At 38.9% G+C, this 67,117-nt stretch overlaps 1 protein-coding gene across 1 annotated transcript; it reads left to right on the top strand.

Annotated features, from left to right (window-relative positions):
* The first annotated feature begins 6,625 nt into the window (after nt 1-6,625).
* On the top strand, nt 6,626-44,962 carry hsd17b12b (hydroxysteroid (17-beta) dehydrogenase 12b). Its single transcript, XM_057849988.1, has 11 exons — nt 6,626-6,954; nt 24,471-24,517; nt 24,925-25,000; nt 27,110-27,217; nt 27,409-27,473; nt 27,658-27,702; nt 30,175-30,209; nt 31,081-31,162; nt 32,242-32,307; nt 32,493-32,642; nt 43,867-44,962. Exons 1-11 carry the CDS (start codon nt 6,777-6,779, stop codon nt 43,972-43,974), a joined length of 960 nt encoding a protein of 319 aa, XP_057705971.1. The 5' UTR covers nt 6,626-6,776; the 3' UTR covers nt 43,975-44,962.
* The last annotated feature ends 22,155 nt before the right edge of the window (nt 44,963-67,117 follow it).

The raw sequence follows: 67,117 nt of genomic DNA, 5'->3' as shown, positions 1-67,117 counted from the left end.
CCCAAAATCTAAACAAAAGAACTAGACACAACACTGCATGAAAGAGCGACAAAATGTTTTCTAGTTTTATATAAGTGACTGGTGCTTGAGAGGCTCTGCTAATACTAGGTAGGTGCTGCTCTTTTCTACTGCATTTCTTTTGGTCGGTGACAATTGGTTCTGTCCAATGGAATTGCAGGGAAGCCTCATTTGCGCGTGAAAGCCCACAACACTTATTTTTAATGACAACAGTCTTGCTGAAAAGCAATGCTGATCCAGCTTTACGCACCTTCTAAAAATACAAATATCATGTTCATTGATTGATTGATTGATTGAGTGATTGATTGGTTGATTGAATGATGATGCAGAAAACTAGGGAGTCCTGGAAAGAAGTGGATCTGGGAATTGTCCGCCACGAATCTTTTTGCGGTCTGGGCTTGCTGTGCATACATGAAAGTGGGAAGCCCTTACCCCAAAAAGCATTTGTGGTGGATGTGAACCTCGTTTTCAAACACATCACTATACACCAGCATAAAACACATGTGGTATCTGCTCCATCGTACCCCATACTGTGTATACAAGTTACCCCTCGTACACTTTCCTGAGCCAAAATGGCGATTATGCTACCAGCCTTAAGAGTCAGCAGTACCCTTTATAGTAGCATTCTGTTACCTCAAATGGTACCTAAATGGTTTGTCGGGGTGTGTGCGGGTTTGTGTATATGGCTTTTAAAGGTTTAACACACAAGATGTACCAAATCATGTAAATTTAACATTTGTGTTGTGGTGTAATTTGACAAAAGAGCAGATGTGAGACAGATGTTAAAAGAAAAAAGAAAAAAAAAACTTACTTGGAAAAAAAAAACATCACATAATTGCTTGTTGTTCATCAATTGCGCACAATTGTAGTCCAATTGCGCACACTTTGTAGTCCTAATACTAAGGATTGCTGGGATGTCATTATCATGCATTGAGCTCTGAAATTGTCCTTGTTAAACTAATCTAAACAATTTCAGATATCATGCCAACCCTTCTAACTACTGATAAGAAAATAGAGGGTGTCAAATATCATTACATAGCTACAAATACAATACACCGGTAATCAATCACTTGGACACAAACTTGTGTCCACAGCATATACAATTGACTTTTGACTAAGTTGTGAAAATGTTTATATACTCTTTTGGAAACATCTTTAATGCTAAAATATGATGTTTTACTGTGTCAAACAGGTTCTCTTGCACACATTCGGAGATGATACAGCTGATACTACTCACACCTGTGGATGCTCAGATTGTGAATGCTGTAAAGAGCGATGTAAGGACATGACCTATCTTTAAAAGAGTATACCTAATGTTGAATCAATTACATATACCATATATCAAATGTTTGTTGTTTATGAGCATGGGATTTAGCGTATCCTCACTCAACAGTGCAACTGTAACATTTGCTTCGTTGACAGAATTTTATGGCTGTTTTTGATGTAGCCACTTTTCCTGAACATATATGCCTAACTGTTGATGTTGACAAATCACACTTTTTTAAAAACAATGTTATGTTACTTTAGGAAAACATAAACTTGATCCGTATTTGAGTCTCATTTGGTTTTTGCATGGAAGTTGTCATTTCAGGATTAAGATGACTCGTACATGTGTACGTAGTTGCTTTTCATCCCACACTGACAGTAATGTATGATTTTTTTAACTGACGTGTGATGAAAATATAAGATACAGTGTTTTCCATTTTCGAAAGCATTTTAATAAGATTTCACATTTCACCTTGTCCAACATAAGGAATCTTCAATTTCATTGCATTGTGTCCATATAAAGGTAATTTAAGATTTTGTTGCAATGCGTTTGTGTGAACTGTAGTTGTTTTTGCCCTTGTCCGACAGTTTGCCATGAAGTAAGTAGAACAAAGAGGAAAAGAAGTGACGCACAAACATTTAAAAGGTCGCCTGTTGGAATAAAATAGAAATACCCCGAAAGGTAAGTAGTGGGGCTGAGAAACACACAAAATATTTTATCCGATATAAATAAACCAATTCATGGTGTTCCCTGCCTACTGCTCGTAGTTATCTGGGATAGGCTCCAGCACCTCCGCGACCCTAATGAGGATGAGCAGTATGGAAAATGAATGAATGAATAAAATAAGAAATATACATACAGTAATATGAAAATGGAATCCCACGCAAAGACCAGACAGAGCCAGTATTGTAAATGTGTGTTTATGAGTGCAACGAATATTATTTGCACACTTGGTGAGTATGTGGTGTATGAGGTGTGCATATATAATCTGTTTGATTTACAGTAAATTCTCTTTCTGCTATGTTCCTTGTGGTGGAGGTATACCACATCCCGAGTCCACCCATGCTGAGCATGTAGGAAAAAGGCTCATAATTATCATCTAGAGTCCTTTTTTTGACTGATATATGTGGTATAAAATGAAAATAAAGACCTTTAATGCAAATAAAAATGTCACAATGTACAGCAAAGGCCAAAGGTTTGGACTCACCTCATTCAATGCAACACAAATGAAGGTCCCAACCCCATTGATAAAGAAATAAATTCCACTAATCAACCATGAAAAGGCATATCTGTGAAGTAGAAATCCATTTTAGGTGACTCCCTCTTGAATCTCATCAAGAGAATGGCAAGAGTGTGCAAAAAACTTCATCAGAGCAAAGGGTGGCTACTTTAAAGACACTAGAATATTATACGTTTTTAGTTATTTCAGTTTTTTTGCTAAGTACATAATTCCACACATGTTCATTCATAGTTTTATTACCTTCAGTGAGAATTTACAATGTAAATAGTGGGGTGTAACGGTACACAAAAATCTCGGTTCGGTACGTACCTCGGTTTTGAGGTCACGGTTCGGTTCATTTTCGGTACAGTAAGAAAACAAAATGCAAAATTTAAATGTGCTAGTTGTTTATTACACACTTGTGCTTTCAACAATAGGAACATTAGCCTATACAAAGCTAGAATTCTGCTCAAAAAGTAGCGTTTATTTAAAGATAATAATCCAACAACAATTTGCCTTTCAGACCCCGCGTATTGGTCAGCTTTGTTTCTCAAAGAAAGAAGAAAAAAAAAAGTCCTGTGCTAAAGAGAAAAGCAATCCCAATGACAAAGGTTTTAACATATATTTTACAAATGAAATGCCTCAATGAATCATTTTTTTTTTTCTTATGAACGGTTTTCAAAAGCTTTATTGGTGGATTTTCTCAAAGTGCCACACAGAAATTAATAAATTTAATTGTGTAAGCAGGATCTTATTATTTAATTACAGGTGTTTTTGCTCATTTCAATTAATTTTATTTAAATGGGCTATGATTTATTTTATTATGTGTTTATATTTTACAAATGTGATGTAGTATTCATTGATATATTTCATTTTATGTTGTATAACTTTAGTTCCTATGTGAATATTAGTTCCTACATGTTTTGTTGTGGTGGGAGGGTTTTGTATTGCCCACAGGGCCGTGTTGGTTATTATTATAGCAGAGAAGACAGCAGTAAATCAACAAAGACAAGTCAACTGTGCCCCCATCTACCACTCAAGAGATCTGATGGACTCAAAAAAGTGAGTTACGATTGCATATTAGTTTGAAAATCGACCGGATCCACCGTGTTTTTACACGAGTGACTTCCGGTCTGCCGGATGCTAGCTAGTAGTATGTACTGACGCAGGAGGGCCGCTTCTCGCGTCAAATAATAAACTGCGGTTATTTTCTTGTGCGCTGCGTTGAGCCGCTTCTGACACGCGGCCGCACTGCGACTGGTGTGCATTGGCTGATTGACTTCAACGGCCGCGTTTCACTGCGTTCTCGCGGCGGCCACGTTGTCGCGCCGTTGACGTTTCTTATACTGTCCTACCGTGTTGGTCCTCATTATAGTAGAGAAGACGGAGTAAATATAATCTACACAAAGAAACTGTAACCTGATCTACTCACAGCCTCGAAAAGTAAGGCTTACATTACGTTAGGAACTTGTTCGGTACACCTCTGTTCCGAACCGACGACCCCGAACCGAAACGGTTCAATACAAATACATGTACCGTTACACCCTTAGTAAATAGTCATGAAAATAAAGAAAACGCACAAATGAGAAGGTGTCCAAATGTCCAGATTATTGGCCTGTACTGTATTTGACATGTACAAACATTACATTACATTAAGAAATGTAAATTCTCAGAGTACTACGCAATTATGAAAGCACATTTGATATTTTCTTTCTTTCTTTCTTTCTTTCTTTCTTTCTTTCTTTCTTTCTTTCTTTCTTTCTTGCTTTCTTTCTTTCTTTCTTTCTTTCTTGCTTTCTTGCTTTCTTTTTCTTTCTAACATTTTTTTTTTCAAGTGTAATTTACCATGTATTTATTCTTGATACCAGTCCAGAACTGGCAGCATTGTGTGTGTGATAATTCTAGTAACACACTGGATCATCACTATGCCTTAAACACGTAAAAGAAATAAATGATTTGAAAAAGCCTTCAGACATTGTGTTTTATTGATATTTTTCAGAATTGTTCTTTAAAATTGTATGGTATTTACAAGAATTGACTTTATTCTGGGGTGTCTTTAGTCAAAAAGATTTTAGACATTTTCCCTCAAAATTGTACACTTTTTTTTAAATTCATTGAAATCCACAATAAAATGAAATAAAGAAAAAATGTTTGTAAACATAGAGCCGATTATGCTGGTTTCTTGATATAAAACAAATGAGCTTAGGTTTTGTCTCATTTACTCATTCAGAAATGGATGTCAAATCCATTTCAACTGGGAAGCCATGCCGAGAATGAGTTAAACAATGTGAGCTAAGATTTATCAGTCATATTACGTATCTTACAATAATTATTCTGTTGCTGTCATATACTGTGCCTATAAGCTGCCTGTGGTAATGATCAGCAGTGTTGTGTTTACGGGCGAGATGGTGCTTCAATCTAAATTTCATTCAGGTTTCCTCTGAAAGCTCAGAGGCAAACAGTTTATACTCCTGTTTACCATTTCTGCAGTTCTATTTTTAGATGCTATGTTCTTATATAATGCTCTTGGTCACATTATAGAACCATGCTGTCTGCTCTACTTGGCTGCATAGTGTATAGTCTTTGTCAGTGTAGATCTACTTGCAGTTGCTGGTTTCACAAGCTATACTCAATTAAAGAATTATTGGGAGATGTTTTATTATTTTAGGCTAAGTAGTTTTGAAGTGAATGAATAAATGATAATAATAATTATTGTTATAATTCTTATTATTTTTACGCTGCGATTGGATCGCAACCAGTTCAGGGTGTACCCAAGGTAAATATTTAATCTTATTTTATATATAGTGCATTTTGGAAATTTTAGTGCCAAATAAATATTACTAAATTGATATTTTTGTAAGTCTGAACATTAAGACTTTATATTTAAAAAATATATATACAAATAAATACAAATTTGAATATTAATTAACTTAATATGATTACCTTGAACGAGTCGTGCTGTAATTGTAAATTTCAATCCAGTAAAATCAACATAAAAATAGACATATTAATTTAACAGTGGGCAGATTACATGTAGCATCGCACTGTATGCAAAATACTCATATGCTTTTATTCTTTAACTTTTCTGAACATATGAGGTTTTAGTCAATGCATTTATTTATACAGTATGGGCTCCAACACGTTGTAAACAAAATAAGCAGTGTTGAAAATGGATGAATACTGTATACCTGATTTATATTTTATATAAACAACCAAATGAACGGGTGGATAAGTTGCTAGCACGTCTGCCTCACGTTTCTGAGATCAAGTGTTCAATCCCGGGCTCTGGCCTTCCTGTGTAGAGTTTGCAAATTCTTCCAGTGCACCCGTGGGTTCTCGCTGGGTACTCCAGCTTCGTCCAACATCCCAAAACATGCATTGTAGGCTGATTGAACACTCTAAATTCATCATAGGTGTGACTATTAGTATGAAAGGTTGTCAGTCTATATGGGTCCTGCAAGTGGCAGGCAACCACTTGTAGGTGTTCCCGCCTCCTAGCCCATATAGCACGCCAGCGCCCCTGAGAAGGATGAGCAGTACAGAAGATTAATGAATGAACCAAATAAAAATTGTAATGCTGTTTAACGGCGAAAAAAAAATATTAATAAAAAAATATATATATATACAAACATAAATTAGTAATTACAAATATTTTTGTGATGGGAAAATTTACTTTTTCAGTACCTATAATGCACCAAATCAATTTTAAAACTAAATTCTGATGATAATGATAACATTGAAATATTTGTTACTACAAAACTCACATTCACCGTCACCGATCATCAGCCACGCATCCGTTCATCCATCCAGTATCCATACCACTTGATCACCACTGTATTTAAAATGATTACACATATAAATTATAGTCATTTTTAAAAGGGTGAAGAGATTTTTTTTTTCATCCATAACATTCCTAAATTCTAACTAATTCAGCATCAACAAACACAATCTCAAATGGTCAGCGCATCTTCATTGGCTCCGACACTATTTGGCTGAGGTAGCCATGATGAGCAGTAGATGGCAGTATTAAAAATAGTTTTCTTTATCCTTACTAAAAGTAAAAGAAGAAGAAAAATAGCCAATCATCGATAGGCCAACCCAGATTTTTTTTTTTTTTTTTTAACCAATGGCGCTCACCGATCACGACCAACGCGGAAGTTCCATCTCACCGGTGCGAGTGCTCTTGCACTTTGATTAATTCTTTCCTGAAACGTCTTTGTAGGATACATCGATATTTTAGGAAAGACAAACGGAGTGCTTTTTGGGGCAGATATGTTTTCCATTGGAGATGTTGTGCTTCCGGCCCTGGAGAAGCCGCTGTACTGGCTCGGTGCTGTGACCGCGGCCTGGCTGTCGGTGTGTACCGTGTACCGCCTGCTTGCCGGGTTCAAAGTGTGGGTGCTAGGCAATGGGCTGCTAGTATCACCCGCGAAACTTGGCAAATGGGCAGGTAGGTGTTTATTGATATCGAAAGCTTTCTTTTCTTCAATGTATTCATATGTGGTACTGTCTCTGAATGCGTGGGTAGTATTATACAGGAGGTTACCGACTTTTTATTAGGGCCTCGATTTTAAAAATAAAAAGCCTCACTAGTTTAGCTTTTTATATTGATTACATAAATCTGATCATTCAAATAGATTGTGTTAAATTCTGATCGTTATCATGGATAGTTCGCCAGGGAAATGTCCTGTGTTCATAAAGATTCAACATACCTTAAAAAAATAAAATGCAGCGCTTACGTAAAAAAATAGTTAAATCACCAGTCGTTTATTTTTTCAAAGAAAACATTTGTTTAACTCGGTTTAATTTTCACAGGTACTTTATTACCAATTTATGTTTCTCTGGGAGCACATAATCTAGACTCCTTTTTTAATATGTGTAGCACATAATTTATCCATTTCATTTAATTATCTTTAAAGGGAAAGACAACACCCTTATCAATATTTTTAATAAAGTAAAAAAATGTACAAACGTATACTATTATAATTACCACAGTAGTTAGCAGTGTTGGCACGGATTACTTAAAAAAGTAATTTAATTACTGATTACACTTCAAATAAGTAATCTAGTTACTTTACTGATTACGTTATTATCAAAGTAAGTTACTTTAAAAGTAACTTATCAGTTACTTTTTTACCAATTTTTCTCCTTTTGCTGCCTCAACATAAAAATAACAGAAACATTTCATCACGTGTAATTGAGTTTTTCACATAAGGCTTAATCTTTGAGTTAGCGGGGGTTTAATTAGTCGATGGAGTTGATTTCAACCACCATTAACTCGCCCTAGCTTAGCCATCCTGGAGCCTTAAAACTAACAAATAACTGACAAACTGCACGGAATTTGTTCAAATCAACTTCAAATCAACTTAATTATACCCCTGCCAACTTGAAGATTAAGACTAATGTAAAACATTCTGAACTTCCCCTTTGAAATAAAGACCTAGCCATTAAAATGTTGTCTATAAAAGTTGTAAAGCAATAAAACAACAAAAATTTATGAAATGAACAAAAATCCTACAACGTAGTTTTCATAATGGGTCAAAATCATTTTTCGAACAGATCATGTGACTAGCACCTTGAGACTATCCTTTGCTTTGCTTAGCCAAAACTACACCAGAGGAGGCAAGATGGATATTTAGAATTTCTTTAAACCTAAGCTTTCAAACGCTACCAACAACAACTTGAACAGCTGATTGAACTCGAACATTATCAAGATGTGTGTGTGTGTGTGTGTGTATATATATGTATATGTGTATATATATATATATATATATATATATATATATATATATACAGTGCCTTGCAAAAGTATTCGGCCCCCTTGAATCTTGCAACCTTTCGCCACATTTCAGGCTTCAAACATAAAGATATGAAATTTAATTTTTTTGTCAAGAATCAACAACAAGTGGGACGCAGTCGTGAAGTGGAAGAACATTTATTGGATAATTTAAACTTTTTTAACAAATAAAAAACTGAAAAGTGGGGCGTGCAATATTATTCGGCCCCCTTGCATTAATACTTTGTAGCGCCACCTTTTGCTCCAATTACAGCTGCAAGTCGCTTGGGGTATGTTTCTATCAGTTTTGCACATGGAGAGACTGACATTCTTGCCCATTCTTCCTTGCAAAACAGCTCGAGCTCAGTGAGGTCGGATGGAGAGTGTTTGTGAACAGCAGTCTTCAGCTCTTTCCACAGATTCTCGATTGGATTCAGGTCTGGACTTTGACTTGGCCATTCTAACACCTGGATACGTTTATTTTTGAACCATTCCATTGTAGATTTGGCTTTATGTTTTGGATCATTGTCCTGTTGGAAGATAAATCTCCGTCCCAGTCTCAGGTCTTGTGCAGATACCAACAGGTTTTCTTCCAGAATGTTCCTGTATTTGGCTGCATCCATCTTCCCGTCAATTTTAACCATCTTCCCTGTCCCTGCTGAAGAAAAGCTGGCCCAAACCATGATGCTGCCACCACCATGTTTGACAGAGGGGATGGTGTGTTCAGGGTGATGAGCTGTGTTGCTTTTACACCAAACATATCGTTTTGCATTGTGGCCAAAAAGTTCAATTTTGGTTTCATCTGACCAGAGCACCTTCTTCCACATGTTTGGTGTGTCTCCCAGGTTGCTTGTGGCAAACTTTAAACGAGACTTTTTATGGATACCTTTGAGAAATGGCTTTCTTCTTGCCACTCTTCCATAAAGGCCAGATTTGTGCAGTGTACGACTGATTGTTGTCCTATGGACAGACTCTCCCACCTCAGCTGTAGATCTCTGCAGTTCACCCAGAGTGATCATGGGCCTCTTGGCTGCATCTCTGATCAGTTTTCTCCTTGTTTGAGAAGAAAGTTTGGAAGGACGGCCGGGTTTTGGTAGATTTGCAGTGGTCTGATGCTCCTTCCATTTCAATATGATGGCTTGCACAGTGCTCCTTGAGATGTTTAAATCTTGGGAAATCTTTTTGTATCCAAATCCGGCTTTAAACTTCTCCACAACAGTATGTCGGACCTGCCTGGTGTGTTCCTTGGTTTTCATAATGCTCTCTGCACTTTAAACAGAACCCTGAGACTATCACAGAGCAGGTGCATTTATACGGAGACTTGATTACACACAGGTGGATTCTATTTATCATCATCGGTCATTTAGGACAACATTGGATCATTCAGAGATCCTCACTGAACTTCTGGAGTGAGTTTGCTGCACTGAAAGTAAAGGGGCCGAATAATATTGCACGCCCCACTTTTTAGTTTTTTATTTGTTAAAAAAGTTTAAATTATCCAATAAATGTTGTTCCACTTCACGATTGTGTCCCACTCGTTGTTGATTCTTGACAAAAAAAATTAAATTTCATATCTTTATGTTTGAAGCCTGAAATGTGGCGAAAGGTTGCAAGATTCAAGGGGGCCGAATACTTTTGCAAGGCACTGTGTGTATATATATATGTATATACTGTATATATATATATATATATATACTGTACAGTATTGGCCAAAAGTTTGGAGACACCTCAAAGGTAGATACTTTGAAGAATGTAGAATACAAAACCTGTTTTCAGTTATTTCACTTTTTTTGCCATTCCACATGTTCGTTCATAGTTTTGATGTCTTCAGTGAGAATTTACAATAGCAGGGAAAATATATAAAACGCAAAAATTATGAAGTGTGTCCAAACTTTTGACTTTCGTTTCAGTCTTCAACATGCTTCTCCCCCCAGTCCCACAAATGTAAAACTCCGCCTACGATTACAAACTCTAACTATAAAATGTACACAATTACAAATATTATAAAGGCTAGTTGCTGGCTGTCTCGTCACCTGTCGTCTTGTTTTGAGTTTTTTTCGTGACGCGTTGTGCTGTAATTCCATGTGCTTCCTTTTTGAATTGGATCTCGAGTATATAGCGGTCGACAGTCCATCTGAGCCAGTGCAGAGTTTGCAACGCACGGAGATATTTTTGTCATCTTTACTGGACGGATATGTGAAGTAATGGCTGTATCTCCAGTGAGCAAATGCAGCCGTTTGTTGTATCTCTCCGGCTCCTTTACTGTTAGCATCCTGATAGGTAGCCAGGCTATGTGCCAGACAGCGCGCATACAGCATGGTACTGCACGTGACCCGTTTTTTTCCGATGAGAAAACGTGAGATGTGATGTCACTCCCAAACTCAAATGCGGTATTTTTTATTCAAATGCTCTTCGTACATGACTACAGTATTCTTCATTCTACATACAGTATGAGGCAAAAACAAAATAGTAACGCACAGTTACTGAGGAAACTAACTTTAATCAGATTACTGGCTTGGAAAAACTAACGCGTTAGATTGCTCGTTACTGAAAGAAAGTTATCAGATTACAGTAGACAACACTGGTAGTTAGTTACCATTACTATATATGCAGGAGTGGAAGTGGCTAGAAATTCTTGCTGTAACTTCCTGACATAAAGGTCTGCACAGAGCCTTTTTTTTGGGGGGGGGGCAAACACATGAAATGAAACGACAGGTTATACACATGCATTAGGCTACTGCATTACACTGAAACAAGGCATTAGAGGAGAAACAATTAATTGATTAATCAACAGCTATTTTGTTAACCAAATAATTGTTTAGGACCTTCTTCACCTTAAACTTGTCTAGATTCTTGTATTATAACATATTCTCGGTTGTAAATATTATCAGATTTCTTCATTATATTTTTGTTAAGTCAAAGTAGCACATGAACAAAAATCTGCTTTTACTTTAGAAAACAACAATTAACATTTTTTGCCATTTTTCGGACATCTTACTGTCTAAACTAGCTTCTTAAAAAGGTTGCAACAACTAATCGATTAAATCGATTAATAAATTGGTTGCCAACGAATTTGATAAACGATATAGTTGAAGGAAATAGTCATCCATTTTGTCTTCATTGCTACACACAACATGCCGAAAACAACTTCAAGGTATATTGTGAAGGTAATTTAAAGAAGTGACATCTATCAGATTAATCGAATTATCGTTCAATTAATTGTCTGAATGAACGATTTATGAATTCCAAGTTCTGATTGATCCCGCGCAGACAGTTTAACCGTTGAGCTTCCTGCTGAAACAAGCATCATCTGACTGCAATCAATTGATTACACTTTTAAGTAAGGGTGTGACAAAATATCGAAATGGAGATACATCGCAACACTTTGTATCCCAAAAGGATATCGATATGCTCCTGCCAAGAATCGAGATATCGTTTTTAAAAAGGTGTCAATGTTGAAAATAAAAAAATATAAAAAGAACCAACAAGTTGCTACCAAAATCTTCCACCATAATAGTGTCTGAGTTAACTCTAAGGCTGCATTGACTGTGCACGACGCCCAATCCATTTAGACTGGGAACGTTCATTCATTCAAAACCAGAGCATTCACGGTCATTCTGTCCGATTTTCAGGGCATTTACAGGTCACTTGCGGTTCATTTTAGGGCATTTACAGGTCATTTCCTGTTGAGTTCGAGTCACTAACTATTCATTTGGGTGATTCCCAGGTCACTTCCTGTTCTGTAACACAAAATAAACAACAAGTGACACATAAAATACCCCAAAATCAACAGGAAGTAACTGAAAAACAACAGCTAAATTACCTTAAATGCCCAAAATTACCTCATTGCCTGGCATTGGCTGCTACTGACGGCCATAGACGTCCAATCCATTTGAACTGGGAGGGTGGCAGCGAATTCACGAATGCTACTAGTGATAAACTCATTCCAATTCACAGCAGAAGCTTGTTCTTCTGTTTATTAGTTGTTTGTAGAATACCCTGGAATGATTTCCTGACCAATGTATCGATAATCGTTGTATCGCCATATCGTCAGATAATTGTTATCGCGAGCTTTGTATCGCAAATCGTATCGTATCGTGAGGTACCACGAGGTTCCCACTCCTACTTTTAAGACACCTGTTTGGTGTCCTCTTGTTCAGTTGGAATGAACTTTTGGGCCATTTACATGGTGACACTGAGACACCAAGATGCAACAATTGTGTTGCGGAATGGCCTCGCCTTTACATGGCGAAAACAGAAGGCGAAGACGCAAACTTTTGATTCCGGCCTCTAAAGCAGAAGGATTCAATTGCGGGGATTGCTCCGCAACCATATAAACGGAACGCTCCCTCACCGATGACGTCAGCACTCGCACACATCATTTTGGGCATGCGTAGTCGCTGCTAGTAAACATTCAAAATTTAATTTGCTGTTTTCATAATATTTTTCATTTAAATATATTCTATTTCGTGTTTTTGTGCCTTTTGAAGCTATAGAAAAACACATGGACGCCATTGCTTCGAGGTTTTTAAAAAAAAAAAAATTCATTGACGAGCAATGTTATACAATCATTTAAACTTGTAAACAGCAAACGTACTAGAAATACGAGAGAAATTTTAAGAGAAATATAAAGAAAAATTGTGAATAAAACTGCTAAATAAAATGTTGAGGGGAAAAAGAAAAGAGGAAAAAACGCCTTTGCTGCGAGTGGGCAGGTATGTTGTATTCCGGGCTGAGTGGGTTGTTGTCAAGAAGGAAGTGCATCATTTTTGATTGCCTTTGAAAACTGGACTGCCCTCTAGGGCCTGGCTTGAATACTGCATCGTTATAACGCGGAATTGCGACATTGTTCGAATGGAGACTGAACCAAGACGGAAACATGCAAATGTAACTTTGGAATTTTTCATATTCTTGGAGCATCACCATGTAAACAGCCCCTTACTGAAACAATTTGGTGACCATTGATCTAATGTCTCGTTTGAAAATGCAAGAAAACAAACTTTGCACATAGACTCATCCGATTTTCTGGTAGACCGAGTCAAAGGCAGATCTAATGCCGCATGTATCTGTTGATTGGACTTCAAGCGTTTGTTTTCTTTTCAAAAGCAAGTGCTGGACATGACAATACACCATGGCTTTTTAGAGTTTCACACAAAATTGGCAGTTATCGTTCATCATTGTGAACTACAAATTGGCGACAACACACAACTTCTACACGGTACTTAGAAGAGAATTATTAACAATACTGCCAAATTTAAATGGATAAAAATTAGGGCTGTCAAAACTATCGCGTTAACGCGCGGTAATTAATTTTTTTAATTAATCACGTTAAAATATTTGACGCAATTAACGCACATGTCCCGCTCAGACAGTATTCTGCATTTTGGTAAGTTTTACGGCAAGGCTTTTTGTGCTGTCAGCGAACTCTTGTGGTCTCTTTGCGACATGGTTTATTGTTTTCTTGCCAGTTCAATATGGCTGCACGACGTCTCGGGCTGACGCCTATGTTGTAATGTTGTGCTTATATGATCCTTGGACAAGATTTGTCCGTAAGTATGGTTGTTGTAAAGAATGTACATATTATGCTAGTAAGCGAAATGTTATATTTTTTGTATGAGACGCTTTTTGTTTATGTTTAGTGAACCTGTATAGCGTGCTAAGCTAACGTTGTTGCTAATGCAATGCTTGTGTACTTTTTTTTTTTGTAGTTTTACGACGGTCTAAAGAGGACAATGGTTTGAGGCCATTTTATTAATAAATCAGATGAAAAAGGAAGAAGTCTGATTATTAAGGCGTCGTTCACTAGCTGTCTAGCTTTGGAAAAAGTAGACGCTTCGGAGTGAGGACAGCATAGACAGATTTAAATGACAGTACAGTGAAATGCCCACTACAGTCCTTATGTACCGTATGTTGAATGTATATATCCATCTTGTGTCTTATCTTTCCATTCCAACAATTTATTTTACAGAAAATATATATAATTTACAGAAAAATATGGCATATTTGATAGATGGTTTGAATTGCGATTAATTGCGATTAATTACGATTAATTAATTTTTAAGATGTAATTCACTCGATTAAAAATTTTAATCGTTTGACAGCCCTAATAGAAATATTGTCGAGTGTATAAAATAGAGCTCCAAAATGTTGAAACATATAGCCTGTCTTTGGATTGAAGGATTTTGTTAGCGTGCCCATAAAAGTAGACCTTTAGCTGTCAATCATATGCATGCATTGCCCTCCTTTCGAGTATTGCCCGTGATTGTTCTCATTCATTCTCACTCTGGCTATTTCCTTTAAATCAATTTTTGTTGTTTTGGACAGCATCAAAGTATTAGTGTAGTGGTAATCTTAAACTTCTGTAACTTCTGTGCAATACTCGGTTCACCAGATCATTTGATCGCTGCTTGGCCTCCTAGTTAAGTCTATCGCCACCAATGGCAGTCAATAAATTAATTTATAAAATAACATTAAAGCAGTTACAAATAGGAGTGGAAACCTTAGCGCACCTCGCGATACCATACGATTCGCGATACAAGGCTCACGATAACGATTATCTCACGATATTGTGATATAGCGATTATCGATATATTGGTTAGGACATTTATATGATATTGTACGATACAACTGTTGAAACGAAAAGATTTCAAAGTAGCAAAAAATACTGTTTAAGTCATTAAACACTTACACCTTTTCTGTGCAACATTGCTGTAAAATAATATAAATCTACTGCAATTTTGTACCTGCACATATAGAGGGAACAAACCACAACCACCGATATCTCTTGGAGTGATCATGATGAATGTCACCCTTAATTTCTAAAATTTTAAATCTTAGAAAAAAAAAATAACAGTGCTGTCGGTGTCAGCCAACAGTTAAGCTTGGAGTGGGGCAATGATAGAATTGGCAGGTCTCTTTTCTTCGTATATGACCTTTGTTGGCACAATCTGTGGCATTAGCACTTCCACCATCTGCTTCAGCATTCGAGATGTCGGACACAGTCACATTCTTCCTTACCTTAAATACAACAACATTAAACAAAAAATATTAGCTACTGAATAGCTTTTGAATTTAAATCCTGATTTTTGTGTGTGTTGGAAGTATTGAGGCAATTAAAAAAATATTAATTGAATGTATAGAACTGAAAAATGCAATAATTACTAATTTTATGGAGGCTACATCAATCAACAAACATGCACATCACCTTATATATTTTGGAAGCTATTTAAACCATTTTTATAACTAATTGTATGAAAATGGCAGTAATAATAGTTATTGTAGTACATTAGATGGAAAGTGGTTCTCAAATAATATCAAAGAAATCAGCAAATTAATGTAGGCTTGTTTGATAGTCATTTCCAGCCAATTTAAGGTCCTGGTTTATTTGATATTATTCAACACCAAATGTCATCGAAAAAAATACCTGTAAATTAAAAAAAATATTTACTTTGCAAAACTTTCTTACCTCAGGTGATAAAAGCAAGCAGTGATAGTAGGTTGTTGCTAAAGAAATCCGGTGACCACTTCGTCACCAGGTGCAAGTGGACGTGCATATTTATTGTTTTTCCAGCAAACCTTATTTTTGTGAGACAGTTCTTGCATACAACAAAGTCATTGTTCACCTCATTTCCTTCCTTATTGATGTAAAATTAAAAGAGTGTCCGCACATGTGGTTTAAAGAATTATTTTTTTTCATTTTCCACCTATGTGGTCAATGTAAATACAGTTAATTTTGTCTGTTGGGATTCCCTCCTTTGTGATATGTTGCGGACGTCTATCCTCAGCAATGATAGGCGCCTGTGTTTCGAGGTGCAGCCTAAAATGGCCACACTTGCGCTACTGACGCCAATGGGGCTATTGGTCACCATGACATTGTTTTTGCTGATGCAGCTGGTGTGGTGGTGCACACTGCTTCCCTGTCCCAGCTAAAATTCCTCTCTGCTTCTCCCTCGCTCTTATTATTCACTTACTTCCTCCCCTTTTGCAAGCCAACCCTTCAAGATTCTTCCGTAGCGTTATTGTGTGGTTTTGTGTCATTCTAGAACTGCTCTGTGCGTAAACTACAACTTATGAGGTGTTTGGCACTATAAAGATACCAAATAAAATTGAATTCACAATCAAATGGTGCATTCAGATTCGATAGACCACACTGTAAAAATTAACCAATCTATAAAATGAACATGACATGTTCTTTTTTCCCCACTGTTACGTGGCGCCTTTTATGTTATTGTCAATTTAAAAATGTATGTGATTAAAATTTGCAAACGTGTACCACTAAAGTGGGGCAAATAAGTATTCAGTCAACCACTAATTGTGCAAGTATTCCCACTTGAAAATATTAGAGAGGCCTGTAATTGTCAACATGGGTAAACCTCAACCATGAGAGACAGAATCTGGAAAAAAAAAAAAAACAGAAAATCACATTGTTTGATTTTTGAATAATTCATTTGCAAATCATGGTGGAAAATAAGTATTTGGTCAGTATCAAAAGTTGATCTCAATACTTTGTTATGTACCCTTTGTCGGCAATAACGGAGTCAATACATTTTCTGTAACTCTTCACAAGCTTTTCACACACTGTTGCTGGTATTTTGGCCCATTCCTCTATGCAGATCTCCTCTAGAGCAGTGATGTTTTGGGGCCGTCGTTGGGCAACACGGACTTTCAACTCCCTCCAAAGATTTTCTATGGGGTTGAGATCTGGAGACTGGCTAGGCCACTCCAGGACCTTGAAATGCTTCTTACGAAGCCACTCCTTTGTTGCCCTGGCTGTGTGTTTGGGATCATTGTCATGCTGAAAGACCCAGCCATGTCTCATCTTCAATGCCCTTGCTGATGGAAGGAGATTTTCACTCAAAATCTCTCGATACATGGCCCATTCATTCTTTCCTTTACACAGATGAGTCGTCCTGGTCCCTTTGCAGAAAAACAGCCCCAAAGCATGATGTTTCCACCCCCATGCTTCACAGTGGGTATGGTGCAATTCAGTATTCTTTTTCCTCCAAACACGAGAACCTGTGTTTCCACCAAAAAGTTCTATTTTGGCTTCATCTGACCATAACACATTCTCCCAGTCCTCTTCTGGATCATCCAAATGCTTTCTAGCGAACTGCAGACGGGCCTGGATGTGTACTTTCTTCAGCAGGGGGACACGTCTGGCAGTGCAGGATTTGAGTCCCTGGCGGCGCATTGTGTTACTCAGTGTTTCCCACAGGATTTTAGGAGACTGTGGTGGGAGGGTCTCTGACCCTCGGGGTAGGGTGTGTGTGTACATTTTCAAGCCTGGTGTATCGCTCTGGTCTGCCCCGGTGTGGATAAGGCCTGCTTTTTGTTTTTGCAGCTTTGCAATGCAACCAAAGGCTCTCCGAGCACTCCCATGTACATGTAAGGAGTGCGCGCGTTTGGAATAATGGAACGCAGCTTGGGCCGATGATTGGTTCTCGTCAGCGAAGCATCTAGAAGGATTTGCTGACTGTCCAAGTGTCACTTTTTTAAAGAACCGATTTCTTAAGTGCTCAGTTTACGTACTAAGTTAATCACATGATGATAATAATAATTAAATAAAACCTCCCGACCCCCCCCTCCTCCCAAACAGAATTTCTCCTCGGATCTACGCAATTCACGTAGGTCGCCCTTTTTGACTTCAAAACGGCGAATTTCGCCGAAAGGTGAGAGATTTTCATGCCTGCATAGCACAGCTATGAGTCTGGTGTACCAGGCTCGTAGTCCCGTCTATGAGCGCGACCTGTTGGCGTGTGTGTCTGTGTGTGTGCACGCACGCACGCGCGCGCTGTCGCTCGTAGTAGTAGTTCATTGCAAATCAGTATTATGGTGATCATATTGTTTTTTTGCACTGGTATTAATAAATAAAATAATCCGGTCAGCTCCCCTGTCGTCCCTGCATCTCAGATCGTCAAATGCTGACGAGAAATAATTGTTAGCTCTTTACGATGTCGCCTTTCTACTCTCATTAGTCTGTTAAGAAAAATGTAGACATATTGCGACATCTCCCGTGTCCGCGTGCTTTGTTTTTGGGCGCTTGAGTAGCACATGATGGACGGATTGACATAATTTGTCAAACCAACCAACACCCGACACGCTGACACGAAAAAAAAAAATAAAACACTCGGGAAAAAATTGACATGTATATAGTTTCATTGCAAATCAGTATTATGGTGATCATACTAAATATTTTTTTCTGTGCACATTCATTCATTCATTTTCCATGCCGCTTATTCCTCACGAGGGTCGCGGAGGTGCTGGAGCCTATCCCAGCTAACTTCGGGCAGTAGGCAGGGGACACCCTGAATTGGTTGCCAGCCAATCGCAGGGCACAAGGAGACACACAACCATTCACGCACACACTCACACCTATGGACAATTTAGAGTGTTCAATCAGCCTACCATGCATGTTTTTGGGATGTGGGAGGAAACCGGAGTTCCCGGAGGAAACCCACGCAGGCACGGGGAGAACATGCAAACTCCACACAGGAAGGCCGAAGCCCGGGATTGAACCCTTGATCTCAGAACTGTGAGGCAGACGTGCTAACCACTCAGCCACCGTGCCGCCTTTCTGTGCACATATGAGGTAAATATCGCTGCCATAAAGCCTCCATATAGTGACAGTTCTCTGCCCGCTTCACTGCCGTCACGCGACCGCAGCTCAGCTTTTGCTTGCCTCGTAGCTACCCGTGTTTTAAATTACTGTAAATTTGATAGTATGTCGTCATAGGCAGTCACGAGTTTGTTGAGAAAAGTACTACTCTAAACAATGCTCGCTAGATTTGTGTGGTGTTTTTGTCTGTTTGAGCAGCATTTGATAGGCTCCACGTTAACAAATATGTGACAAAGTCATTTCCTTTCATTTTCTGATTCGTTCACCGCATAGTCATTACTGGAAAATCAAGTTAGCAGCAAGCTAGGTCAGGAACCGGAGGACCGAGTCACTGAACGGGAAGTGACAAAACTCAGTCTTGCCCCCCTGCCTGCACGCTGGCTGCTTATTGGCCACACGTGGACGTGAGTGACAAACGCCCTGATTCTGTTTCCGCTCCCTCCCCTGCCCGCGATGAGGCTGGCGTCTGATTGGTCGTGTGCGATGTCAGAAGACGCTGCCGCTTGCTCAACGCCCTCCCACTCAGCGAACAAGCACCACCTTCATAGAACGAATCAGTGCAGATGATGATTAGTTCGGTCTCGTTCACCAAAACAATTCGTTCAAAAAGAACAAATCGTTCGCGACCGATACAACACTAGGGCCCAAACGAGACTGTGGTGGGCTGCCACAGTCTCGTTCATTGGTGGGAAACACTGGTTACTGATAGTAGCCTTTGTTACTGTGGTCCCAGCTCTCTGTAGGTCATTCACTAGGTCCCTGTTAGGGAAATATTAGTAAGAAAAAGGGAATTGCATTTATCCTAGTTAGTGGTTTTGTTAAATTGTAACCCATGTATTCACTATGTGCCTTAAATTGCCACAGGTCACATTCCACAGTAAAGAGGGGGTGGTGGGCTGGCTACTCAAAGCCTCCCCTGGGGAAAAGTTTACGATGTTGCTTCGAACAAATGGTGTTTCTTGAAGTACTCGGCTTAAAGTGAGATAGCATTGTTGTAAACATTTTGACATTATCTCACTAGGAGAAGAAACACATGTGACTGGGGAGGGCGAGTGAAGAGGAGGGCCACTCACTTTTACCTGATTTGAATATAACCAATAGACCATTGCCATGTTTGAATGTTTATTCTGTTTCATGAATATGTATCCACGTTGCTTTAAAGGAAAATGCATTGCGGAAATAAACCAAGTTTGCTTGTGAACGCATCCTTTGTGTGTTTCACTCCATTCTTCCATGCGCATGTAAAAGAGACTCTAGAGACGTCCGTGTGGACGACTGGCCTGATGATTTAATCCCCAATGGGTGGGAGGCGAGACTCCTGGTGTTATTATGGATTTTCCTGACAGTCCCCCCGTGTGGTTCTGGGATTTTTGCTCACCGTTCTTGTTATCATTTTGACGCCACTGGGTGAGGAGGGAGTTGAAAGTCCATGCTGCTCAACGACACCCTCATAACATTACTGCTCTAGAGGAGATCTGCACGGAGGAATGGGCTAAAATACCAGCAACAGTCTATGAAAAGCTTGCAAAGAGTTACAGAAAACGTTTGACCTCCGTTATTGCCAACAAAGGGTACATAACAAAGTATTGAGATGAACTTTTGGTATTGACCAAATACTTATTTTCCACCATGATTTGCAAATAAATTCTTTAAAAATCAAACAATGCGATTTGTTTTTTTCCACATTCTGTCTCTCATGGTTGAGGTTTACCCATGTTGACAATTACAGGCCTCTCTAATATTTTCAAGTGGGAGAACTTGCACAATTAGTGGTTGACCAAATACTTATTTGTCCCACTGTATATTCTGCAATATGTTGGCTACCTTTTGTTGTTGTTTATTTAAATAAAATATTGTAGTTAACATAGATATGTTATTATTGCATGTGCAACATTTGACAGAAAAAAAAAGATTTCTATTATTTGCCAATAGTTTTTATGAGATGTAACACGAACTATTTCTAAATTGTCTAGACTTGCTGCATAGTTGTGTGGTGTTTGTCTTACATTAATATAACTGGGTCATGTTTCTCAGTGCACTTTGGGCCTCTTATTTTTTTCCATTAGTAAATACAGATTATATTTGCGGACATAGTTTCAGAATGGAATTACTTTATAGCTGTTTGTCAAAGAATTTAAAATGGAGTAAAAGACTGTGATTAAGTTACAGGGTTGCAAACTAAACTGATCCATCTGTCTAGTGATCAGAGAGAGAATTTGAGAGAGCTCTGGTGCTGTAAACATAGAATAAAATACAATAAATAATGAATTTTTAAAAAATGAAATAAGTTGGTTGTTAACAACATTTTACACTCTAACAGTGTCAACATGTAAGTCTGTTTTGTAATTTTTTTGGAAAATTCTGCTAACCAACCCCTTAAATTGTTATCAAAACACTCTTTTATGACATAAGGCTTGATTAATATAACTATTGATCTATTTGGAGCTCATTTTTCTGCGTTAGAATCCTTCAAGCTCGAGAGTTGGTCTTATTTTAAATGCTAGTCAGAGGCTAAAAATGGAAGCCTATCTGTTCCTTTTATTTATTTATAAACATTTTGGGTTTTGCGTGCAGTTGGTTTCAGGATCAGAGGGAGGCAAAGGAACCGGTTATTCACATCATCCCTCATTCACAAAGTTTGCCTGACTGAAGTAAATGTGATTGAGCTGACAGCTTCAGTATGTAACAGAAGTTGACCCATTCGTAAATGGTATTCATTAGGCGCTGGATCTTTGGGATTCTGGTTCAATGGTTCCACTAGTTTTATAGAATTTGTGTGTGTGAGATGGGGATTACTTTGGATAATAACGCTGTTGCTCATTGTATTGTAGTTGAATCTTTCTTATGTGTGACTGAGGCATCACTTTTAGTCACATAGTTGAAATTTGAAATTGGAAAACCAACTGAAAACCTAAACCCAATCTAATACCTTAAAAGAACAGAAACATTTAATCCAGGTCTGGAACATTTTCAGAGCTTCTCTAAATTTGTGAAGATGTCAGAAAACCTTCCTAGAAATGGCATGTTTTCAAGACTACCACCCAAGCAGTCCTCAGTGGCCTGATCTTTGAGTGGATTTTGGTTGTTCTGGTTTTGATGACAAAAGTCTTTCGAGTTATAACGGAAAACTCACTTTTGGACCATTTTCATCTGAGAATTTAGGGCAAGGAGGCTAAATATCTGGCTTGACCACCATTTGCAATGCATCACACTCAAACACAATTTTTGTCTTGCAACCTGATCTATTTATCAGATATCCAGGTGGCCTGTTTCAGATGATCGTGTCTAGAAACATGCTGGATGTGGATGTCCTTGGCTGGTGTTGTTAAAGGTGATCTGCAGTTGCGAGGCTGGTTTGTTGTACTGCCATAATATTCTCTGAAGTCTGAAACACCTTGGCTAATGGTAAGGAGCATTCCTGCGATCAGCATGGCAGTTGTGTTGTACAGTGGTACCTCGACATAAGAACACTTCTGTGTTTTTTGGCGCTTTTTTTCGCTTCATATTACAGAAAAATTTTCAAAACACAAAATATACTACCTACTGTAAAAGATGGGTATGTACTTCTTGCTTTTAAAATTCGCGCAGTAAAATCCTGCTGCCCTTTTGGTCAGAATCTTTCCCATAATGCTTTGCACCGTGAGCCTGACCTCCTATTGGTCAGAATCTTTGCCATCATGCTTCAATAACACAATTCTGCTTGCTTATTGGTCTATAACCCTTGACAACATTTCAATTTGGGTGTTGCAGTGGGATGACTGCACGTGTGATTGTGTTGTTGTTGCGGGCTGAACGTCTTCGCCGAAAAAGCACAAGCCTCCTCGTGTTTTTGTCTCACGAAGAGTGTTTTCACGGCCACAAGTGGTTGGCTACATTGATAGCTCATTAGAGCACAAGTCTCTATAAGTCTATGTCTCACAAGGAATGTTTTTACGGCCATACGAGGTCCACTACATTGGTATCACTTTCGCTTTGAACATCACCTCACTTGAAATGTATTTTTAGGGATGTGCCGAAAGCAACATTCTTGGCCGAAGCCAAATATTGGAAGCACTTTGCCGGAAAACCGAAAGGCACAATAATACACATGTATGCAATTTATTTTTTTTAGTATTTTTTTCTTAATTATATTATGATTATTATTATTATTTTATTTTTTAACGATCCTTCTCACAAGTACGCAAACATTTCTTTATGAACGACACTTAGCTTCATTTGAATTTATTAAAAATATATCAGTGAAAATATTTAGATTTTCCGGACTAATTAAACTGCTTTTGAACAAAATATAGTAGTACACTAATGCAATTTCTCTGTTGCAATGCGTAACTTGATATAACAGTGGAACATGCCTTGTTTTCAACATGAACTCATGAACTACTGCATTTATTGTAATTTACCCCAATATTGTTGCTGTGCCAATGGAGAGCAATGGAGTATCTTTTTTCATTTCTGTTTGCAGCACAATTTTACTTTTGCTCTCTGCTGCCAGGTGACCATTACAAATTTAGTGGTTTCTCTGTAGCCTTACATAAATGAATAAAGTTTAAATAAAAAAATGTAATCATTTAAATTGCCATATAGTGTGGTGTTTTAAAGCAAGTTAGTCTGGCCATCTAAAGGTGGCTTTAAAAATCTTTTGTATTTGTATTTGTATTTTTAATTTTAATTTTTTTAATTGATTCAGATCAATTTAAAAAGTTTTTTTTAAAAAGTTAAAATAAATGCCTAAATGAGCAGATAAAATTTCAGTTCATTATTCCTACATTTGCATAAATGAAAACCTCCTAAAACAAAGCAAAGGTTCAATTCATTCAGCTATGATAAAAATGCCCCTCATCTTTCTCAACACTTTAAAATAACCCATGTTCTGTTTCCATCCTCATTGTTCCTGCATTCTATCCTGCTCCTTTTTCTGTGTGCTATTTTTAGCTGCCCCTAGGATCCCCTCTGTTGATGTTTGTCATTTCTCTCACTCTTTCACTAGCCCCCCTCTCTCGCTAATGTTTGATCATGCTGCAGCCCCGGAAGATGGTTGGCAACCCGGCACCATCTGTACTCCAAAATACCACGTAAACAGGCGATAGAAACAGCTGAGGTTATGTGAAGGTTGATGGGAAAAAAATAAAAATGTTTTAGTAGGACAGTGGACCCCACATATTTGCATATTTTTTACATTGTATCCTGTTTTTTTGCTGAAAATCTGTAATGTATCTTTTTTTTCTGTGGTAATATTCTTCCGACAGTATTTTCACTATATTATGCTAAAATACAATGCTGTGCACCTTAAGTCAACATCAGCAGCATGTTGAACTTCTGCCTCCACCCCCTCCCCCAAATATACCCAGACTCCAACTGAAAAATTAGCATTAATGGTTTAATTAATTTAGAGATCACTTTGCTCTTTGCCAAGACAATAAAACATGCCCTCTAAGATGTTGTTTTACTGACACAGGGACACTTAAAATATCCTGTCTCTATTCTATCACAATTCATTGTAGACTCGATCAATTTTTTTGTTAGCAATTTAAAATTAGGTCTTGTTTTTCACGTTTTTTTTTTTTTTTCTGCTCAGTTGTGACGGGAGCTACAGATGGGATTGGCAAAGCCTATGCGGAGGAGGTATGCAAACACGCGCATGCACACAATTTGTGTTATATTATTACAGGCTAAAGGCCTTTCAAGTCACCACTCCAGTAGTTGTTGTTCTTCGTTTTTTTTTTTTTTTTTTTGTCGACACTAAAGTTGAAGTCCTCCTCCTGTTTTTCTTGAACTAGTTGTCTGGAAAATTGGTTGATACAAACTGTATGTGGGCCAGTATCTATTGATCCTTAGACTGATATTTTTACTTCTTTTATTGTCAAGGCTGATTAATTAATTACCAACTTGTATTTATTTGCAAGTTAGCCAGCAGAGAGCATGTACATGTTTCCTCAAAGCCTTCAGCCTGTACTGTGCTACAGTATAACACACTTGTGCCACAGCTATCAGGCCTAATTATTCTCCTGTTGTCCTTTTATTTTTTTTAGCTGGCACGCAGAGGCTTTTCCATTGTGCTTATAAGTCGATCTCAAGAAAAGCTGGATGAAGTATCCAAAGAAATTGGTAAGTATTTTCCCAAGCGCTACCTGTATTAATCTAACAAATTAACATCAGTCTTTTTAAGTCAAAGTAAATCAACTACTTCTGCTTTAAGATCTCAACACTATTTTTCCTTGCAGCCTCAGCTAAAATAAGCTTCCATAGTCTAATAACCCAATCCAAGAGGTGTTTGAAAAATTAAATCCAACAATGATTTTGACTTGTAGCCATTATGGTTAGTGTTTTCAATGGTGCAGATCTGTGCTTCATGTATCTGTAACTAAAATTTATTCAGCAATGACGACAGCTTTTCCACCACACACTTGAATTTTGAAATGACATGAAACTAACCTGCTACAAATGTTAGATGCGTCAAGTAGTGCTGCAACATAAAACTATCCAGTGCATACATATTTTTGCTCAAATGTATATCATATTTTTGGACTATAAGCCACTACTTTTTTCTCTCCATTTGTACCCTGCAACTTTTATAACAAAGTGGCTTAATAATGGATTAATTTTTTTTTTTTCCCCTTGTGTTCTGCGGCCGAGTGCATCATTGCAGTGCAGTGCATTCAGTTTCTTAGGACTTGGGCAAATGTTCAATTTTGACAACACTCCCGATTCTTGAGAGTATACGCATTTCCCCCCTAAAAAATATTGAATACTGCTCTCAAGGTGATGTAAATTATGGTAGATATGCTACCTAATAATGTTATGTCCCTTGGTACCAGCCATAACATTCATATCTTCAATGCTAGACCACAATAACCTAATAAGCTAGTTGCAATCTCCATTTAAAGATAGTGTTTTATGAATATTATGACATATCTGTGGTATAGATATCACAGATATAAAGCTAGATATCTGGTGTGCGCTGTGAGCCAATGTGAACGGGTGTCGTCACACTTTGTCCATTTTGTGTCCGTGCCATTCGATAAGCATACTGTATCAGCAAGTCAGTGGAGCCTGGACTTTGAATTGAGTGTAGGTTGGTCGAAAGTTTTCAAACGGGGTAGTTTGTCATAAATGTCGGAGAGGCGGTAATTTTTACTGCATTCTTAATAATATTTGTAACAATTTCTGAATCATCGCCACGTTAATTTTTATTTAAAATTCTGCCAAGATTTCAGCAGGTTAAGAGTATTTTTGTAATGAAATCACTTAACTTCCGCTCTAGCAGAGGCCGTCAGAGGAGTCCCCCGACCCGCAATGGCTGCCAGTTTCCTGTCCTACTGATTATGCGTTTATATTTGTGATACCTATAGTGACTGTAAGCAAGAACGTCGAATATGGCAGTGATGCAGAACGCCTTTCTTGACATAATAAGATTCAGACTATGTGTTGCTGTCTGGTGCTGCAGTTATTAGCCAATCAGGTAGATGCTGTGTACGGAAATGCAGACATAAAACTGTCCTCCCCCCACCCCATCTTGCTGTTTTCATTTTTTTTTTTTTTTTTTTTAAACTTTTTTAGGGAAGCAATTTAAAATGTAATTGTGTAAATTAATTCCAAGAATGTACTCATGTTAAAGTAAAATGACTGATTGAAAGAAAAACAAAAAAAATCCCAAGTTGCACAAAAAATTAGAGTACTTAATTACAGTAACAAAAGTAAATTAAATTTGTTACTTTCCACCCCTGATAATGGGTAAGGTAATGAAAAGTATGGTTATTGAGTGGGAAGAGGGACGCTGACTTGTGGTACCACTACTATAGTATATGGAATCCATCAATATAGACTACAAGGGAGCGCAAAATGGTCTATTCATAAAAATGGCGATAAAAGGTTTATTGTTTAGTTTATCGCAGCACTAGTTTTGGTGTTGAACTTGAGTAAACATGCATGATTGGTAACTAAGTTAAATTGATATGAAGTATTTTAATTGAATACAGATATATTAATGTGAGTTCTTACAGTTAAAGTATTAGAGGAGGGATTTCCACAGAGATTAAGGGGTTTTGTAATAGCCTCTCTTTGGCTGTGAGTGCTGATGCCTATATCTTGCCCTAGTTTCCTACATTCTCTACATTAATATTCAGATTTTTGGACACACGAGATGGTCCAAAAAATATGATGTGTAAACATTCAAGTAATTTCTTTATATTTATGAAAATTGCATTATGCCTACAGCGAGCAAATGTGGTGTGGAGACAAAAACCATTGCAGCAGACTTCAGTTCAGTAAATATTTACTCCAAGATAGAAGATGGACTTGCAGGACTGGAGATTGGAGTATTAGGTAAGGGGCAATCTTACATCCATCGTTAAACAACATTGACCAATTTAGATTAAAATTTGCATACAGGCATTTGTTGTATTGATTTAAACAGATTTCGTTCCCAAGTCTATTTTTCATTGTCTTTTGCTGACCCCTACAGGCTACATTGCGGAGAAACACCAAATTATTATTATTTTTTTGTATGTCAACAGTGAACAATGTTGGAATATCCTATTCTTACCCAGAATTCTTCCTCAGTGTCCCCAATCTCGATAATGTAAGTCAGTGACATATGCATTAGTTTTCTAGTGAGTAACGGCAGTGTGAAGGAAGCGGAGTTTCATGCACACTGTAAAGAGCAAAGCTGTATTTTTCCAATGTGTTCTCTATTAATTTAAATTCCATATACAGTTTACCACAAATGCACATATTTAACCTCAAGCTATTTATCCTTGTTTCAGTTCATTGACACCTTGGTGAATATCAACATAACATCAGTGTGCCAGGTAAGAACTTCAATGTCAAAACGAATACATCTATAATGGCACACATTGGAGAACAGACTGCCACCTGTGATGTGTGGTGATAAACGTGTCATGCAGACGCAAGTGCAAGTGTAATACAAACTCAAACATTCTCCCATTCTTCCGTACCGCTTAGGTACCGCGAGGGTTGCTGCGGTGCTGCATTCTGTTCCAGCTAACTCTAGGAATGAAGCAGGGTAGACTCTTAACAGGTCGTCAACTAATCGCTTAGACTAGTGATTTTTTTTCAACATTTTATATCAGGTACCTCTTCAGTAAGTACCAATCGCTATCATCATGGCCAGCATTTAATAGTTGTAGTAGGCCAAAATGGTAAAAAAATAAATATACAAGCTCAAATGTTAAACCAAACAGGAGAGGAAATCTAAATTAAAAAACAACAGCCCAAACAGTCACGTGACCCTTACCGTATTTTTCAGACTATAAGTTGCAGTTTTTTTTTTGTTTTTTTTTTTGAATAGTTTGGCTGGAGGTGCGGCTTATACTCTGGAGCGACTTATGTGTGAAATTATTAACACATTATTATATTAATTCACATGTTATTTTGGTGTTTTGGAGTGACACTGATGGTTTTGTAAACTTGATCGCATGTTCTTTATGCTATAGACCCTACCCACGTGACGTCACAACTCCGCTCTCCTGAATGGTACCGCCCAATTGTCCGTGAAAACATAGTGTTAACCTGTTACGGCTACGTACATTCCTCCTATTTACGGCGTGTTTTTCTGCTCCTTAACATTAATAATCAAAATGGTGAAGGCGTGTGTGGCTGTTGGTTGCACTAACAGAGAAGATGGAAGGAGAGACTTGGAGTTTTACCGTATTCCGAGGGATCCAAAGAGGAGAGCGAAATGGACGGCTGCAATTCGACGTGAAAACTGGGCACCAAAAAATCACCACAGACTATGTAGTAGTCATTTTATATCCGGTAAGATGCATTTAAGATATACTTAGAGGGTTTGGGCTGACAAATAACCCCAATTAAGATCATTGCTAGGCTAATCGCCGACAACATACACGTATGTATGTAGTGAGAGTGCTATCACTAAACCATATAAACATTAAAAGCCTTAACTCCATTGACAAACGACATGAAATACATTAGACTTGACAGTGGATGTTAGCAATAACAAAAGATTTTGAATTGAAAATTTCGTAACTCACCTTTCCAAGCACAAGATAGATTCCTGCCGAATTTTCGTGGACGAGGACCTGTTCCACCCAACCAGCAACGAAGTATTTATAAGCCTCCAAGCTCTTCAAGTTTTTCAAATTTTCGTGAGAATAGGCTGATTTTGTGTGGACAAGATAATTGTAAATATCAGCGTAGCAGATGTCAGGCAGACAGGGCGAAGACAGTGGGTCGAAAAACATCGATTTGGGCATCAAATATGGATCTGGTGACTGTATAGAACGAAGCTTTTCCACATAACGCCTTTTATGCAACACATCCAGTGAGTTTACGGCATCAGAAAGCACCGGGTCTTCCATGAAATGCATTTTAAATTCCTCGATCAATTGAAACCAATGCTAATACAGAGACAAAATGACGGACAAGTGGGCGGAACCATACAGCGAGCACGTGGTTTTGTGACGTTGGTGGGTAGGGTCTATAGTTATCTAAATAACTTAATAGCTATGTTACGTTAACATATTGGCCACGTTCGCATTTCGTTGTTCATGCATCATGTAACATTATCTTACTGTACACTTATTCAGCATGTTGTTTTCTACTGTATTTTTGTTTTAAATTGCCTTTCAAGATGACATATCTGTTCTATGTATTGGATTTTATCAAGTAAATTTCCCCCAAAAATGCGACTTATACTCCTGTGCGACTTATGTTTTTTTTCCTCTTCGTTGGGCATTTTATGGCTGGTGCGAGTTATACTCAGGTGCGACTTATAGTCCGAAAAATACGGTATGTGTTTGTATTCCGTATTGAAGAAGATTGCCATTTGACTAGTTATTTCGTAACTACTGGACTTTCTTATTACAACTCATTGCTGGAGGATTGGAGCTGTCAGTTTTTCTCTGTAAAACCCTTCATCTGGCCAATGTCTTATGTTGTCGCCCATCTGTTTTCGTTTTGGATTTGTTTCCAAACATTTAGAAACTCAACAAATGTAAAAGGATGGACCTAAAGTAATAAATAATTTCCTATTCATTTTCTCCATTCTTGGCTTTTCTTAAAGCAACACCTGAACCACTCTCTTAACACTTAGACTTAACGGAATTTGTCAGGTATTGAGTCTTTAACCTTCTCCCACAGCTATAATTGTTGTAGTCATCTCTTTGATTCACCGCACACAAATCACACATACAAGGACAAACGCTTGTCCAGAGCGCACATTTTTATTCCTGTTTTTATCCTGGTCTTATGTTTTACTTGACATTTTGTCTTCTCTCTGTTTGTCCCAATCTTTTTGCCAGATGACACGACTTGTTTTGCCTCAAATGGTTGAGAGGTGAGAGGTCCATTTTTTTGAGGTTCTAATGTCAAAGCCAAAAAATTTTACAAATGTAATTGTATCAGAGCACATTATTTCCAAACTACACAATGATGACTGTATAATCTTGCTTGCTAAATCATGTGCTTTTATGTGATGGGATAAATATACCCGGAATATATGCCCCGGATTGAATTAGCATTATTGCATTCTATTGAATTAGCATTATTGCATTGTTTCTCTTAGTTCCCTTAGTGACCGTACCGTATTATAGCTTTGCCACTTTGGCGCCTCTGTGATGTATGACTTTGCTTCCTCGCCACTTTGACGTATCTGTGATGCGTGATTACAAAGATATGTGTAACAAGGGGTGAGTAGCGCGTCCTCATTTGAGATAAGGGACTGACATCTCTGACCTAATTCCTGACGTCATGCATCCCTATATAAGACGAGGACGTTTTCCTCTCCGATAGAAGTTTTCGTAGCTGCAAAACGCTGAACACTGTTTTAGCCTTTCTGGAGACCCAAGAGTCAACTACGCCTGTATTCCTCTGCAACTCCACTGAGCGTAGGCTCTCTGCCCGATTATCAATCGGTAAGAGTTTTGACTGTTCTTGTGTGCTTTAACAGTAGCGCGGGGATTTTAGAAGCAATCTAGCGCTGGCGTCATTGTTCTTGTTTTCTTCCTTTTTCTACATTAAACATTGTATTATTTGCAAAAGTGTGCCTGTTACTGACTCGCTGCAAACCCGGAAATTTCGTAAAACATTATGGTAGGAATATTCCCAAATGTCATGTTTTTTGGTTTTGAGTGAAAATGGTTGCTGATTGATGAAATACTGATTAAATAACATTTCTTCACTCTGAGTCACCTGTTGTTTGATATCAGGAAGAAGGGTGCCATTCTCAACATTTCATCTGCCAGTGGAATGTATCCCGTTCCTCTGCTGACCATCTACTCTGCATCCAAGGTGAAGAGTTTGTTACTTATTCCAAATGTATAATGAAGTGTGATACCGGATGCTTACACCACATCAAACGATTAATGATTTATTATGATTTTTCATGATGATGATTTATGCTGTAAGATTATGCAAGCAGGGAAAAAAATGTCATTTATTGCTATCGTTTCTGGGAAAATATACTAAAAATTATCGTGACATGCCTAACGTTATGTTCATTGAAGACTAAATTGTACATATAGTCGGTGTGAATGTAAATGGTTGCATTATCCAGTGCAGGGCCTACCCTGTCTCTTGCCGAGAATCAGATGGACTGGGCTCTGCCTTACTTGTGTCATTGACCAACAAGATTTTATTATTGTGGCTATAACATGAGCTGTTGACTTCCATTAATCACACTATTTTGAGGCAGAACAGAAGAGTTACCTTGCCAAACTCTTAATCTGGACACTTGACCGTATACTTTGGTGTGTTTCTTTCTGTATTTTTCTTTTTCTGTTGCTTCCCTTTTCTTGTCTTTTTCTCTTAAAAAAATATATTTATTCATTTTTTTAAGAGAATGGTTCTTATGTGTCACATTTTCCAGGGTCAACCTCTAACATGTCACTGCTAAAGGGTTAAAAACAATATATTTTTGTTTAAAAAAATAAACATTTATCTCCAAAATGACTGAATAGAATGGTTAAATCAGGGGTGCTGGATTTCACTCCAACCAAACGAGATGAATACTCTTTCACCAATGTTGTGTCTTACAAGTGTAATCAGTTGATTGCGGTCAAGTGCTTCTTGTTTTAGAAAAAACCTCATTGGTTGAAATATCGGTGCTGGATCTGTTGGAACATAGACCAGGACACACCGTGGCCCTTTGTGGAATCAGTCTGACTCTTGTGGAATCAGTCTGACTCTTGTGGTTTAAATGGTTACACAACTCAAAATGTCAGTTTCTTGCATATAGTAATTTGTGTTAGGGTTCAAGGGTTCTTTTTTATTCTAAAGCAAATACTTAAGGTATGATGTTTGGAAAGATTAGGATGTATATTTTTCCGTCAATGAACGAATTCTGAACCAAAGCATTATTTATATTCTAGGCATTTGTGGACTTCTTTTCGAGAGGGTTGCAAGCCGAATACAAGAGCAAGGGGGTCATTATCCAGGTAGAGCCTTTCCAAGTCTTTGTGATTACATAAAAAAAAAAAATCGTTACAAACGTATACATTGCTTGAGCTTAATAGCTATCTTAAACAAGATTCCTATGATGTATCAAGTTGTGGGAACTTAAAACAAAAACACATTTGAAGTCAGACAGGTTGAGCTGACCGTCAAACTTCCCTTTCTTCAGAGTGTTCTACCATTTTTCGTGGCAACGAAGCTGAGTAAAATCCGGAGGCCCACACTGGACAAACCGAGCCCGGAGCGCTACGTTGCTGCTGAGCTAAACACTGTAGGCCTTCAGACACAAACCAATGGTTACCTGCCTCACGCCGTCATGGTACGTGGTGTTATTTTGAAAGGACTAATGTGTAGGTGGCACCACCCCTGTACTCTTGCAACTAATTTCAAATTGTTTTACAAACCAATGATATCTGAATCACAATTTTTTTTTTTTTTTTACACCTGATCCGATCAGCTGTCATCTCATTTAGGGTTTCTGTTTATACTGAGGCCTAATTCCTTAGCAAATGCCCCACCAAATCAGTGGCAATTGTTTCCTGTAACTGTCAAAATACACTTGTTTTTTTTGTTTTGTTGCTAGTTTTAAACGTGATAATAGTCCATATACGATATTTAAAGGCTCCAAATGTGTATAGATATCATCATAAGCAACTTAATTTTTATGTTAAAATAATTTTAGACCACCCGCAGGGAGAGCTCCAGATCTGGCTCGCTTTGTTCTTATTCCTTTATTTTTCCTCTTGTTGGTGACACCTACTGAGATGACTACTTCTCCATTATTTGTGGATGATCAGAATGAAATATGGTGGGTGTATTCTAGATCCGATTTTTTTCCAAGGGCTGATTAATCAGCTCATTCACCACCAAAGATGTATAAACAGTTTTTTATTATGTTCAACTGCACATAACTGAAGAAAAAAAAAAAGTAGGAACAAACCTTATTTTTTAATGATGAAAGATGGGAATGTCATCTTTTTGTAAATTATGTTCAAGTAGCAATAGAACACAATATTCTGTGGCGCCTAAAAGAAAGGGATGTCTTGTCTTGTGACATGATGTCTGGGACTGAATGAGTTAATTGCGGACTTAATGCTGCCTGTAGGTTCCGAATTTGCCTGTGGAGGTCAAGACTCAAAATGAACATTTTAGGGAACTTGCCCGAAAAATAAGTGTCCTAATTTTTTTTACATTCCCCCTTTAGTCAAGTGCACCCAAATTTTTGCCTACCCAAGGAATGCTGCATTGATGAAATCACTCATTCTTAGATAATTTTGGGCTGCTGAATCAAATCTGACCTTATTTTTCTGTAAGATCGTTGCCCCCCCCCCCCCCCCCCCCCTTCAAATTAAGATTTACATTTTATGTGCAATGTACATTTTTTAACAATGTTCTTACGTAGCTGGCACTGAAAACATAGCCCTCAAGTTATAATATGAAGCAAAATTATGCCTTTTATGCCATGTTTTGAACAACTGCAGACACAGGAGACTGACAATATGGGAAATGTGACATCCTGTACTGCACTGCTGCCAAAGTGCTCAAATCTGTGAATATCAGTCAACTATGAAAAGTTAATGGCTCAAAAATGTACAGTGAAGAAAATAAGTATTTGAGCACCCTGGTATATTATTGTTCTCCCACTTAAAAATCAAAGAGGGGTCTGAAATTTTCATCGTATATGCATGTCCACTGTGAGAGAGAGAATCTAAAATGACAAATTTAGAAATCTCAATGCATGATTTTTTAAAGGATTTGTGATACAGCTGCAAATAAGTATTTGAACACCTGAGAAAACAAATGTTAATATTTCGTACAGTAGCCTTTGTTTGCAATTACAGAGGCCAAGCATTTCCTGTAGTTTTTCACCAGGTTTGCACACTGCAGGAGGGATCTTGGCCCACCCATCAGTCAGGTTTCTGGGCTGTCGCAGAGAAACAGAGTTTGAGCTCCCTCCTAAAGTTTTCTTGTGATTTTAGGTCTGGAGACTGGCTAGGCCCCTCCAGAACCTTGATATGCTCTTTACAAAGCCACTCTTTGGTTATTCTGTCATTGGCAACAGTGTCATGTTGGAAGACCCAGTCAAGACCCATTTTCAATGCTTTCATTGTAATTCCCCCAAATCTCACAATACACAGCCCTGGTCATCCTCTCCTTAATACAGTGCAGTCGTCTATTCCTATATGCAGAAAATCAATAAAATTTGTTAAATTATTTTAACTAGTAGCTCGCCATTGTTGTTGACGTCACATGGCCACGCTGCCGGAATTCCATGTGTCACTCTTTAATTATGTATGTTCGTGATTTAAATATGCCACAAGGTGTCAATGGCAAATTTTAAATTAATTAGGGATCAAGCCAATGAGTGCGATTTGTCCTTTGACTGACGCAGTAGTTTTCCTTTCATCCACAGTGGGGTGTAAGGCAGAGAGAAAGAGTGGACCAGGTGTTCAGATTCGTACCTTTGACTGCGCCGTTTATTGGCGTAAGCTTCGGCAACTCCTTCACAACAAACATAAGTATCATATAGTGAAAATACAACAAAAAACATATATCTCAAAAAATAATGTTCGCCAAAAGAAAAGTGCTTCAAACTATTTATTCCCATTCAATTGATGTTCTCATTCAATGTTCTAGATTGCACACAAACAAAAACCGAAATAAACTGACAAACTATTCAATCAGCATGTTTCCAAACGTAGCAGTTCAAAACTACGTTTCCCATAATGCCTAGCGCGGTTTAGCTTACTAATAGCTAGCTGAGGCAAAAATCAAACTTTGCTCTAAAAGTTTACAATCATCGGCAGCGTGCCGATGCGGCACCAAACTGGATTTTACAGTCAAAGCTCAGACAGAAGTCAACAGCTGCCATTAGATACGTATTTATCATTTAAAAAAAAAAAAAAAAAACTTTAGGCATTGTGGCCAAATCGTCAACCCAGTAGATGGCGGTAATGCCTCATGATAGGGGTAAACTGACAACAAAAACAAGAAGAACTACTACTTCCCTCCATTCTCGTAGGAGCCATGTCAACTGCTGCCACCCAGCGGTCGGAGGGATTCTCTTCAAATTGGTCCCGTGAATAAAACTAAAAAAATTCATAAAAACCGGACATTTTTATGAATTTATAAAACCCGCCCGGACCACGAGGACACTACGTGAAAGTAGGACTTGTCCGGGCAAAAGAGGACGTTTGGTCACCCTAGTTTATAGTTTTTTTCTCCTTTACATACTTCCTCATACAGTGCCAAAGCGCTTCATCCGTGGCACGTTTTTTTAGGTTGGAAATTGAGGACTTGACAAATTCCCTCGCTGTTGCTGATGATTTTGAAAATTTTGAGCCATTGTAAAATCTTGAAAGGCTAAAGCTCAGCTAGCCTGGCACGGGAGATGTCTTATGTACATTACAACAAAGAAAACTCATACATGCACCTCTCCACACACACATCCAGCTTGGTCCGTTCTTAATACATGTTCACTGCTGGGACAGGCAACTGGCTCGCTCCCTTAAATCGATGGTACAATAAACTCATTTTGGAACCGCGGATCGCTTCTTCACATCTATCCAAAAGAGAAATGAAGTCACCACCGATTCATACAAAACCCCCCACCGACAACCCCCCCTCACAATTCGTGCAGCAGCTCGGAATATATGTTTTCATTGCCTTATCCAATTGGGTTTGTACTATATATTGGGCGCTTGCCCAGGAGTTTTTTTTTGTTTGTTTTTCTTTACCCTGAGCGGGAAGCACTTCGAGCGCTCTTTGATTATGCTGATCATGTCTTTGGGCTGATTATATTGTTGCCCGTTTGTTCAACATTTCCCAGTAGGGGGCATGAGTGCTCTGTTGATGTTCTTATCATGTCTGAAAAAACGTTTACGGCGCAAGCTGGGCGGCCGAAGTTAATTTCAAAGTTGTTTTATCATACTTTTAGTCGTGTTGACCAAATAATACCAGGAATAGGTTCTTTAACATTAATTAACATAATCGTACCAAATAAATGTAGTCTATACATTTGTAATTTTTTGCTTATACAATATTTACAGTGAGCCCTTTAGATGTCAGTGTATTGTTTTTTAGTTTATACTGTATATGTATTTTCTTGTAATTGATTGTTGCATTTAACATTGTATTTCGTAGGGAAACAAATGGTTCCAAAAACCAATACGTCCATAGTTTTAAGCACAATTCATTTATCTAATGGTCAACAATAGTACAATACATCCATAGTGTTGAGCGCAATTGATGTATCCAATGGTTAACGATACTACAATGACAATGCAGCCACATAGTCTGTACTTGCAGAAATACTTGCGTGACTTAACTAACGGCATTGATTTATGACCTCGTTAAAGGCAGACATGTGTCACTTAAGACTCGTTAAACTCCTATTTGAAGTGGTTATTTAAGTGGGTCACAATATATTTTGCTAACCTGTGTGTCCTGTCGGTCTCTGACACTTTGAAGATTTCATAGCGTTCAGCCAAGTGACTTTGCAGATATATTTAAAATCTTTAAGCCAATTAAGCACAGTACAGTAATTGCTCTCCACTGTGTTCTGTGCAGTAAAGAAGTGAGACCTTAGTAAGAGTGTGTGTGTGCATGCATGCATGCATGAGTCTGACATCACTCGCTCACACACACATACACATAAGGAAAAAAAAAAAAAAAATCCATGTCCATACAGGTAGTCCCCACGTTACGAACGAGTTCCGTTCCTACCCTGGCGACGTAACACGAATTTCCGCATAAGTTGGAAATAACCCTTTAAGTACCCCTAAATACTCAACTATCCAACATGTATTATATGTCATATCAATAAAATGAAGTAAAAAATTAGATTTTACTTCCCTCTGGTAACACCGATCACACCATAATTCTTCTTACAACTGAAATATATTTGAACACACTATTAGAAAATAAAATACAATAATGACAAAGAGCGTACAATAATGCTATAAGTAAATCAATAGAGACATATTTGCTTACAAAAACATAGCTCAAAGGCTGCACAATAATACCAAGGGTAATAAGTAAAGTTGCACCGATACCAGTATCGGCAGGGGGCGCCGATCCGCCCCGAATTAGTGGTATCGGTATCGACGAGTACCAACATTTAGGGTGCCGATACCATGTACTGGCATCATTTGAACGCTAATATACTGTCCTCCCCACGTGAGCTAACTACCCAAATCATTACATCTGTATGTCTTTGTCTCGAAATTACCACACGAAATTTACACCTTCGTCTTCATTATTTCGGATGTACACTACAACGCATATCCACAATGTTACACTGCTCATTTAACATGATACTCACAAACGATTAGCATGCGTAAGCTAACGCTTACTGTTATACAGCCGAAGGGATCAGAAAGGTTAAGACCGTGGGAGACTCAGCAAACTCATGGTTTCATGATGAACATTGAGTGGCAAATTAAGAGCGCCGTACTTCAAACTCGTCCTGTTTATGAAAGTCGATTTTCATATTATGCTGGTGTTGTGCAGTAATGAGCAGAAGTGACTTTTGTGGCCAGAAAACACTCAAGCGGCGCAGCGCGCACACTAGATATCATCAAATAGCAATCTAGATGTCCTATGTTAGATCCCATGCCAACTCTCGCGTGCACACACTAGATATAATCAAATAGTAACCTAGATGTACTACATTAGATCCCATGCCATTAGCTGCGTGAGCCCAGAGCGACGCGTAGTCCATAGACTACATTGATTAAATAGAAACCGCCATGACTGAATGGAAGTTAAGAAGGCCAAATCAACCCATACCAGTGACTATAGATAATGCTGCAAATACTGTTAATTCAGTACATGTTACAGATGGACTCGGACCACAAATAGGATGTTAAAAATATCTGCTAAGAGAGCTGCAGCAATCAACAGTGTGACCCACTTTACAAACAGTAAAGATTGTTCTCAGCACTTATATACAAAATTTATTCAGATCAGTAAGAAGTAAGCACATAAATATTATGCACTAAAATGCTTGTCTATATGCTGGCACTGTTATTTTTGCTTGTTAGCAAAAAAACAAAAATAATAATAATAATAATAATAACAGTTGTATTTTCTGTTTCAGAGCATTAAATGTATTGAATTGTATCGAAAATCGTACTGAACCGTGACTTAACTGTATCGTTGCATCCGTTATACGCACACACACACACACACGTTTTTTTTTTTTTTTGCAAACAGTGGTATCGGAATGGTATCGGTATTGGCCGATACTGCACAGTCAGGTATCTGTATCGGTATCGGGCCCAAAAAATGGTATCGGTGCAACACTAGTAATAAGGTCCAAATCTTGGGCCATTCGACAAGTAAAACAGCAGCTATTAGTGGACATGGTCCAGCGGTGAAAATAAACGCTGCTCAATAGGCCAGCGGGCTGATAGCGAGCTAACGAGGGGAGGTGGGCATTGCTGAGCCCATGTCGTTTACCGTTTTGTCTGCCTTTCTGAAATGTTAACTGGTGTTCACCCATGCAACAGAAAATACCACTGGCATGACGTCAAACAAATCCGAGTGCAACAAAGGAGAGCGGACCGCACATACACTGTATTATAATGAAATACCAGATATGCATAACAATAACTGTAGATATCAACCATTTACATAATTAGACCTAATAAATAACAAAATTAAAAAATGACAAGTAATATACTGACCATCAATGCTGACAGGTGGCGGGTGAGAAGACACTGTTACGCGACTTCAAAAAAGACTGGAGACAAAACAGCGGACGAGACACGCGACGTAAAGTCGAAATCACGCAAGTCTGGTGTGTCATAACCCGGTGACTACCTGTACAGTATACTGTACAATTGCAGCTAAGTTGAATATTAAGCAATATATTGTATATTGCTTAATATTCAACTTAGCTTAGTATACTTTTTTTCCACAGTATACTGTACAGCAGCATCTAAGTTGAATATTAAGCAATATACATTGCTTAATATTCAACTTAGCTTAGTATGTCAATTTAAGCACTTTTTCAAAATTCTACAATTTAGTCATTCAAAACAGCTCAACTAATGTCCAAAGCATACAATAACCAACTTTGCCACAGTTTTCAAAAACATCCAAATCAGAGTGTTGCTTTTTATATTTTAAGGGGCACAAGCAATTTTGAAACATCCAAGATGAAAACTAATAAATTGCAATGGTGTGTTTCTGTTGTGTTAATTTATGTAACAATTATGAAACGGAATTGAAAAATTGTCAGTCATTCGCTGTGTTCAAGAAGTTTAAAAATATAGCAGTGTTTCCCCCATGATTTTTTGAAGCTGTGGTGGTGGTGGTGAGCCGCGTTAGTCGAACAACCCCATCATGTGCCGCGGCGAATTTGTTTCATATCATGACAAATAAGATTTTTTTTTTTTTTTTTCTTAGAACCTTAACTTTTGTAAAGTTTGCATCCTGCTTGCGAACATTTGATTTTCCTGGACTAAATAAATAAAAAGTGAAATCCACAATAAATGGTCAATTTTTAGTGTGGCGTGCTGCAAGATGGTCCCCCTGATTCACAGGTCTGTCTTCACCTACTCACGAACAGGAAAAAAAAATCTAGGAAACGAAGACACTCAAGCATCTCTAAAGGCCGAGTTATACTTCCGCGTCAGACCTACGCCGTCAAGGAAGAATCGAGTTACGACCCTACGCCGTAGGCTTACCCGCGCCTCTCGAATTTTCTAACCTTCGCGTCACCTAGACGTGTATGACGTGACGAAAACGGACTGTGATTGGTCCGCTCAGACTGTTGTTTCCGGTTTACCGCGAAAACACCGCCATTGTAGAATAGACTCAAACATTATTTTCTACACGCAAAAATGCACCAAGCCGACGGGAGTATCATCGAAGAGCAAGTCTCGTCAAGACATTATTATTGTGATTGCCAAATGGCAAGGTCGGCGATCGGAAAAAAAAAATGGAAGAACCACCGAGACGTGGGTGTTCGGAATCGAGTGGCCACACGAAGCGGTGACCCAGTCGGCCAAAAACTGCCAACTTTTTATCACTTTATGTCGTATTTTTGGTTGGTGCACTTCATCATTTACTGTGTACATATGTTTCAAGTATATGAAGAATAAAGCACAGATTTGGTGTCAAAAGAGTTGTTTTGATCTTTAATTTTCAATAACAGAAAGTTCACACACACAATACATCATCACTGATTGAGAGTGCCTCGGTGCTTTTTATGATAACCTTAAAATCAAGCCTCCCAACGCAGTTTGGGAAGTTCCCTAGACGCCAGAAATCTGCTATGGCTTCCCACTGGCTGGTTGTAGGACACGGCAAACAAATCAGGCTGGAGGGCTTTGCAGACCTTGAACGCAGTGCTCGACGCCAGTTTGAAGCTAGCCGCCACAGCTAGCTCTCTCCACCCGAGTCTAAAACTCTCTGTGCGGCATCAAAAGTCGGCCAGACCGCCTCGAAACAGTCTTCTGCGTCGCCTGCCCGTCAACATTTGTATGTTCATTATTTATTCAGTGTTGATGAGCAGAATATTTACTTTCAAGAGTTCCATCTTGCATTGTTTATTTTTTCTCCGACTAGCGGAAGTAAACAAGCATGCCCCAAAACCGTACAAACATAACGCCACATCCCTCTAGTGGCTTGGCGGTGAATTACAGAGCAACGCGTTCCCTCACCGCAGAACTATCGAATGTCGAATGACGCCGTAGTCGCTACGCCGTCACCGCAACACGGGAGTATAACTCAGGCTTAATTTACATTGTACAGTTGACTAAATGTACAGTTGACTAAATGTCTTACTCTGTTCATTGCAGGCAAATCTCTCTCATAGTTCACTGTTGAGATGGGCACTGTCAACGCAATGGCCGACAGTTGCCCTCAGCAGCGCTTCCCATTCATCAGTCTGTGATGCCATTTTTGACATCATGACATATGACCTGGTCCATATTCTGAATCACATTCAATGTTTTACCCATTTGGATTTAAATCAAATATGTGTAATTTACATTAGTCAATCTGACTTCAGTTTAAACTGAAGTCTTTGTTGGAGTTACTCATCTAATTGTTAGTGCAAATTCATACAGTATAATGATTTGTTTCAATGAGATGAAAAATACTTCAATGTAAATACACCATCTGTCTTGTAATTTTTTTTGGTATAAGGAATATGCCAGGTTATGATAATGTCTATAGTTTATAGACAATTAACCTTTTTCAACACCAGAATTTAAAGTTAAATAATACAATTATGAATTTATGATTATTTGAAATAATAGGTGCAGGATTCTTAACACTCACCTTGATTTGTGTGGTACTCACGTTCTGAAGTATTTAATCAGCTTCAGACGCTAACTCAACATTTAGAAACGTGTGATGGTCTAGATCACCACAACAGTAATGGTCATTTTGTTAGCGGACCCTCGTATTCAGGAACTTTCGTCTTTCCAAAATACTGTACTTCGAAATCCTCATCTGAAATTACAACGAGTGATGTCAGTGCCGAGCAAATGCTATGCTAGGAGGCGACAATTCGGCCTAACGTCAATGTCAATTTTAAGGTCGTTTTTACAGTATAAGACAGAGGTAAATTCATTAACTTCAAATGCCTTTCTGTGGATTTTCTCCCCATTTCGATCTCCGTGCCAAAGTACTCGAGTAGGAGAACTGATGCGCTTTTCAAAATAAAGCGTGTAAAGGAACAATTTGTATTTGTCATGCTATTTCAGACTACTTATGGCAAATAGCGCTTAAAAATGAGCTTCTTATATTCATTTAGACGTCACGTTGAATAATGCGAATTAATAATTAGAATGAATTTCACAAAAAAAAATCTCATTTGCAAGGTGTGGCAGCTTTTATTTTGGTGTGGCGCAGCGCCACGATTATTAATATGTAGGGAAAAGCCTGTATAGTATTGCATAAATATACAAATCAGTCATAATCATAAACGAATATGTGTATACACGTGGGCCCGGGGTTACGAACGAATTCCGTATCCACGCTGGCGACGTAACCCGAATTTCCGCATAGGTCGGAATTAACCCTTAAATACCCCTTGAATCTCTAAATAACTATCCAAAAACAAACATACAAGACTTGGAGCTAAATCCTAGCTAGACAGCGAGCTAAGCTACTGTATAATCTTTCCCCTCTCTCACTCGGCTGCACGACTTCTTCGTAGGAGTAAATGTGCTCTTCCTCGTGTGTGTGCTGTTCTTCGTGTGTGCAAATACGACCTTCGTGGGAACATACACTCTTATATGTGTGCGGAAGTTACAAAGTTACAAATCTGTCTATCATCATTAGCTTTAAGTACCAAAATCCAGCTGCACTGGTGACCAAGAAAAAGAGTTTGGTCGCACTGCTTTTCAGGAGGGAGGGTGAGAGACTGTACAAGCAAGAAGCAGAAAAACATAAATATATTTTTTAAATTAAAAACACGATACTTTTCACCCGATTCCGATCCGCTGAAAAATGGTGCGATCGCCGATTTACGATTCATGTGATCGGTTCGGGACATCTCTGATGAACACAATGTAGTCATAGTGAATCAACCAAAGTCTTCCCAAACAGAGCTATTCAAGTCTAGTGAAAAATTCTTCTAGTTTTAATATCGCAATATATATGGCAAACCCCCAAAAATCGCAACGGCAGTTTTTTTCCAATATCATTCAGCCCTAGCACGTCGTAACACAGGGACTGTATCTATGTGGATGTATGTATATGCTGCATTATATGCGTCAAAATACTATTTGAGAAACGATAACACAATTATTGATAAGGTTAGGTGTACATGCGATTGTACATATAGGTGCTTTTTTTCATATGTATATTAATATTGGATAAAGGCTTGCACGTTACACTAATACTTAAAATTCCCTGTATATATCAAGAGGAGTATGATTTTTTACTTTTCGATACATTATTGAATATGAATAATATATGAGTATTAACGTATTACTCCCCCTTGAGCTTGTAAACTGCACTGAACTACAACACACTTTTCTTTGTTTCTTTTTTTCCATTTAATTTTTAATACCGTCTTACGTTTATACAGTGTGTTCAATAAAACAATCAAATATTTCACAGTTGATCACAGATATCGACCTCAAATTGTATTTTGTTCTTATGACTACCCAGCCTTGCAAGATTGGACTGGGACATCTCTATTACAGGCAGTCCATGAATGTAATCCTTTTTTATGTGGTTCGTACAACAACGTTGTAGAGGATCAGGGTATAAATAAATAACCGTGCGAAGAAAAGGTTAAAGCACTAATGGATTCCAGTCAAATGTACCCTAAGTGAAGCTTAATTGTTGACAAAATAAAAAGCTAAACACACAGCAGACGTTCGTCTTTGTTCAAAGAATGAAAAAAGATTAAATAAATGGACTGTCTTGGTAACATTTTATAATAATTGCCCACATTTTCTTTAACAAAAGCACCTTTGTTGTAACAGTTGTTCCTCCGTGGTTGAAAATCATTTATGAATGTTAATTTGTTATTTGTAAATGCCACCAGCTGACCGTGTAATTTCTCTCTGCAGGGCTGGGTGAGTACAGCTCTGCTCCCTGCCAGCATTCTCAGCACACACGTGATGGGAATGGCTTTGTCCCAGCGTGCTCGTTACCTCAAGAAGCAGAAGCAGGGTTAGCTCAGCGGCGGCCGGGAGCGGACCAGCTGTGCTTATGCCTTGTCTGACTACCATCATCATCATCATCAGTGTGGACCAAGAAGGGGAAAAGCTGACAGTTGCCGGGGAGCAAATCACTTCCCCTGCCCTCTGAAAGTACAAGTCATAGATGATGCAAGGCAGCTTCTGGCCTCCATCGCTGTACATTAGTCTTACGCTTTCATCAACGAATTCTAAGCACTATTAATTTGCATTGCTCTACTATATACTAGTATTTAATGTCCCTGATAATAACATAAAAAACAATGTGCAGCGACTTCACACATTTGTGCGAAAATATTTGCGCACTGAGTTTCTCAACATTCCTAAAATATTTCCAACTGAGATAATTGCAGCAGTTTTGATATTCATCAAAATTCCTGTTTTTTTGCTTTAATAACGCTTCCCTTACTCTCTGGGAATACTTCCTGTCCTTAAATGTGATGTTTGACCCAAGTTTGTGTTTATCTGACACGCAATGAATATATTTTGGGAAAATGTGTAAAATGTAGGCAGATGTAAAAAGTCAACAAAAAAATGGCTAAAATCAGTCCTTATGACCTCAATACGATGCAGTACAGTTCCACACCACAGTTTGTAGAATATAGATTGTCACATAAATTGCTGATTGTGTGATCAAAAGAGTCTTTGAAAAAATGTTTTATACAACTTCAGTATTAACTATTGTACTGTGTGTGTATTGAGTGTACCTGATGTGGATCGTGAGTTATCCTATTTGAATACTGGAAATGGGTAGGATCCAATTGTCCATTGTATTTTCACCTGTATGTCTGGTAATGAATTCGTATGATACCAGGTATGTCCCTAAACAAGTCAAATTTCTACATAGGAAGACTGACCATTCTAATTTCCATGTCCTGTAAAAAAACAAACTGCCACAATGTCCAGTTTATTTGCTGCGTGAACATTTAAAAAGCCCATTAAAACTATTAAAAATATTTTGGTGACATGCTTAGATGAATTATTTTAACTTGGGTTAAGGGAATTTAGGACACAGGCTGGCTTTTTCTATTTCCCCCTTTTTTTGTATCAGAAAATGTCCACATTTTCCCTGTGTCCCCAATTTGTTGCTGTGGGAATAGACCACTTGGAAAAGGCATCAACGGATTTTGCTCCAGCTGGCAGGATAAATATGAGACCATATGATGGATTTTGTTGCTTGAAAATAACAACCATAGATGTTATTTTCTCTGAACAGAAAGCAGTTGAAAGAACCTGCTTAAAAATCCAATGCGACCTTTAAAATGTCAACCAGGTCCAGGAATTGAGATGATACAGGGGTGCTAAAATCACCCACAGATGGTGTTTACTCTGTCACAGCCCAGGAAGATAAAGTGCAGTGATTGGTGTATATACAGTTGTGGTCAAAAGTTTACATACACTTGTGCAGAACATAATGTCATGGCTCTCTTGAGTTTCCAGTTATTTCTACAACTCTGATTTTTCTCTGATAGAGTGATTGGAACAGATACTTCTTTGTCACAAAAAATATTCATGAAGTTTGGTTCTTTTATGACTTTATTATGGGTTAACAGAAAAAGTGATCAAATCTGCTGGGTCAAAAATATACATACATGGATCTGAAAAAGCGAATCATTGACTTGAACAAGTCAGGAAAGTCACTTGGAGCCATTTCAAAGCAGCTGCAGGTCCCAAGAGCAACAGTGCAAACAATTGTAAGTATAAAGTGCATGGCACTGTTTTGTCACTGCCACAATCAGGAAGAAAACTCAAGCTATCACCTGCTGCTGAGAGAAAATTGGTCAGGAGGGTGAAGATTCAACCGAGAATCACCAAAAAGCAAATCTGCCAAGAATTAGAAGCTGCTGGAACACAGGTGTCAGTGTCCACAGGAAGCCCTTGCTCCAAAAGCGGCACCTTAAGGCTCGACTGAAGTTTGCTGCTGATCACATGGACAAAGATAAGACCTTCTGGAGGAAAGTTCTGTAGTCAGACGAAACAAAAATCAAGCTGTTTGGCCACAATGCCCAGCAATATGTTTGGAGGAGAAAAGGTGAGGCCTTTAACCCCAAGTACACCATACCTACCGTCAAGCACGGTGGTGGTAGTATTATGTTGTGGGGCTGTTTTGCTGCCAATGGAACTGGTGCTTTACAGAGAAAAAATGGGATAATGAAGGAGGATTACCTTCAAATTCTTCAAGATAACCTAACGTCATCAGCCTGAAGATTGGGTCTTGGGCGCACTTGGGTGTTCCAACAGGACAATGACCCCAAACACACATCAAAAAGGGTAATGGAATGGCTAAATCAGGCTAGAATTAAGGTTTTCGAATGGCCTTCCCAAAGTCCTGACTTAAACCCCATTGAGAACTTGTGGACAATGCTGAAGAAACAAGTCCATGTCAGAAAGCCATCACATTTAACAACTGCACCAATTCTGTCAAGAGGAGTGGTCAAAGATTCAGCCAGAAGCTTGTGGATGGCTACCAAATGCGCCTAATTGAAGTGAAAATGGCCAAGGGACATGTTACCAAATATTAGCGCTGCTGTATGTATATGTTTGACCCAGCAGATTTGATCACTTTTTTTCTGTTCACCCATAATAAAGTCATAAAAGAACCAAACTTCATGAATGTTTTTTTGTGACAAGTATCTGTTCCAATCACTCTATCAGAGAAAAATCAGAGTTGTAGAAATAACTGGAAACTCAAGAGAGCCATGACATTATGTTCTTCACAAGTGTATGTAAACTTTTGACCACAACTGTATTTCTTAGATGAGTCTAGTTGAAAATCAAAATGGTGATACATATTTCACACACTGCATTGTGCCATTTCTCCCTGTGATTGTCTAGTGATTGGCATTTGTTACGCCCCCCCTCCCCCCATTAGTCAGCAAGGCAATAGAAAAAAATGATATATCTTTTCATTTCTTTTGTACATTAGTTTTCAACATCACATTTAGTAGTCATTCAAAATTAGTGTGGACAAAAATTGAATACATTAGGGAGTAAGTTGTAAGAATTTCATGTTCATTGTAATTTTCTTGTAAAAAAAAAAAAAAAAGCCGCTGTAACAGCTTTTTACCAGTTTCTCATTGGTTAAACGCTACAACGATATTTTTGTGACCTATTTCCCTCTCATCTAAACTTGCAATATCACAACAGACATCTGTTCCACTTAAGAGTATTTATGTAACACCCGCACAAGAGAAGCACTCCATTGACCATCGTTGAGTGACTGCCCTTTAACAGAGTAATAATGATATTCTTTCCTGAAGGTTTGAAAGCTATTTCTTTATAATTTTGATTGTAGGCATGTGCCGGTATAATATTCTGACAATATGCTAACCTTAAGCCAAAATATCACGGTAATGCAATTACAGCTCTAAAATGTGTTTCTTTGAGATGTTTTTTTTAAAAAAAATAGAATTAATAAAAAAACTTTTTTCCATTGAACAGGATTTTTATTTTTTAAAACAGCAAATTGGAACATAAGTATAAAGTTAAATTAGAAAAATAAATCTAAACATTAAAATAAATGCAGTCCTTTAGGTGAGCCTAAACCCACAGCCACAACTCAACATTATTACCACCAGAGCAAGAAGTTATTTTTCATGAAAAGCCATTGTCTAGCACAGCTGACTCTCTGACACTGAACAGCAACCGGTGGGGTAGGGTTGAGCCTTACACCTGCCCGCGACTGATTTCTCCATGCATTTTTGGGACATAAAAAGTAGCTAATACCTTAGGGACGGCATGATGGAAGATTTTTGTGGATTTGAAACCTTGACGTTTTCATACCATGGCAACCTTGAAACTGCACATGTCGATAGGATTTTTATTTTATTTATTTTTTTAATTTATTCATTTTAATGAATTTGTTTCAGGAGCAAACCTACTTGCTTTTCAGTGTGTCTTAAAATTCTGCATTTTTCCTGATTGGCACATTTATAGGAGGTTATACAACTCATTGTCATTTCCATTGGCCAAACAAGTAGTTTGTTTTTCCTGTACTGCCTCTTTTCTCCCAAGCATTGCTGCCTGGTTCCCATGCCAACAGTTTCTGGGAGATTATTCCGGTGGACTGGGATGGAAACTGCCGGAAGTGTGTCATCACAATGGATGTAGGAGGGAGACAAGGTTTTTACGTGGGGGATGTCCAAAAGAAGAAATTGGTGGCTTGCAGAGTTGTGTATAAAGACGAGCTCACTGGTGATTGTTAGCTCGAACTGATAGTCTTAAAGAATTCCCTGCACTCTTCAGAGAAAGGGACTGGATCTCCCTAATCGGCTCAAAGCAAACACCGGGGACTAAAAATTATATTGATGCATTTTTTTTTTAAAACCAGATTCACCATCGTTTTCAAGGACTCTCCATAAACATAGATTTTTGCAAGGCTTATTGTCCTCATACCAGATCACCATGGCGACCGGCATGGACACAATCCCTGCCCATCTGCTGCCTCTTGTGATGGAGGAGTTCCCTCAGCCTTTGGCCGCGACTTGCATCTGCAGGGCAGGGCAACGTGAACCTCGCCTCCGCTGCCTTCAATGTGGAATCATTGAAGAAGAGGATGACGATGGCTCCATATTTGAGGAGGATCAGGCACAACGATCCTTCCTTCAAACATTGGAGAGCCTGAGGAAGAGCACCAGATGAGATGAATGGACCTGAGATGTTTTCAACCTCTGCAATTTTGGAATCATATATATGTCTGGTATGGACACAGACTGTGCCAACTTAGCACGAATCCTCGTGGTTAATCAAGATTGACGCCCTCTAATTGGGTATTGCCTACAGAAGAACTGGGATGGAAGTCTAAAATGAGAGAACTTTTTTAAATATGTGTGTTTATGTTCTTTCTCTAATCACCAATTGTTGAGTGCCAAAAATAAAAATAAAAGATAAATTAATAGATATATATCACGTCATGAAACAAGTCATATATTTTTCCAGTTGGTACTGCTTTTCCAAATACTGCTTTTGCCTGTGGCATTGATATTGCATTCAATACATTATACATGAGACATTTCTCAAATGGTCTGTGTTCTCCTTCATAATGCAAAACAAAAATAAAATACACACATAAAGATCTTGTGTATGAACATTTTAATTTGACACTCATGAAAACACAATGCGTGTTCCAGCATAAATGTACACTCTGCAGGAAGCCATCTTTTAAGGTATTCCATGTGGTGGCACTATTGATGCACTTCTGAGCAGAAAGCACAGAGTACAAGTCCTCCTATAGCCAGGTTTAACTGCATACTAACACTGATAAATTAGCCCCACGATTCTTTATGATATTCATTCATACAGCCGTTGATCAATTCAGGGGAAAAGTCATAGTGTTAATGTAAGGTCAAAACACAGGGAAAAAAAACATTTACATAGCTATATTAACTGCCCAAGAGTAGTAAATACAGCTTTTTGGTTACGGTAGTGTCCATTTTCCTAATTCTTAGCTTCAGACCTATAGATTCTTTTGTGTCTGCCATCCTATCTGTGCCTCAAGTGAACAATACAAACATCGAAACTATTTTTCTCCAAATAATTTATCCTATTAATGATTTCTGTTGTCAGTGTGATTTATAGCATTGCTCGTGGAACAGAATTGCAATTAAAAAACACCACTGGGCCAATTCATCCATTTTGGATTTCTGTTTTGTTGTGACAATACTGACATAGTCTGTCCATGGTTTATTAATGACTCGTGTGAAAACTAACATTGGTTTGTGCTGAACAATTTATAGTACTCGAACTGGTGCGTACAGTCGGTGATTGTGGAGTGGTGCATTCACCTGACTTTGATGCTGGCATTGTGGGATCAATTCCTACTGAGTGGCAGAGAGCTCATCTCTGTGTGCGGCTTACAAGTGATTGGCAACCAGTTTAGATTGTTGTCCACCTTATGCCCGAAGTCAACTGGGAACGGCTCCAGCATCCCATGAACCTGGCCAGGATAAGCATTGTTGAAAATGGATGGAAGTTGTGCATATACAATTTAATTGTAAGATTATAAAAATAAAACTGGTTGCGCATGCCACTTTCCAAGACTCAGCTCACTCACAGCATTGGCCTTTCTCGATCTGTCTGGCAAGCCAGGTCCCTGCATGAAGCTAAGCTCTACTCACTTCTACCTCATCACATAAAACAATATTGGATTGCTGTAATTCCACAATAAACCAACAACATTAAATTCATTTAGTTTGTGCAGTGGCATTAATAAGGAGTGAGCAGTGGTTTCGCTATTGTTGAGGTGATTCCAGATGACCTACTTTATTGGTCTATATTTGTGATGGACTACACTAGATGCTGCAGATGTTGTGTTAATGCCAGCATTAAAAGCCACTGTTTGGTTGTTCCACCCCCCCCCCCCCCCCCGCACCCCCCCAAAGCTTTAATATAACAGTAAGACAAGCATTTAGCATGTGCACTTGTCAGTTAACATTAGCAATTTTAAAAGTTTAGCTGCAACTGCAAACTTTATCTACATAGACATTATAAAACTGTGTGGTGTGATCTGTGTTTTATGCTGTTTGTGCAAAACCATTGCTAAAATTTTTATTGGGTCCTCCTCTCAAGGTTTCTCTACTCTCATTGACTAAATGAGTTAGATGCTGAAATTAATTTGCAGCCTGCTGCTCAAAAACAGGAAATTTTGTTGAGTACAGTGCATCAATAACCCTCTATGTCTGAATAGTAGGGGGCTGGACCAAAGAGAGCACCACTAATGTTCCCTCAGGTGTCTTCGTATTCTGTTATTCTACTTCATGCATAACATAGCCTCTCAGATTAGTTGATTTATGCACACATCAGTGCAGAACTAAATGACCTAAATCACTGTCCTGACTCCCACCTCGAGTTTAACAATAAACTAGCATTACATTTTTCCTTAGCAGCTTGCATCTGATTGACTTGGGGGGGCATGGAGAAAAAAAAGGTACGTCAGATGACGAATAATGGATGCTCAGGGCTATAGCTTCATCTTGTAGCACGACTTCCTGTATGAATGGGTATATACAGTGCCTTGCAAAAGTATTCGGCCCCCTTGAACCTTGCAACCTTTCGCCACATTTCAGGCTTCAAACATAAAGATATAAAATTTTAATTTTTTGTCAAGACTCAACAACAAGTGGGACACAATCGTGAAGTGGAACAAAATTTATTGGATAATTTAAACTTTTTTAACAAATAAAAAACTGAAAAGTGGGGCGTGCAATATTATTCGGCCCCCTTGCGTTAATACTTTGTAGCGCCACCTTTTGCTCCAATTACAGCTGCAAGTCGCTTAGGGTATGTTTCTATCAGTTTCGAGAGACCGACATTCTTGCCCATTCTTCCTTGCAAAACAGCTCGAGCTCAGTGAGGTTGGATGGAGAGTGTTTGTGAACAGCAGTCTTCAGCTCTTTCCACAGATTCTCGATTGGATTCAGGTCTGGACTTTGACTTGGCCATTCTAACACCTGGATATGTTTATTTTTTAACCATTCCATTGTAGATTTGGCTTTACGTTTTGGATCATTGTCCTGTTGGAAGATAAATCTCCGTCCCAGTCTCAGGTCTTGTGCAGATACCAACAGGTTTTCTTCCAGAATGTTCCTGTATTTGGCTGCATCCATCTTCCCGTCAATTTTAACCATCTTCCCTGTCCCTGCTGAAGAAAAGCAGGACCAAACCATGATGCTGCCACCACCATGTTTGACAGTGGGGATGGTGTGTTCAGGGTGATGAGCTGTGTTGCTTTTACGCCAAACATATCGTTTTGCATTGTGGCCAAAAAGTTCAATTTTGGTTTCATCTGACCAGAGCACCTTCTTCCACATGTTTGGTGTGTCTTCCAGGTGGCTTGTGGCAAACTTTAAACGAAACTTTTTATGGATATCTTTGAGAAATGGCTTTCTTCTTGCCACTCTTCCATAAAGGCCAGATTTGTGCAGTGTATGACTGATTACTGTCCTATGGACAGACTCTCCCACCTCAGCTGTAGATCTCTGCAGTTCATCCAGAGTGATCATGGGCCTCTTGGCTGCATCTCTGATCAGTTTTCTCCTTGTTTGAGAAGAAAGTTGGGAAGGACGGCCGGGTCTTGGTAGATTTGCAGTGGTCTGATGCTCCTTCCATTTCAATATGATGGCTTGCACAGTGCTCCTTGAGATGTTTAAAGCTTGGGAAATCTTTTTGTATCCAAATCCGGCTTTAAACTTCTCCACAACAGTATCTCGGACCTGCCTGGTGTGTTCCTTGGTTTTCATAATGCTCTCTGCACTTTAAACAGAACCCTGAGACTATCACAGAGCAGGTGCACTTATACGGAGACTTGATTACACACAGGTGGATTCTATTTATCATCATCGGTCATTTAGGACAACATTGGATCATTCAGAGATCCTCACTGAACTTCTGGAGTGATTTTGCTGCACTGAAAGTAAAGGGGCCGAATAATATTGCACGCCCCACTTTTCAGTTTTTTATTTGTTAAAAAAGTTTAAATTATCCAATAAATGTTGTTCCACTTCACGATTGTGTCCCACTTGTTGTTGATTCTTGACAAAAAAATTAAATTTCATATCTTTATGTTTGAAGCCTGAAATGTGGCGAAAGGTTGCAAGATTCAAGGGGCCGAATACTTTTGCAAGGCACTGTAGTTGCTTTATAGCTAAAATTATGTGGTGTAATGTTTCATAAGCTAAACACATTAAAATGTCTGTGAATGTTGACTATATGTCTGCACGTTATTCACCACATAATAAATTTGTGCACATGTATGCACACCAGGGGTCGCGTTAACCGAATATTTTCCGTCGTTGACCGGTTTTTTAAAACAGTGACGGAAAAAACTGAAGTCTATCCGTCATTTTGACAGGTTGCAATTCACACCCCAGACCACAGGGTGGCGAGTGAAAATATTAATTAGCTATTGTCTCTCTTGATGCATGACGTCGTTGGCCTTACTCGGAAAAATGTCAAGGCAACTGAGCGTCCGAACTAAGGCTACGTTAATACTACAGGTCTTAATGCACGAATCCGATTCTTTCGTGTTTTTCCGACTCGAGTGAGGCATTAAATTGACGGTCTGAACGTGACAAGTCGCATAGAACGGGACCATTTCAAATCCGATCTGGGTCACTTTCGTATGTGGTCTAAATTCGATCTGGGCCACATTTTTCCAGACTGTCGCGGCGGTCTGTACTGTCCAGTCCCGCAAATCGGATTTAATGCAGCAATTACGTCATCAAAAAGCGAGAGACGGTACGGTAGCTACGGTAACGATGCAGCTGTGCGTTATTAGCTCCTTGCTTGCCTTGAACACGGCTTTTTAGGAAGGGTCGGACTTGACAACAGTCATAAAAAAATAAAAATAGGTTTGAGGATAAGCCGGAGAATGATCGGTTTTCTCTCTGCTCCATATAAGCAATATTTCAACATTGCTTACACGGCCGAGAGTCGGGGCAAACTGCCCGTATGTGTGTGTGACATGCACGAACAGTGCGTGCATGCTATCGATCCATATACTTTGAATATAAACCTAAACGGGGATTATATATGCCTGTTATTTGTGTCCTTTTTTTAACAGCAACAAGCCTATGGCTACGTTCATACTACAGGTCTTAATGCACGAATCCGATTTTTTGTCATATCTGGTTTTTTGGCGTGCCCGTTCAGACTGCCTTTGTCCATTGAGACCATTCAAGTATTACGCATGCGCACTAATTCGCAGTCCGACATGCGCTGAGCAAGACGACCCGCATGCGCAGAAGCATCAAAACAAAAGACCATACAATCACACATGCTGGCTGTCATCCGTCATTCCAGGGATATCATATTTTGCTTATTAAAAAGAGGACACAAATAACAGGCATAAATAATCCCTGTACAGGTTTATACTCAAAGTAAATGGATCGATAGCATGCACGCACTGTTCGTGCATGTCACACACACATACGAGCAGTTTGCCCCGACTCTTGGCCGTGTAAGCAATGTGAAATATTGCTTATATGGAGCAGAGAGAAAACCGATCATTCTCAGGCTTATCCTCAAACCCTTTTTAATAAAAAAAAAACATTTTTATGACTTGTCAAGTCCGACCCTTCCTAAAAAGGCGTGTTCAAGGCAAGCTAGGCGCTAATAATGCACAGCTGCTTGATGTGTGATGGCGCGATGTGGATTCTCTGTTAAGCTTGTTCGGACAGAATATTAATTAAAGATGAATGAAAACTAAATACTATTGAATATGTCATTATTAACATGTTAAAAATTTAAGTGACGGGTAAAAATAGATTATGACCGGATTTTTATGACCTGTCAGTCAAAATGACAGACAACGAAAAAGTCTAGCGCAACATCTGATGCACACCTGCACATGAGCCCAAAAAAGTATTTCATTTCATCTCCTATGCTGTCTAACCGGAGCTTCTGTAGTGGTCAACACATCTGAGACAACTAGTCACAAGTAGAACCTTCCACATTGAATGTTTGTGATGTTGCATTAATTATCTGGCCTCTATTTATTGTTGTGCACATTCAACTGGTTTATATAGCGTTACATAACATTAAGTATACTTCATGCACTGCATTTTGTGGGTGAACCGTTTTTGTTTTTTTTATGCGATTGTTTTTATTTATTATTTATTGAGGGGGGGGGGGGGGTTGGCGGCCAAGTGTGTTTTCGCTAAGGGCACCATGTAGGCTAGGAACAGCACTGCCTATTAACAATAGGACTTAAGATTATTTAACCACGTGGAATTCAAATTCTTCTTTACAGGTTTGCTGGCCCTCGATGATGTCAGGACTTTTCTGTACTCATTTTAATTTGTCAGGGCAAAAACAAGCCTCTCTAGCAACTGCCACACATGATAACAGTTAATAGTCTGCATCTCTGATGAGTATGATTTACTGTTGAAACTAATAACGAACAACATTTGGTGAACTTTTCGGTTTGTGGGTTAGGGTAAACAAAAAAAAAGATAACGTAATTTTCGGACTATAGGGCAGTGGTTCTTAACCTTGCTAAAGGTACTGAACCCCACGATTTCACATGTGGATTCACTGAACCCTTGGAGTTAGATAATACGGCAATTTTATTCAAACTCAAAACCGATATATCTAACCTAGCAAGCTAATAATTTAGCAAATTCCCGTTCAAAATTCTTCTCATTTTGACAGCATGTTTTATAAACACGTCAAAATTTCAGACCACGCTGACCGTTGGTCTGTTGCAGGGGTGGCCAACCCTGGTTCTCGAGAGCCGCAATCCAGCTTATTTTCCCATGTTTCCATCCTTTAACACACCTGAATCAAATGATCATGTCATCAGCAAGCTCTGCAGTTGCCTGATAACAATCCTGATAATTTGATTCAGGTGTGTCTGAGGAAGGAGACATGGAAAACAAGCTGGATTGTGTCTCTCGAGGACCAGTGTTGGCCACCCCTACCAAGTACGAGTCAACCTTCCACTGAGCAAACCACTTCCTCCTCCCATCATTTTGAGGACTAGCAGTTAAAAGAAATGTAAATTGGGAGCAAATCAGTCCAAACCGTGGTCTAAAAAGCCACTTTGTACAAAAATAGGGCTCTGCGTTACTTTGTCTTCGCCGAACCCCTTAGACTTACTCACCGAACCTTTTGGGTTCCATCGAACCCAGGTTAAGAACCACTGCGATAAGGCATACCTGACTATTAGCCAAACCCACCAAATTTGACACGAAAACAGTATTTGTTCATAGAAATGCCTCAGCGGACTATAACCCTCAGCTGTCCTCACTGTATTATGGGATATTCACACCAAAAAGTATGAACCGGTAACACTTTATTTGACAGCGGCGTCACACGACTGTCATGAGACCGTCATAATTATGACATGACACTGTCATGAGCATTAATGAATGCTTATGACAGTCATGTCATTAAGTGTCATCTGGCAAATTATCTCACTTTTGAATGGATGTAAAAGATCTAGACTGGACATAAATGGAGTTAGTGACAAAATCGGTTTTATGATGCCGCTGGCAAACAAAGTGTTACCTATTAACTCAAATAAATCAAGGAATAAGTCGCACTGGACTGTAAGCCGCAGGATTCAAAATGAGGGAAAAAAGTAGCGGCTTAAAGTCCGAAAATGACGGTATATATATTTTCTAGCACTACTTTTGGTTTATGAACAGTCTTGGCACAGCCTCTGAAGAATGACTTGTGTTTTTTCTCATGCAGCATAAACATAATTGGGTCCATTCCGTCTGTGCATAAAACAATGGCCACGGTTTTGTTTTTTTTTTTTTTGCTCAAACAAGGCTTCCTGTAAGGTTCCAAAAAAAGGACAGTTTAAGAGCGGTTAGAATTGTGATTTGGCAGTTCTGTGTGGTTTGTTGAAATCTCTGCTCATGCTATGAAATTATCAATGATAATTATAAAACAAATTTGTATTATACCGCACCAAAAAGCACCATGGATATGAAAGAGCAGATTTTTAAAAATCCTGAGTTTCAGGGGCTTCAGCAGGGGTGGCGAAAAAGACCCTCCTTACACAGGTTATCTGGTGAGCTCTGACATTGATACCTGCTGTGAGTCATGCAGAGGATCAGAGGACGCCAACTGTGCTGAGCTACCTTGGAGATTGTTGCCTCTGTGCATGTTGAGGTCATCCTGGTCATTGGTCACCAGAAAGAAGCATTTTGGATAGAGGGCATCTCTTTATCTGTTACTATGATCTGTTTCCACTCTTTTCATGATGTTTCCTTGCATCCAGAGGCCACCTCTTTCATTTAATTTCTCTTGTGAATTCCACTGGAAAATTGCCAGGCGATGGCAGCAAAAGGGCTTTGCTTGGCAGCCACTTTCAGCATCATATTTGTCAGGGCATGTGCTGCGTTGACAGCTGGAGAGACAGGATGTGTAGCAGGGGTCTCATACAGAATTTGACTCATTCCCGTCACAGTTTGCCAGGATTTCAGAGATGGAATTGAGTGTAGAACTTCAATTAGAGCACCTAATTAGAGATTCATTGATGTCACTCAGATGAGTGGGGAGTTTTGACCTATCCTACTGTATGTCCCAGTGAAAATATTTGCACTTAAGCCTTGACCCTAATGCTTCCATATGCCTTTTTGTCACAATGAGCCCTTCCATCCTGGACTAACTGTCACACTACCTGAACTCTCCTCTTTTAGCAGACACTTGGAAATTTATTTGCTCGCAGGAGATAACAAAAAGTCCTTCAGGTTATATTGACACTACGGGTCTTAATGCCCTTTTGATATTTTCTTAGCCTGCGGTCACACTGGCAGATATTACTTGATTTTTATCTATAGAGGGTATATAGAGACCTGATTCTGGTAATGAAGTTATTCAATCTCATGCCCTTTGTACCAAGTCACATTGGAAGAAAAAAAAAGGTTTTATCACTTGAACAATGTAGTATAAATCCATCCTTAGTAGCTTCTGTGGTGGGAACTCAACTCACCCATTGTGGTTGCTTAATAGGAATTCTTGAGAGATCATTTAAAAAGGTTGTGCAGAGCACTACTGCTTTTATGTAGTGTTTTAGATTTCATGGTCAAAGCTTCTTTTGAACAGAATCAGGCACTCCTTACAGTAGTTTCAGTCAAAGAAGAGTGCAGTTGTTTTCAACACTTAGATGTTCCTCACTGGTTCACTTTCCCTTTGTCACTGTTGTTAGATCTAAGGGGATGGTAGATTACCTAGTTTGTGTTTATTTTATGCCGACAGATGTCACCATCTGCTCCTTGTCAATAGCTATGGCTGAATGCTTTGTTCTCCCTTCCTCCCAGTAGATTAGAGGAGGAGGTCATGTCTCCTCTCCACTTGCCAGTAGGTGGTCTGTTTCGCACGACGGGCATCATTACCAGTACCTGTTTGAAATAATCTTTCTTTCTTTCTTTCTTTCTTTCTTTCTTTCTTTCTTTCTTTCTTTCTTTCTTTCTTTCTTTCTTTCTTTCTTTCTTTCTTTCTTTCTTTCTTTCTTTCTTTCTTTCTTTCTTTCTTTCTTTCTTTCTTTCTTTCTTTCCTTCTTTCTGAGGGGCCCTCAGCCTGTGGTTTAATAGCTTGCCTAGCATTATGTTGTGACCTTTTACAAGACTCAAGTCACGGCAGCTATAAAAGTTTACAAAATTAAATACTTAAGAGAAGGGTGACATTTTAATCCGTTTAGGAATTGCATGTGAATGGAGGAGATGATGAGCCAATCCTTGAGTTGCTGTCCATGATTTTGCTTTTGATCGTCTTGCAGCAAAAGTCCAATTCTTGATAAATGAAGAATGTGTGGGATGAGCAACTTAATAATGCTTGTGTCCCCTTAAGAGACATGTCTTGTCCTTGGATTGATTTCAAATTTCTTTTGTGGTTATCTAACACATTAACATGACAAGTGCAATACAACTTAAATGAAATGCTGTATAAGCAGGAGATTTAGTGTAGATTCTTGCCTCTCAGAGCTCTTACTATAATATCTTGCAATTGTTGGCCGTTAACCTCTCGGCCAAACGCTGCGCATTCATGTTGTTATAACCACGATCTGACTCCTAGAACACTAACTTGGGGGAATGGGGATGGGGAGGCAGATCAGAGAGGCTGTCGGGGCGATGTCCAAGGGTGTGCCAGGAAGGAATGTTGTTATCAGGCTCCACAATGGTAGAGCATGGGGCGTGTTCCCCATCCAGAGCTATGTAGAAAGAGAGATGCAACACTCACTGATCTCGTTGTGGGTGGCCACATGGTTCACATTAGCCTGAATAGTTCCAAGCACAAGCAGGGCTTTAATGGTTTTTGATTGAACTGACTGCGGTAATTGCGACATTTATTGAAAAAAATGATAAAATCACTAGGGCCGTCAAACGATTAAAATTTTTAATCGAGTTAATTACAGCTTAAAAATTAATTAATCGTAATTAATCGCAATTAATCGCAATTCAAACCATCTATAAAATATGCCACATTTTTCTGTGAATTATATACTGTAAAAAAAATTGTTGGAATGGAAAGATAAGACACAAGATCAATCAATCAATCAATCAATCAATTTTTATTTGTATAGCCCTCAATCACAGCAGAAGTCTCAAAGGGCTTTACAGAGGCAATATTATACACAATTAGAAATGAAGCAACAAAGATGAATAGATACAGTTCAAGTCCTGGGTATCCCCTATCCTTAAGACCCTCCATGCCGGCAAGGAAAAACTCCAAAAACTTCAGAGTCAATTGGGAGAAAAATGAGAAACCTTGGGGAGTACCACAGTCAGGAGAGATCCACTCCCAGGACGGATAGACAGGAACCCCAGAACTGCTAATGGAAATTAGCAAGCGAAGTTATAGTCCGTAAAAATACAGTGGAGTAAAGGAGCAAGAAGAGGTCCCTCTAGTCAGATGAGACGGGGGTAGCAGCGAGGACGTCTATCCAGCCAGGGGTCCGGACAGTCAGGAGGCTGCAGCTGAAAAATAGCCCCTTCCCAGAGGGGAGGGGGGAAAGGGGACACCGGGTGACTAGTGATGAAGAGACTAGACAACTAGATATTAACATTGGAAAATAGAAATAAAGTAAAACAAGTGGTAGGTAGAGTAAGAAAAGGAGATAGAACTCAGCGGCTGTACTGCCCCCAGCATTATAGCTTCTAGTGCAGCTTAGACTAAACTGTGAGTCTACTCCGACTTCAACTAGCCTAACCATAAGCTTTGTCGAAAAGGAACGTTTTTAATCTAATCTTAAATGTGCAGACTGTCTTGGCTTCTTTAATACTAGCTGGAAGCTGATTCCATAAAACAGGGGCTTGGTGGCTAAAGGCTCTAGCTCCGACAGTACTTTTATAAACCCTGGGAACTACCAGTAGACCTGCATTCTGAGATCGGAGTGTTCTGTTGGGGCGGTATGGAACCAGAGCATCGGTGAGATAAGATGGCCCCAACCCATTAATGGTCTTAAATGTAAGAAGGAGTATTTTAAATTTAATTCTAAACTCGACTGGAAGCCAGTGAAGTGCCTGGAGCACAGGGGTGATGTGCTCTCTTCTATTGGTTCCTGTTAAAAGTCTTGCTGCTGCGTTTTGGACTAGCTGAAGACCTTTTAGAGAGGTTTTAGGACAAGCTGCAAGTAGGGAGTTACAGTAATCCAATCTCGATGTAACGAACGCGTGAATTAATTTTTCTGCATCGCTTTTAGATAAAATATTTCCAATTTTGACGATGTTGCGCAGGTGAAAGAAAGCCGTTCTACAGGTTTGTTTAATGTGTGCTTTAAACGATAAGTCAGGGTCAAATAAAACTCCTAGGTTTTTAACTGTGGCGCTGGAGGCTACACCTACATTGTCCAGAGTGACTATCTGGGCAGCTAAAGAGTCTCTCACACTTTTCGGGCCTATTATAAGGACTTCTGTCTTTTCAGGGTTAAGTAGAAGATAGTTAGTGCTCATCCAGGTATTTATATCTCGGACGCAGGCGCTTAGTTTTTCTACCTGCCTGACGTGCTCAGGTTTAATTGATAAATACAGTTGTGTGTCATCAGCGTAACAATGAAAGTTAATGCTATGTTTTCTGATGATATTACCTAGAGGAAGCATATACAGCGTAAACAAGATGGGCCCGAGGACCGATCCTTGCGGCACACCATAACTAACTCTAGAGTACGATGATGATTGCTGATTTACATTGACAAACTGGTACCTATTAGATAAATATGATTTAAACCAGCAGAGGGCTGCTCCTCTAATGCCTATGTCACATTCTAATCTCTGCAATAAGATATTATGGTCGATTGTGTCAAAGGCTGCACTCAGGTCCAACAGAACCAGGATCGAGACTAATCCAACGTCAGCGGCAAGTAACAAATCATTAGTTACTTTAACTAATGCGGTTTCAGTGCTATGATGAGCTCGAAAGCCAGACTGGAAATGTTCAAATAAAGTATTGTCCTGTAAGTGCTGACAGAGCTGTTTAATTACCACTCTTTCAAGGACTTTGGAGAGAAATGGTAAGTTAGAAATAGGTCTATAATTGGCCAAAATATCAGGATCAAGAGTAGGTTTTTTCAAGAGCGGTTTAATAACTGCATATTTAAAGGACTGCAGCACGTAGCCAGTAACTAATGAGGTATTTATTATATTTAAGATAGTGTCAATAGTTAGAGGCAGGGTCTCTTTAAAAAGTTTGGTTGGGATTGGGTCGAGGAGGCACGTTGATGGTTTGGAGGACATTATAATTGAAATTACATCGATTTGGTCTACAGTGGTAAAGTTATTTAATATTTTAGAGGGGTTTATAGGAGATTCCGAATTCTTTGTCTGCACTTTATCAGACCTAATAACTGGAAGTGATTCATTTATTTTATTTCTAATAGTTGCGATTTTATTGTTAAAATTTTTTAGGAAGTCATCACAGCTAAGGGTGGTTGGGATATAAGGTTCTATTGAGCTGTGACTGTTTGTCAGCCTTGCTACAGTGCTGAACAGAAACCTAGGATTATTTTTGTTTTCATCTATTAAGGATGAGTAATATCTGGTTTTAGCTGTACGCAAGGCCTGCTTATATATCACTAAGCTGTGTTTCCAGGCAGAGAGGGTGTGCTCTGTGTTGGAACGGCGCCAAAGTCTTTCTAATTTACGTGTCGATTGTTTAAGAGAGCGTGTTTCAGCATTATACCAGGGAGAGGCTCGTCTCGGCTTGACAAACTTTAATTTGGAGGGAGCGACGACATCGAGGGTAGTACGAAACGTAAACATAACACGATCAACAAACTCGTCATTAACAGCAAGGCCGGACATTATTGCTTCATAATTAGATGACATGGAGGCAAATATAGGCTGAATTATCTGTTTATACTCTGAAACAGAGCGATCACCTAATGTCCTTTTCATCTGAGTTCTAGTCACTAGTGGCGGATTATCTTGAAGCACAAACTGAAAGGTAATTAGAAAATGATCAGACAGTACGGGGTTGTGGGGATGGACACTAAGATCACTAATCTCCGTACCGTAGGTTAAAATCAAGTCCAGGGTGTGCTTGTGACTATGAGTTGGTTTATTTACATTTTGAATGAAGCCAGTCCCATCTAGTAGGTCATTAAAGGCCTTACCAAGGGAGTCACCTTCATCATCAACATGTATATTAAAATCCCCTACAATTATAATTCTATCCCAGCTTAGCAAAATACTAGATAAAAAGTCAGAGAAATCTAACAAAAACTGTGAGTAGGGACCAGGGGGACGGTAAACCACTATGAAAAGAACTGGTTTTTGGTTCTTCCAATTAGCATCTATAATTGATAGTGCTAGACTTTCAAAGGAGTTATAAATGTAATTAGCTTTACTTTTTGGGCTCATACCTAAACAAGAGTGTGATATTACTGCCACCCCCCCTCCACGGCCCGTGCTTCTAGCTGTGTGAAAATTCGCGTGACTTGGGGGTGTGGATTCATTAAGTCTAACAAAGTCATCCTGCTGAAGCCAAGTTTCAGTCAGGGCCAAAATATGAATATTATAATCCCCAATTAAGTCATTAACCCTTGAGAGTCGAAGGACGCGCCGGCGCGTCCTCAGCGCACATCGTCTTTGAAGCGCCCTCGCGTTTTAAATACGTCACCCACATGCCGTTGGCTGGTCTCGTTTTAAAGTGCGGAAGTTGCGGTTTACTCTCGTTATTATTTGAAGTCAATCGACCAATTAAAACGTGAGATATTGTCATTTAAGTTTTATAGTTTTATTGTCCTCTCAAAAAAACATTAAAACGCTGCATGGATCATTTGTTTGTGTCTATATTTCCATCATTTCTTGTCCTTTTTCAAAACGGAAGCTCCATGAAAAAACCACAAATCAAACGAACCCTTTCGAAGTCACAGTGGAAGCACAAAATGCGTTTTTTAAATAAATATAACTGCCATGCGAGGTTCCACCGAACGAGAGGGAGGAGTGTTCTGAAGCAGCGAGGTGGCGAGCCGACGGCCGTTTGGATCGAGCAGCGACTTTGTGTGACTTTGAGAATGAACGGAAAACTAAATTTAGCGCAAGCAATTGTGCTATTTGATCAACTTGAGGAAGAGGATGGTCCAAATTCGTCATCATCGTCTTCTTCGGAAGAGTCCTCGAGTGAAGATAGTGACGTATTTGAACACGTGGGTGACGCCATCGACGAGCAGAGGTAAGCAAACTCACTTTTTTTTTTTTTAGGCTGGAAAAAGTTTCTTTTGAAAGTTTCTTTTGATATTGCATGACAAAGTTAATTTTGATGCAATATACAGTGTAAGTGTGTGTTTGTTTATATAATAATAAAATGTGCATATCAGATCAAAGTCGTACGTGAACTGTGTGTATCCAAGGCAGGAATTTATAATTGTGGTGATCTTCTTTCTATATGAAGATTAGGGATGTAGCACATATTCAGCTATGGTATTCTTTCTATTGTCATACATATAGATTTCCATTATTATTTATTGCTGTATATGTTTTTATTTTATATTTTATTATTTTCATAAATACTGACTTTTTTTCATGTACATTTATAGTGACAATGAAAGTAAAGTGAAATGAAAATGGAAGGGTGGAAAGAGGACCAACACCCCATGGAAGTGTGGGCTGTGTGATGTCGCCCTGTTTCGAATTCCAGGACGAAACTGCTTTTCGGAGTGGCATGCCTGAAAAAAATTTTAACTTGTTTATTGTAAATATTTTTGAAAATACTTTTTTTCCCCCAATGTTATATATATATACATTTTTTTCCCACAATCAGTCTTCTCAATTTGTGTATATAAATGTGTGTTCAAGAAGCTTGATTGTGTGTACATAGTTTTCATCAGGTGATGGGCCGCAATACCTAAACTCATAAAGAGATGGCCTCTAAACACTTTTTGTGTTAGATGGTATATATTTTTTCACTGTTCAGTCTGCTGTATATAACCTGTTTTGACTAGAGCATGTATAAAGGCAAAAAACGCCTATGCTATACCTGTTGTTTATGTTGAATTGTCAAACATAAGACTATTTATTCTAAATCTTTTTGGTTGAATGTTCATCCTAACATGTTGAATAAATATTACAAAGTTTCAAAACGGTTCGTTACGCATGTTTGGTTGTCAATTGGACATCAAAATTAAAAATTTTGACAAAACGATTGTGGAATTTTTGGTCTTTTTGGGCCCAAAATGATGATTTATAATTGGTCAGTGACGGAAACAACAGTTTGGACATGAAGTTCAAGGTGTCACAAAAAAAGGGACCAAACCAGGCCATCGTAAACAATTCTTTCTTTGAAATATAAAGGCAACTTCAAAGGCATGCAAAATCAGACAAAATAGGCCCAGACCTTAAAGGGTTAACTAACAGAGATTTGGGCGAGATTGACCTGATGTTTAATAATCCGCATTTTATATATTTTTTATTAAGAGCTATTTTATTTTCACTGCTATCAGGGGCTATATGTATTAAATTCTTTGGTCTCGTTCCTATAGTACTCTGTTTTCCCCTGTTCACTATACGAGGCACGGACACAGTCTCTATCTTCTGTCCTGAATGTTGGATTTGTGACAGCTCGGAAAGAGGCGAGTGGTCACTACTAACAGAGTTGTGTTTTACACTACAACACTGCGCCCGGGCCCCCACTCTGAAGTGTCACTTTGGGAGACTTAGTTTGGCGGCCAAATTTCGAGTTAAGAGAGCAGCACCGTCCCAAGTTGGATGAATGCCGTCTCGGCGCATGAGCCCGGACTTGCCCCAAAACGCGTGCCAGTTATCAATAAAGACTATATCGTTTTCTGGGCACCATCTAGACAACCAGCGGTTAAATGATGAGAATCTAGAGTACATCTCATCATTGACCAAATTAGGCAGAGGACCAGAGAAAACTACGGTGTCCGCCATCGACTTAGCAAGTTTACACACCGAGGCTACGTTTAATTTAAGCACCTAAGACTGTCTCCGCCGGGCGTCGTTACCGCCTGCGTGAATCACGATACGGCGGAACCTCTTCCTACTCTGCTTTAAGAGCCTGAGGTTTCCTTCGATGTCACCGACTCTGGCCCCTGGGTAACACCTGACAGACACCGCCGGGTGCTTCACGTCTCTAACTATGGAGCTTCCAATTACGAGAGTGTCTGGTTCAGCCGGTGTGTCGCTGAGGGGGGCAAACCTATTGCTGACGTGAAGCTGCTGGTGCACTAAGGTTGTGCGTTTACCACTGCGCTTCCCCCGTACAGTCACAAATCCGTCCTTAATTTCCCACGGCTGCACGGGGCTCGCTGGGGGGCTAACTGCGCTAGCAATCCTACTACTGCAAGCACGACCTGCGGGCCCTGCCACTACCTGGCTATAGCTAGGACTAGCTTTCGTCTCTAGAGTGCAGAGCCGTGCTTCTAGCTCAGAAACCCTGGTCTCCAACCCTGAGACTAAGCTACACTTCCTACAGCTACTACTGCCCTCGACGAAGGAGCCAGGGTGCTCACTATACATACAGCACACTGAGCAGAAAAGACGGGAGGAAGAAGGCAGAGGGCTAGCCATAGCTTGGATAAGCTAGGCTAGCAAGATAGAGCTAAAGAGGAGAGTAGAGTAGTTTTAATCCACGACCTATCAAATCGTGGGATAAAACAAATTAAGGAGCACTAGGAGAGCCGAACCAGCCTAGGATCGATTCTCCGATGTGTCCGTGGGATAAAACAAGTTGAGGAGCACTAGGAGATTAGCGACTAGTAGCAGCGCTAACAAACAAACGATACACTCAGCGGATGTGACGTCAACGGAATCAAGGCATTGTCAAGGCAAATCAAGTTCTGTGATTAAAGCCCGTAAAAGAGAAACAGCTTGGTTCGTGAAGATGGATATATACATTCAACATACGGTACATAAGGACTGTAGTGGGCATTTCATTCTACTGTCATTTAAATCTGTCTATGCTGTCCTCACTCCGAAGCGTCTACTTTTTCCAAAGCTAGACAGCTAGAGAATGACGCCTTAATAATCAGACTTCTTCCTTTTTCATCTGATTTATTAATAAAATGGCCTCAAACCATTGTCCTCTTTAGACCGTTTACGTAAAACTACAAAAAAAAAAGCAAACAAGCATTGCATTAGCAACAACGTTAGCTTAGCACGCTATACAGGTTGACTAAACATAAACAAAAAGCGTCTCATACAAAAAATATAACATTTCGCTTATTAACATAATATGTACATTCTTTACAACAACCATACTTACGGACAAATCTTTTCCAAGGATCATATAAGCACAACAGAGACGTCGTGCAGCCATATTGAACTGTCAAGAAAAAAATAAACCATGTCGCAAAGCGACCACAAGAGTTCGCTGTTAGACAGCACAAAACGCCTTGCTGTAAAACTTACCAAAAGGCAGAATACTGTCTGAGAGGGACATGTGCGTTAATTGCGTCAAATATTTTAACGTGATTAATTTAAAAAATTAATTACCGCGCGTTAACGCATTAATTTTGACAGCCCTAAAAATCACATATCTGAATACTTGTTTGATTATCTCATTGGCGTCTGCTCCTCATCGAAGCGATGCTTGGAACTATTCAAGGCTCAATTACCCGGAAGTACCTGGAAACAAAATTGTATAATGGATACCTATGGGGGTGTCGCAACTCTCTTTCTACATGGCTCTGTTCCCAAATATCTTGTGTCGTGCCAACCTGGCAAGGGCGCGTAGATTGTTGGGCACTGTTCTCCATTATCTCGGTGCCATCCAGGCCAGCATTCCACGAGACCCCACAAGCGTTCCTCTCAGGCACTCACATTTTAAATGTCTACTCTGTGTTGATTATAGTATGGTTTTAATACTTTGATTTTATTAGGTGCTAAAGTAGCAAAAGCAATAAAAGCGGGTCTATTTATGGTTATTAATTAGCATGTTAGCAAAAATACCATTTCCCTTCACTATGCAACAGCCTGAACTGAGCATTGTTCAGAGTTCTTTGAAGATACAAGATAAGAAACCAATTTCAAAATTATTTATTTTGCCCTTGCATTAAGTTTATTATGCAAACTTTGGTTAAACATGTCCATACTGTATTATCTATTTGGATCAAATTCAAGTAATAATTGTGTGTTTTCGCAAATTTAATATCATCAAAATGAATTTATAGTAGTTTGGAAAATAGCTCTTCATTCATATGAAGCACTCTGCAAGTCTT

The sequence above is a fragment of the Corythoichthys intestinalis genome, chromosome 1 (assembly GCF_030265065.1).
Source record: "Corythoichthys intestinalis isolate RoL2023-P3 chromosome 1, ASM3026506v1, whole genome shotgun sequence".
Lineage (NCBI taxonomy): Eukaryota > Metazoa > Chordata > Actinopteri > Syngnathiformes > Syngnathidae > Corythoichthys > Corythoichthys intestinalis.
Note: the sequence above shows the minus strand (reverse complement) of the source record. Positions and strands in the feature narration are given on the sequence as shown.

Coding starts and splice junctions, on each gene's coding strand:
- hsd17b12b (XM_057849988.1), top strand. CDS start 6,777: ATGTTTTCCATTGGAGATGTTGTGCTTCCGGCCCTGGAGAAGCCGCTG. Junction 6,955..24,470: donor GAAACTTGGCAAATGGGCAG/GTAGGTGTTTAT, acceptor TTTTCTGCTCAG/TTGTGACGGGAGCTACAGAT. Junction 27,474..27,657: donor GTGTCCCCAATCTCGATAAT/GTAAGTCAGTGA, acceptor TCCTTGTTTCAG/TTCATTGACACCTTGGTGAA.